Here is a 72,089-nt window from a genome sequence, read left to right on the forward strand (position 1 = left end):
CTGGTAGTCCTCTGCACCCATCCCCATATCTCTGTCCACTGCTGGGAGTCCTCTGCACCCACCCCCATGTCTCTGTCCACTGCTGGGAGTCCTCTGAACCCACCCCTCATATTGCAGGCCACTGCTAAGAGTCCTCTGCACCCACCCCCATGTCTCTGTCCACTGCTGGGAGTCCTCTGCACCCACCCCTCATATTGCAGGCCACTGCTGGGAGTCCTCTGCACCCACCCCCATGTCTCTGTCCACTGTTGGGAGTCCTCTGCACCCACCCCTCCGATTGCAGGCCACTGCTGGTAGTCCTCTGCACCCACCTCCATGTCTCTGTCTACTGCTGGGAGTCCTCTGCACCCACCCCCATATGTCTGGACACTGATGGTATTCATATGCACACACCCCTCATATTGCAGGCCACTGCTGGTAGTCCTCTGCACCCACCCTCATGTCTCTGTCCACTGCTGGGTGTCCTCTGCACCCCCCCCTCATATTGCAGGCCACTGCTGGGAGTCCTCTGCACCCACCTCTCATATTGGAGGCCACTGCTGGTTGTCAAATGCACCCACCCCCATGTCTCTGTACACTGCTGGGAGTCCTGTGCACCCACCCCTAAATGTTTGTCCACTGCTGGTATTCATCTGCAGCCACCCCCATATGGCTGGACACTGCAGGTATTCATCTACAGGAACCCCTATATGGCTGACCACTGCTGGGAGTCCTCTACAGCCACCCCTACATGTCTGGACACTGCTGGCATTGATCTACAGCCACCCCCATATGGCTGGCTACTGCTGGGAATCCTCTGCACCCAACCACCCACCCCCTTGGAGCAGTGCACTGCTGGCCTGGACCTACACACATACCAATATGAAGGTAACATGCAGGGCCAGACCGTACCCCCGCATTCATTGGGTGTGTACGCATCGTTTCACTATTGTACTGGTGCCGTAGGGGTACGTGTGAAATGCACCGTACACACGCATTCATTGCGTGTTTACAGTCCGTATCACTGTTCTACTGGTGCCGTAGGGGTACGTGTGAAACGCACCATACCCACGCATTCATTGCGTGTGTACGGTCCGTATCACTATTGTAGTGGTGCCGTAGGGGTAGGTGTGAAACGCACCGTACCCACGCATTCATTGCGTGTGTACGGTACGTATCACTATTGTACTGGTGCCGTAGGGGTACGTGTGAAACGCACCGTACCGATGCATTCATTGCGTGTGTACGGTCCGTATCACTGTTCTACTGGTGCCGTAGGGGTACCTGTGAAACGCACAGTACCCACGCATTCATTGCGTGTGTACGGTCCGTATCACTATTATAGTGGTGCCGTAGGGGTACGTGTGAAACGCACCGTACCCACGCAGGGGTTGCTGGACACGCCCCCCAAGTGAACAGACCCTGGTGGTAATGTATGGGCTCCATAATATAGGTTTGGATTTGGGTATGGGGTATGTTTCCTGCCCCTCACCCCCACCCTGGCCCCTGGGTGTTGTTCTCACCTTCTGCGGCGTGTGCATTGGGTCCGGTGCACCAGGTCGTAGGCTAGGAGGACTGGGATGTCACGTACGATGGGGTTCATGGCGTGTACGCCGCGTACCGGGGCTCCATTGCGTAGTGGTTCGTGTAGGACTCTGATTTTCCGGCTTTGTTTGGCTCCTGTAAAAAAAGAGCCGTACGGAGTGACGTAGGGACGAATCATACTTGCTGGGCCGGAAACCGCTGCTGAATACGTCCGGACGTCGCGTACAAGCTGTTCCGGATCAGAATTGCTGGGTTTTTTTACCCGTACGGTCTTTTGTACGAAACGTACGGAAATAGGCTTTCTGTACAAATCGTACTTCCTAGGTTGTACGGAAAGTTTACCGGGTACGAGTCGTACGGAGAAAACGCTCCGTACAACGATTCGTACAGCCTTTTTCCAGGATTGGAATCGGCCCCATAATGTCATATTCTAACATGTCTGGTCTCAGGGTGTCACCTAGTGGATACTAGGCTGCAGGACGAGTAAGGATGATATACAAGACATAGAGAAAGAGAGAGAGATAAATAAAAAAAAAAATGAAAGGTAAAACAAATGAGCACAAATGTGCACGAGAGCCTGGTTGTGCATGGAAAATAGGCACGGAGTTGTCAAGAAAAGCTAATGACAATACATTATGGAATGGGAAGGATGTACTTGCATGTCAGTGGTAATAGACAATCATGGTGGTGCGTTCTCAAGCTACTCTTCTTTCAAATGTATGGACAGTTCCTCCTCTTGGTTCAATCCCCTGGGGGTCTTAGTCTGAAAATCAATTATGTACCTAGATTCCCTCTGTCTGAGTTTCAAGACCCTGTTGCCACCCCAGGGATTTTTGTCTATCTGTTCCAAGATGAGGAAACTCATCTCCCTAGTATTGGAGAAATGTTTCTCCCTAAAGTGGCAGGCTACAGGGTATTTAGGGTCAAAGTTGGTGATGGCTCTGCTATGCTTCAGGATATGTTTTTTGCCATACAGGTAGTGCTGCCAATATACCACAGTTTGCAAGTGCAATCTATGGCATACACCACAAACGTAAGATAGCTCTTGGATCCATATTCGAAATTCTGATGGCTACTTCTGGTCCTTTCTTCCTTGTTTAGTTTTTGCCGCAGAAGCTTCGTCCTCCCGAAAATTTGTTAGTGCGTATGTACGTTCAAAACAATAGATTCTTTGTAGCGTTGTCTAGGGTTAATTTATATAAAAATAGAATCTAATCACTATTGATATTGCGAAATGATCATATGGCAGAAAATGAATCTTAGTCGCGTTGTCAAGAAAAAGTATCTACATCCAATTTCTAGAGTACTGTGATGAGACCATTCAGCAAATAAAGTTTTCTGTCACATCTCGGCAGAGCGGACAGAGAGAGCAGGTTGCTGTGAACATATGAAGCAGCATTTCAGGGTCTTATCACAGCACCCTGGGTATTGGACTCTACTTTTCTCAAGAACGTGGCAGAAAACGTAACCCTAGACAACGCTACAAAGAATCTATTGTTTTGAACGTACATACACACTAACACATTTTCGGGAGGACTAAGCTTCTGCGCCAAAAACTAAACAAGGAAGAAAGGACCCGAAGTAGTCATCAGAATTATGAATATGGATCCAAGAGCTATCTTTTATATGGGACAATTGAGCCAATGAAAATTTCAGGCCCCCGTTCGAGCATCATTTAAGCCTTGAGAAAGTCACGGTGGTGACGAAACACGCGTTGGCTGTTTTCGATGTTCTACACAACAAGGACTGGATTTCTAAGCATATCATAGAAAAATCAATCTGTGAATGTCTTAACAATTGATGTAGAGCCAATTCTTGTGTTTTTTTATATTGATCAGTAAATGAATCACTTCAATGAATGATCAAATTGTTGCTCTCTTAGATGATTCCTGTAATAATAGGTATATCCCCCCATCATTTTGTTTTCTTGCTTTAGAAACTAATATAAAAAATTGTTTGTGTAAATGATTGGAGTGCCGGGGTTCTCATTTTTTAATACATTGTACAAGTCACTTTGTGTCTTGTGTTATTGATACTCTGGGTAGTGGGATATCTCACCCTATCTTGCACCGAATATACTTTTGGCTGCTAGTATGACTATGTTAAATTGATCACATTATTCCAGTGTCTCATGGTGTTTTTTGAAGTGCGACATTGTATCCATGTCACAGTGATGTCATTTGACATGTCATCAGTGATGGTTCTGTCGGGGAAATACAATTTTAAGTTTTCGCTGAAATCATGTCCGGAGTCGGTGGCTACTAGATCGTCGCAAACAACACCTGAATTGTGGAAACCATACCCTAAAGAACGACACGACGCTTATTAAAAATTTTTGCGCCTTGCATAGGGTCGAAACATCGACGCATACTAAGAGTCTACGCAACATCCCAGTTCAAAAGCCTATTCACATATGAACAGGAGGCGTATGCGATCAATCATATGGACTTTACCAAAAATCGCACTTTCCCAACTATTCCTTTATTTGTTATACTAAGTGTACTAAATGTATTGTCTGTATTTACTTCTACATGTCACCCCTCTTTCACAATTCTTTCAATTGTACCATTGTAGCCCAATTTATTTGTTGCTTCTTAAAATATTGATTGAAACTTTCGCTTGGGTGTTGTTCTTTTCTCTTCCTTAATCATGGATACATGTTACATGTAATGTATTTATATTGGGAACATCCCAAAGCAATTGTATTTCCCCTGACAGAACCATTGTAGCCATATAATACAAATACCTAGGTTCTGAGGGACACAGGGTCACCCCATTATTTTTCATAAATGTCATCAGTGATGTCATCAGTGATGTCACTGACCATGTCATGAATGATGTAATATGTGGCGGCATCAGCAGTGCATTGCGGGGGCGCGAGTTATAGTTAGCTGAACTAACTATAATGCCGGAATTTTTTATGGTTTTATACAAATGAAATGTCCAACTAACTATAACGTTCCTGAAACCTATGTTTTTTTCAGTGAATTTCTATGATTTTTTAAATGCTAATTTCTAACTATAACGTGCCTGAAACCTATGGTTTTTTCAGTGAATTTCTATGGTTTTTTAAATGCTAATTTCTAACTATAACGTGCCTGATACCTATGGTTTTTTCAGTGAATTTCAAAGGTTTTTTAAATGAAAAGTTGTAAGTCTAATGTACCTCAATCCTATTTTTTTTATTTTCCATATATATATATATATACATATATATATATATTTAAAAAACATTGTGAATAATTTTTAGTTAGGAAAGCTATAGTCAATCTTTTTTTTAAAAATATTATACAGAAGTCGCGCACCCTACACGATGGCTGCGCGCATTCTGGTAGCCATTTTGAAAAGTCGCGCTGGGGTCGCGACTTCGGCGTAAATTGTAAAGTATGAAATATCTTTAAATTAATGATAAATAAAAGTTTTCCTTTAAGTGTTTGTCTAAATTTATCAATAAAAGCATTGTTAAAGTATTATTTTCAACATAATTTCGTTTTTTCTGTGAATATTATATATAGATAGATAGATAGATAGATAGATAGATAGATAGATAGATAGATAGATAGATAGATAGATAGATAGATAGATAGATATCTGTATAGTTCCATAAAGATATATATATATATATAGATATATATAGATATATATAGATATATATATCTATCTCTATATATACATATTATATGTATATTTATTTGTTATACTCTTACATTATTTAATATATGCGTGGTTAACTTTTTAAAGATATGTGTATTTGTTATAGTTGGTGAAATATATATTTAATGTATTTTATTTGTAATAAATTAATTTTACTATTTAATATTTTAATATTTAATATTTACATTTTCATATATTTAAAATAAGGATATTTAACGCAACGATAATAATGACAGTGTTAATATTTTTTTGATATTTCTGTACTTACAATTATAAGTAGAGGATGATATTTTTGACAACTATATTTTGGTCACACTATTTTGGTATGGCGGTATTTTGTCAGTGAACCCCGAGAAAGGCATTGATTTGACATCCCTGTTTTTTTGTTTTATTAACAAAACCAGTAAGAATAATTTGATGTGTTCTTCTGAGTGATGGTGTAATATATGTTGAAGGAGGAGGCCAATGATATACTGGTTTGTCAGTTGCAACTTTTAGAAAGTGAAGAGATTCACAACAAATGGTGAGTTCCTCCATATCCACACAACAATTGATATAAAACTCAGTCTGGATGTTGAAGGTTCTGGTTTAATCTGTGGTTTAACCCTTCAAGAGGTACAGAGTTTGTCTACACATAGGTCATGGGACCAATGTCCTACTCGGTCTACACAGTGCTCCTACAGAGTACTCATATGTTCTCTTTCCACAACTAACAGCATTCAAGGAAAGGGTGATAATAGGCATCTTCATAGAAACCACATCATCCCTTCCACATGATGTGTTGATCACCCACCTGTGGGGAAGGACGGGGCTTAATTCTCAAATTATACCATTCCTTGAGTTCCAAAGTGAATGTAAGGAATGCCTCTCCTGACTGTGTTTTACCTTCTGATTCACTTGGAAGAATTGGACTGTATAGAGAGATTATCTATTAACTTCAGCAAATACAATAAAAAAATACATATTTTCTCCAAATGTAAAAAGCAATGTGCTTGTGGAGACACAACTGTAGAAAATAAGTAAGAATATGTCAGTTAGGGCCCGCCTGTAAGTTTGGCATTTTGACGAAGTGTCCTCCCCACTGCCAAACCTAGTGGTGATTCATCCTTCCAGATTACCAGTTTTCCCATGTCTGGTAGGCTTTTTTTGGGTGTTCCCAATGGGTGCTTTTAAAAACAGGCACTGCAATCGGAACGTCAAAAACAGTTCCTGAACGGCAGGAACTCCAAAGTCCATGCCATGCAGGAACTGATGTGCATGCATGTGCCCCCCCCGTGTGCATCCACATGGTGTGAGGTATAAGGGTGCCCTGTACAGCCCTGTTTGTTTCCCCTGTGCCAAGATTTGCATGGAGGAGGATCTGCCATGTAAACCCTGGCAGAAAAAAAACTCGTAATATGCGTGGCAGGACCATAGCGGCCCGCAAAGCATATTGCAGCCGCAGGACCACCGCGCCACCTCCAGAGAATGGCCGCGGCAGTCCCACGGCAGTACCACTGCCTGAGTTATAATCATGCGGTTGGAAAACTGCCACTGCCATACCCCACGTGAGTCTGGTGGCACTCGGACTGCCAGACTTGTAACCGGGCACTAAATCTTTAACTTGCAAACATTTTCAGGACTCATCTTTGAAATTCAGTGACTAGAAAGACATACTAAAATTTACTTAGTTTATTAATAATTTATCAAGACTAAAGATCAAAAGGCACATATATTTATAATATTAACAATGTGTTTAATATATGTTACAGAATGCATTGAATTAAAAGCTGAGGTAAAGCATTAAAATTGGTGTCAGACACTGATACCATGTATTTATATGAAAGATAATTAAAATCTAAGAGACAACTGAGCAGACTGGATTGTGCGTACAAAGGTATAGATGAGCCTCATGTATGTATCAGGAAGAAAAAGAACAAAGTGGCATCCTAGTGATGTCATTCTCAAAGTAATACAGTGGGATGACACGTTGTTGTACAACATCATTGGTGCACATCAGACATATCTAATTAAATTGTTTTTAAGAGAGTGATCACAAGATGTAAAGTGAATGTACTTTTAAACATATATGGATATGAAATATAAATATACTGTATTTCAAATGTTATAACTGTTAAAAGATTATTTTTTAACTGGAGTGTAACATCATTAATGTTTTCTGGTTTTGACAATATGTTCCCTTCAAACGTAAGACATTAAAATGTCATATTACATTGTGCATAGAAGGAGATATGAAAGTTAGCTGTGGCTCACAGGAAAGCATGCAATATAAGCTAATATGTTATGTTTCAGAAACTGGAAGGTCAAATACATCCACCCATTTTATTTTGCACTTGACTTCTGGTGTTGTGGCCTGTGATGTAGCCGAGACCTGCTGACCATATCCTAGCAATATGGAGGTGATTGAGTCCCCATCTCATATTGAAAGGGGAGTCTCCAACCATTTCGAGGGTGACAAGGGATCGGATCAGAGTTTGTGAATACTCAAAATATATATATATAAAAAAAAAATAATGATGTATAATGACAATCACCTGACTAACTACAAAAGAAAACACATCAAATTTAAAAACAAAAATTATTCCAGATAGAAAATGTCACCAATATATTGATTCACATAACATGAAACAACCAATAAACATAATGAGCACTAATGAAATATTATGCATAAAAAGTTGTCAATTATTTATTTTACGCATAATAGCAGTTAATATAAAAATATTGTGATATTAATATTTTCCAACCCTAGTCCCCTGTGAAAATAACAAAGCACTTAAAATTCATATGTAACTAACATGTAAAAATTAAAAAGCATATTGAATTAAATAAAATTCCACAAAAATTCCACAATTAAAAATATTAAACAATTTACATATTAGCATTCGATTACATTTTTCATTGACCTAACCTTACATTAACCTAAACAATAAGGTAATACTGAATTTAAAAATGTTTTATTATAATTAGCTTCCCATACTATTCCCCTACAAACCCAACTACCCACTACTAAAATATAACTTACTATTACCAGTAATAAAGGTGAAACACACATCAAAATGATCACCATGATCAAAATAAACTGACAAATATTACAAATAAATTAAGCCTTTTACAAATTTAATAATCAATTAGAAAATTAATTGATAATAGAAATTAATTACTATTTAATTTACATTATTTATAATTTAATTAACTTACCACCCTATTTCACTACAAACCCATCAACCCACTACTAAACTATACATTTGAAACTGTGACACTTAAAATCACAAACTATAATTAAAAAAACAATAATAATAATAATTATACTAACAATCCTCACACCTTAAATTAATATATTAGCCTCAGCATATTACATTATTTAGAAATAAACATTCTCTTTTACTAAATTAAAGAAAACACTATTAAAAACAACAATGTTCTTGAAAATAATAATATATACCATAATAAACGACATTCTTGTTATGTATTATCTGTCCCATTATATTTTGTATATATATTACAATAACATTTGATTTAGGTCCCACAATTTTTAAAACACATTATTTCCCCCCCCCCCCCCCCCAGCAGGATGTTGGTGCAGATTCATAAACTTACAAGGCTAACTACACCATTTAAGACTCACTTTTAACACACTGCATGTGATTTATTACCTCAGATTTCTCTGCAATTGGCCCTTTTCAGAAAATATAGATGGGGTTCCATTGATGCATAACCAATACAACAGAATGATTGTGCCCTCGATCCAGGTTAGGGAGCAAGCTCGATTATGTGTATTAGATGGTGTGCATGGCCAGCGCTGGTAGAGATGCCAGAAAGGAATGTATGATAGAAATCTGCATGTGTTTTTCACGCATGCCTTAGGAACTCCGTCATTTGAACAAATGCATCTATAGCACGCATTTGGTCTGTAAGCATGTCATTTGAACGACTTGCCTTAGGGGAGGCGCTGGATATTGGAATAGTTTAATGCACTATTACAACTCCAGTCTGCGCAACAGTAGGGAAGGTGTTGGACTTTAATTCCAACAGCTCTCCACCATTGCGCCCCACCCTAAAGCAAGTCATTGTAATGCCTTGCGTGCAGAATGATTGTGTGCTAATGACGCATCTGTTCTGTTGCCAGTGCTGTGAAGGCACAGTGTGATTCCGGCTTCGTCCTAAAGGATGTTTCCCACCGGAAAGGCCTATGAAAGTGGGTACAGTGCGTTCTAAGCGCAGTCTACATATTTAGCCCGGTTAACCTGGATGGTTAGAAAGGAAAGATGTGCAAAGAGCGCAGGGAAAAGTGGGAGGGTGTTGTGCTGCGGCCCGGCCACCCTCCATAGTTCTAAAAAAGTGTGTATAGTGCATTCTGAGCCCTGTCTACATGCTAAGCCTGGTTTTAATCGGAGGAGATAACAAGCATTTGCAATGCAACAGGTCTAGCATTTATTAGATTTAGAACTCTTGGCATTGAAATTACAATATCTTCCTAATATGTTTTTGTTTGTAGTGTAGTGAAGCGCTATGGAGATGGAAGAAGGTACATACCAGACAGTGAATGCTAAAGCGACCAGAAACTAACTGGCAAATGTGGCCTCTGGCTGTTTCTCCCTGGTTGGTATGGGGCGAATGCACATATGTGGCATAGAACATCACAAGCACACACCTCTCAACATTGCTGCCTGTAAAACATTGCAGAAGCGACCGGTAACGATTGAGTAGATTCCGCCTCTGTCTGTTACCCCGTGTGTAGTATGGAGGTATTGCATTTATATATGCTATAGCGCTAATATGACTGCAGGTTTAGAGAGTGCTGTATATAGGTAGGTGAGGGAAAACAGCAGCCAGAACTGTACCATGAGTCGACGTGAAACCATGCCTAATGCTGGTAAAGGGAAAGCGCTATGAAGATTTAAGAAGCTACACATCCAAAATGAAGCGCCGTGATTAGGTAACGTGCAGGGCCAAGAAGAGCTAAAACGGCATGTATGGAAAAATAAAAACTGCCGCGATGCGCTGAAGTGGAAGCGCCAGGGAGATGGAAGATGGCACGTACCAGACAGTGAACGCAAAAGCGACCAGGAACTAATGGGCAGATGTGGCCTCTGGCTGTTTCCCCCTGGTTAGTATGGAGCACATGCACACATGTGACACAGCACATCACACGCACATACGTACACTCCTTTGTACATTGCTGCCCGTAAAATATTGCAGAAGCGACCGGTAACGACTGGGTAGATGTGGCCTCTGTCTATTTCCCCGTGCGTAGTATGGGCGAGATTATATTTATATATACCATGAGTCGACTTGAAACAATGCCTAATGTTGTAAAAGCGAAAGTGCTATAAAGATTTGAGAAGCTACACACCCAAAATGAAGCGCCACGATTTGGTCAAGACAATAAACGGTTTGTTAATGTGAAAGCGCTGTGCAGATCGAAAACTCCAATATTGGACAAGCCCGCGAGTGGTGCGCTCGCGCACCACAGCGAGCGATCTGTTTTCAATTATCACGCCTGTGTCTGGGCACGATAATTGAAAACAGATGTGGCCTGTGCGGATAACTGACACCAATAGGCCGTGGGCGGAGCAAAGGCGGTACATGCACCCGCCTTTGCCCAATTGCGTGCTGTCTTTCTCAGAAAGACGCACGCAAAGCACAATAGCCCTGTAACGAAAGCTGACCACACGCATGAGTGAGTGGTCAGCTTTCAGAAGCCCCTACAAGAAGTATCGCGCTGCGCGAGCAGTGCTACGCACTGCAACGCTAGGCGCGAGACCTAAAAATGAAAATGTGCAAAGAACGCATGGGGTGTGGGAAAGGGGATGTGCCGTGTCCGGAGCACAGGGGCTGCCAGGATAAGAATTACATTTGACGGTACTTGATTTGTGCTGTTTAGGACCAGCAGAATAAAAACACTGCTTATAATTTATAAAAAATGTTTAAGATTGTGGTTGGTACATAAGTAGAGTGTACTCTGGAGTAGAAATTCAAAGATCTGAGCCGAGCGAGATGTAAATGAAAAGAGATAGAGGGTACCCTCACGCAGATAAGAAAACTAAGGCTATGCACATTAATTCCTGAAATCGTGTTGGAACAAATGTCGTACATAACAGCTTACAACCTAGCAATAGTTACTAATGGAGTTGAGGCTCTTAACATTTTATCTGCTTTGATAAAAAGTTTGACCAATCCAGCGATAACTTGAGGGTATTACTTTGGGAATTCCTGGCAGGCATGAATAGAGGTATCTTCATCCTTAAAAAACGTCTGAAATTATTATGGTGAATCAGGTCCATTTTGTCCGAACCTCATTTGTAATGTTTTGAAAAACGTCATCCACATTCATAACTGTCCTCCTTTTGTTCATGCGTCTACATCCTTTGGCACAGCCCCTACTCTTCCAAAAGAGGTAATTTAGAAAACATAAGCTATAGGACTTCTACGTCATATCTAGTGAATATTGACTGTAGAAAATGTATTGTTTTTGGTTGTGGGCCCAACACAGAATCTTGGAACAAAGAGCAGAACTTAGGATAGCAGTCCGAACTGGGGGCCATATGTGAGAAGAAGTAGCAGAGTGTGTCGTTAGCCTCCGTGGCTTAACAACATGCTCCGCCACTTCTGAAATGCAAGGCTGCACCATATTTACAAGAAGGTGGTGCAGCCTTGTGTTTCCCCCTGCGATGGCTCAATGTTTAGGAACTTAGCGCCAACGAAGGCACCCTTGCACCCTAGTGAAAGGGTGTCTGCGTGCAGGAGAGGATTGTTTATGTGTAGGAAGGTGTCCCTTCCTGCACATAAACAATCCTAAAATGCCATTTTGTAACTTTCATGGCTGCTTCATGCAGCACACATGAAAGTTACAAAATGGCATTTTTTAAAAAGTTTGTTTATGTACAGGAAGGAACACCTTCCTGTACATAAACAAACCATAGCATTTAGCTTTTTCCATGTGTGCTGCAAAAGGCACCAGGCAGCACAAATGGAAAAAGCAAAAACAAGGAGAAATAATGCATTTCTCCTCGTTTTACCAACTTCAGACCAGGATTTTCCTGACCTTTATTTTGGCGCTCCCTCCTATGTACGCCACCCTTGTACATAGTGGGCAGCGTCAAATTCAATGGGTGTTGCGGTGGAACGCCCACCGCAACACACACTGCACGCCCCTTTCACACTAACCATAGCGTTAAAGGGGGTCTTATGTAAAAGGCAGCATTAAGCCACATTAAGTGACTTAACGCTGCCTTTACATAAGGCACAGCCCCTATCTCCACCACAACGGCTGTCTGTAAAAGTGACGTTGTGGTCGCGATAGGGGCTTGTACATATGCCCCTGGGTTTTAGAGGTAGATTTTTTTAAATTTATTGAAAGGGAAATAAAACTCAATTACACAAGTACATTATTATTCAATATTTCAATATCTTCTACGATCCCCTAAAAAATGACAAGTTCCTAAAAGATCTAGTGGTGTACATTCATTCTCTTCGAGAATCTATGCAACTCCAGTGTCCTGCTATTAAGTTATTTCAATCATCACTGGGGTGTCATCGTCATCATCTCTGCAAACATCCTTGCAATGTATTTAGAAGGAAACTATTTAGAGCAATGCTTAATTGTCCCTGCACACAACAAAGGCATGATCCTGGAACTGATCATAGAAAAAGATAACAGATCATATTGAAGAAATTCATATAATAGGACAGGTCCGACCTTGTACAGATCTCTTCAAAATCATTGTTAAAGGCCAACCTATATGTCCCAGGTGGCAATACAGAACCCTAAAAAAACATTGATGCAAAGGCACTGCAAGAAAACATTGCAAAGAAACTGCACACTTTTGCAGATAATAAAGAACTAAACTGCTTAACAACCAACTACATCAAAGCCGCTACTTCAACTATAAACAAAATAGTGCCTATGTTTCTCAAAATAGAGAAGATAAAAATAAGCTACATGCTTTCTTAGCACTAAATATTTTTTTAAAGCAATGAGCAAAATGGAAAGGTTTGGGGAAAACACCAATCCACCCTGGGATCAGCCAGTCAGGATAACTCTAAAAATAAATGAGAACCATGTTACTGATTTCTATCTAAAAGATACAAAAGGACAGAGAGGACCTGCCAGCCTCTCAGAATACCATTCCAACACCCCATTAAAAATATAACTAAATGAAAATGCTTTCAACTAATCTCAACTGAAACCCTAGAAAAATAATTTGTGACCCACATTGTACGATAACTGCCCCATCCCGGCCTCTCTAACCGAGACCACAATAGAAACCACATTGTGTCTTACTAGACAAAACAAATTAACTCCTCTCTGGAAAATGGAATCTCCCTACAGAGTTTAAAATACAGCAAGTAAAACATCTAGTGAAAAAAAATTCTACACACATTAAAGAACCATTGTGTATCTGTAACTAGACTCTCTTTTGTAGGTCAACACTAGAGATCATGGTCAACCAACAACCTCCTCAAATCTACCCAATCAGTGGTATAAAAGGGTGTTGCATGGAAACTGCAACCCTTTAAGTTATTGATGATACCTTGAAGCTCTTAGGCAAGAAAGGCTCGGCCATCTTTGACAGGTTAGACCATGATGTCCTCAAAACATTTCAGGAGTCTCTTACTTCTGCTAAGCGTCTCCATGCAGCTACATTTCGTTTTAATAAATAAGACGCCACCTCAAACCCCATACTAGTCAAGCTGCAAACGGAGGGCACCATAATATAAGTTATAACACCAACTGGCACAGTGATCATCATGCCTTAATTAATGCTTGTGATCTTGTGGAAATGTGGATTTTCCTGATCAGTTATGTCCCCTATCTTGGACCCCAACGGTTCTATATGCATGTTACAAGTACATGTATGTTCCCTCCAGTTCCAGTTTCTAAGACGCAAACATATGTGTGTCTACCGTTGACATGTTCTCTGTCAGATCCGCCATCACAGGGCTGGATATTCGATTCCTAAGTATGAAAGGCCACCGACTTTATATGGCTAAGTTACTCCATTTTTACAGTTCAGGCAAGTAGGCCCGATTCTGTCCTCAAAGCCTTTCCCTGCTCTCTGTCTTTGACAGCTTCAGCTTGAGCTCGCATCTGTATCCATGAACTTTGTCCTACTCTCTGTGCAGCTAACGGTGACTGCCTCGGCCAGTTTTCGCCTGTCTGCCAAGAAGTTGTATTTCACCTTCGAATTATCTATTTTACTCTTCAGCCGATGCATTCCTGTCCAGTGATTTAGGTAAACATTTCCTTTAGCTCACAAGCAAAGGACTCAGCCTTTCCGTCCTCCTGCAAGTGATTCATAGCCCTGTTGCCATGGAAAGTTTTCTATCCCTCGCATCTCATATAGACACTTAGACGCTTGTACACGCACACAGTCAGTATAGAATAGATTCTGTCCGAGAGTTCTTCCTTGTGGATAACATAGTTCTTTAAACATAGGATGTTAGATATGATTTGGGATTAGGTTGACTTGACCCCAGACTTCTCGTCTCCACATGTAGAGCTAAATGTCAAGTCCCCTTCACCCCCTAGTTGCACGTCAATTACACGTCATGCTGCCGCGCGCGCATCTATGCCAAGTATTATCTTATAGATCCACCTATGTCTGATAATTCTAACCAATCATGTTTCTTTTATTCCTTATTACGCCTAGTTTCGATTATGTCACTGTTTTGTCACTTTTCTTATCAAATGTTACGCCTTCTACATTCGTTTCATTGTAATGCACTTATTATAAAAATACATGTCTGTTAATGAATTATTGTACTTCACTTCCTGAACCTTCGTGGTGACGGAACCTGAGGACCGCGACTCGAGTCGGCCATTTTGAATGGAATAAAGCCCATTAGAAAACCTCTTATACCACGGATTCTGCCTCTTGTTATTTTGAGCTATTTACTTTAATTTAAGATTCCGCATGAAATTCAGTCCGGTAATATTTATTTTATTTACCACATAATGGCGCCCGAACAGGGACACTTTCTCATCTCACGCGCCGGCGGTGCGTTGCAGGCCCGGTCTCCTGCCACAGCTGGACGGACCATAAACGCGTACCAGCAGGATTTCCTGTAAGCTCCCTCCGGTCAAGCGGGGGCGACTGAGGCTGCGATCAACCCAGACGAGGCGGTGAGAAGTGCGAAGTATCCCGACCAGAGCCTAGCTGAGAGAGCAAGATCCGAGGTATACAGAGGCCCACCAGGTTTTCCGAAATCCCGACGTCCAGAGGGTCCGATGTCCGCAGTTATCGAGTCCTGTCCATTCTCTGAGGCCTTCCGTTTCAAGGAGCTACTCGGTGAGTACCATCGCCGGGGAGGCGTGTTGACGCGCACATAGGTTGTGCCGGTCAAGACGGATTTGGGTACACAAATCCGGTCTGCACTGTTTAGCAGTGTATATGTACTGTTTAGCAGTATATCAAGTATTCCGAAGTATTCAGTTATTGTCAAGAATTCAGCGTGGTGATTAGTTAGGCAGACTGTCATCATTGTCGACCATTGTTATAATGTTTAATGTTTAAAGTTTAAAGTATTCAGAAATGTCTTGCATATTGTGGTATGAATGACTGTTCATTGTTCACTGTTCATTATTGTGTTTCTCGTATTAAGCAAGTTCAAGAGTAAGTATCAGATCAGTTGTGAATATGCCGCTCTTCTCGAAGTTAAGACAGATTACTACCAGAAAAGGGGTGCTTGAAGAAGCAGTTCCTATTCCCCCTAGGGATACTCCAGGGCATTTCATGTACCATAAACATGGCTTAGATGCCATATTGTTTCTTGATCTATGGGTAGATTATACCAAAGGATTACCGGAAAGTCAAAGGTGGCCCATAGCGGGAACCTGGGATGCAGAGTGCATCATGAAAGTGGAGGAAGAGTTATGGAAAAGAAAGGTCAGACAGTCACAGAAAGACGCTGTTGAGTTATGGCGTAAAGAATCTCATAGACGAACAGAAAAAGCACGTAGACAAGAAGAGAGGAGTAAAGAAAGTTCAAATAAAGTTCAAGAAAATCTATTAATTGAGGAAGGTATCCGAGTGAAATCAGAACAAGTGAATAGACAAAGAAATGCTCTTATGAATGGTATGTATCCCCTTCTAGCCGAAGGACTACCTAAGGCTGCTCCAGAGATACCAAAAGACTTGCCACCCCCATTATTTCCAATTAAGGTACATCCAAAGGGGCATCCCAGAACCGCAGAAGATGTTTTTCTTTCCTCATATCTAGACGATGCAGCTCCCAAGTATGCTAACGCCACACCACATAGACCGTCTGGCGGAGGGGTCCAACGTCAGGATCAGGTATCTGTCCCCGTGCAACAGCAAGTCCCGATACAAGCTTCGGCAAGCACATCTGTTTCCGCATCTGTCTCCGCAGTCGACTCTACAGAGGTATCGACACCCATAGTTGCTGTGTCACGTTCAACGAACCCATTCACACCCGACGCCCCAGATAGGGCCACGGGAGGTGCTAGCAGTACTTTTACACCACCTAGAATAAATAAACTTGTCTTTCAAGAGTCAGCGCATTCACGTACACCTAAATTCGTAAGTGAACGTACGCTTAAAGAACTCCTTGTAAATTGTAGATATGACCCAGTGGTTGGTAAAGAGGACGAAATGGTCCTGGCATCATTACGTATCAGGCGAGCCGCAGAATATTTAGCAAGGTTACCAGGGATGACTACGCATCTAGATAACATATATCATTTTGTTCAAACAGGACGAGATCCAGGATGTATTAACAGAGCTATGGAATTCCAGAAAGTAGAGATACAGGGGGAACTGTTACGTTTCCTCATAAACTGTGTAATCAGAAATCAAGATCGTCCGGGGGTAGACCCGAATGCAATGCTTATTCTTACAAGATGGAGTCAGAATATATCAGAAGGGAGACACGATAAGCAAAATTGTATAAATAGCCATGTGCCGAAAAATACGTAAAGAAATAGAGCGTATTCATGAAGAGAGATTGGGAACAGACGAGTTTGAGCAAGATGAAGTGTCCGAATCAGGGAATTCCGCAAGACAGTCAGAGACCATAGCTTATGTAGGCAGAGGAAGATCTTGTGAAAATACTAGATGTTTTTCTGATCCCATACACTCCGTATGTCCAAATAATAGCAGAACGTATCCGACGCCTGTAATAAATCTGAAGTCTCCTGAACATTCGTTTCAAGCCGCAGATAAGATACTACGAGAACGAAGAGGTTACCACCTCCTCGATTCTATGGATGAGCAAGAATTAGCCAGATCAGCCGTTCACTGGATTGACAGTCCTGAAAAATACGGTGATGAGACCGTAGCACACACGTTTCTCAACCTCAGTACAGATGAACAACGCTTAGCTGGAATCTATATGATTCAGCAACTTCTCATATTATATAAGAGCCAACATGCTGACCCTGGTCCTTTACCTGATATATTAACAGAACTACTCACAAACAGATGGAGAGGTTCTAGTAATAAGCTAATTAAAGAGATATTAGTGTCACGTAAGCAGTACGTCCTTTTTGTAAGTCCGGATTCTCTCTCGCTGCCCCACAGAGAAAGAACGCCGTACTATATGGATAGACAAAATCCTTTACGAGAAGTGCACCCAATAAAAGGCGAAGACAATGAGTTTCACCGTGTATTTGTTTACACACCCATATCAAAAATGGAATTATTAGAAATGAAGAAAGTAGTACCTAGTCATGACAAAGACCCAGCGGGTTTCCACCGAGAAATTAAAGACATGTTACTGATGGGAGAGTACACCTTTCCTGATATTATGACGATATTAAAGGTGCTTTTGCCTGCTGGCATATATGAAAAACTGAAAGAAAAAGAGTGGGAAGTGGGAGACCAAAAGATAGACTGGACAGCATTAGCAGAGGAAGAAAGGAGCCGAGCTGCAGGTTCAGGGCTCGGGGATAAAGTTAAACTGTTACCAGGTTTACTAGTACAGGTACTGCCACGTTTATTAACTACAAAAAAGGAAGATTGGGGTGCAATCACAGCCTGCAAACAAAAGCAAGATGAAGACACAAGCGATTATTATGCTCGATTTGAAAAATGTTTTGGTATAAATAGTGGTATAAAAGCAAGTAGTGACTCATATCCACATTTATTTGTGACAAAATTGGTGGAAAATGCATTGCCTCCAGTGAAGAATAGAATATTGAAATTCGAGAGTACCTGGCAAAGTAACACTCCGTCGCAAATGCTACAAATGTTACAGTATCATCACAATAGAATTAGGGATGAACAAGAACACGAGCATAGACGCATGAAGGATACAAAAATGAAAATGCTAGTTTCTCAGACAGTACCAGCAGATGGTCACAAAAAGGGTGTGACACATTCTGGTGATTCTGCAGTTCCTGTAAAAGGAACCTGCAATTACTGTAAACAACTAGGCCATTATGTACATGATTGTCAAGTCCTGAAACGTAATATAGCTACAGGTATTGCAAAAGAGAGACCACGATTAGTTAGACAAGATCAGAATGAACAAGGAGCTATGCAGCATGGACAGTCCATGCCAGTTCAGCAACAGTCTATGCCAGCCTCACAGCAACCCATACAGTTTGTGCCAGCTGCACCACCGTTGCCTGCTACTGCCACACAAACCACAACACGACAAATGTATCAGACTGCACAGTATGAATACCCTGAGTATCAGCGCTACGCATGAACCAGCCTAGAGAGGGAAGTCGACTTACCGCTTATCGAGATTCCTGTAGATCAAGAAGGACCTTATGTACATAGTGAATTATTAGGTCAAGATAGAAAATTCTTACTCGATACAGGGGCAAGTCGAACAACCATAAAACGTAGTGAAGTTCCAGGGGCACCCCTCTCAGGCTCTCAAAATGTTTCCCTTGGTTTTTCAGGAAAACCTATTGTTAATGAAGTATCACAGCCTCTACCACTTACGTTAGGACCTTTGACACGAACTACAGATTTATTGCTTACTAAATCATGCCCAGAAAATCTGTTAGGAATTAAGACTCTGAAAGCACTAGGAGCCATAATATGTTGTTCTCCGGAAGGAGTAAGGTTGTTTTTGCGTGATTTTAAAGGTCACTATGTGTCTAGAGACATGGATCCCCGACTACAGACTTTACCAGTACATCTATGGGCACAAGGCCCTACGGATGTTGGCTGCATGAACATTACACCCTATCGAGTTACATTGAAAGCAGGAGTGGTACTACCACGAATGCGACAATACAAGTTACCGCATGATGCTGTAGTGGCTTTGTTGAAAATCATTGATGAGCTAATTGCCCAGGGAGTAGTTGTAGAAACAGACTCCAATGTATGTAATTCACCGATAATTCCGATTCTTAAACGAACTGATCCTACTGCTCCGCCAGTATACCGATTGGTTATTGATTTGCGTGAACTAAACAAGTGTATTGTACCACAATTCCCTGTGGTCCCTGATATATCATCATTGTTGACAGCAATTGATTCCGAAGCAACATTCTTTACTGTAATCGATCTCAAGAATGCTTTTTTCAGCGTCCCAATAGATCCGGAAAGCCAATACTTGTTCGGATTCAGTTTAAATGGGCGCAGCTTTAAATTCTCACGCGCTCCCCAAGGATTTACAGAAAGCCCCAGCATCTACAGCCAAGCACTGAAAAGAGAACTTGACAGTATCCACATGCCAGTCAATACTGCACTGCTTCAATATGTCGATGATCTGCTGATCACCGCAAGAAGCGAGTCAGAATGTGAAAAAGCTTCTCTGACAGTTTTACATTTCCTAGCCGACAAGGGGCACAAGGTGTCCCCTTCTAAGCTGCAATTCTGTGTTCAGCGAGTTATTTATCTTGGTCACTCGCTGTCCAAGGAGGGAAGGCAGCTTACACCAGATCGCATTCAGTTAATTGCTAACATGTCAATACCCCAGACACAAAAGGAGGTGCGAGCTTTCATAGGCCTCACTTCATATTGTAGGCAGTGGATCCCTCAGTACGCATTTCTAGCAAAACCACTTATTCAGTTAACCACACAGGAGGCAGCCACATCGACTGTTCTCCCTTGGACTCAGGAACATACACAAGCTTTTGAAAGCCTAAAGGAAGCTTTATGTCAAGCACCTGTTTTAGCAACGCCATGTTATAGCAAACATTTTACACTCTTTGTTACAGAACGCGAAGGTACTGCCTTGTCAGTACTCACTCAGGATCAAGCAGGATCATGCAAGCCATGTGCTTATTTTTCCAGTACATTAGATCCCGTAGCTCAGGCTTTGCCTGCATGCCTGAAATCAGTGGCAGCGACAGCTTTAGCAATCAGACAAAGCGATGCCATAGTATTAGGACACCCATTGACAGTTCAAGTACCACATGCAGTAGAGGTTCTTGTGAACCGAACACAAACACAACACTTGACCATAGCAAGACTTACCGGTTATGAACTGACATTGTTTCAACCACACATAGAGATCCGACGGTGTAATACATTGAATCCTGCTACACTATTACCTGTAATTGGAACAGACCCACTAGCTCATGATTGTGTTGAAATCATTGAAATAAAGACGAAACCTAGACAAGACTTGACAGACGTTCCATTGTTAGATCCAGACCTGACGTTGTATGTAGACGGATCATGCATGAGAGCAAGTACAGGAGATTTAGTGGCCGCGTATGCAGTCACAACAGACACTGAAGTTATTGAAACAAATTGTATAGATACTTTGTCAGCCCAAGCAGCAGAACTCATTGCTCTAACGCAAGCCTGTATTCAAGCCACAAATAAGAAAGTTAATGTATACACTGACTCACGTTATGCATTCGGAGTTGTACACGACTTCGGCGTGCTGTGGCGAGAGAGAGGTTATTTAACGTCCCATGGTGCCCACATTCAGCACGGACCCCTCATTCATGCTTTGTTAGACGCAATACATCTACCCACTGCTATATCGATTATGAAATGTAAAGCACACACGAAGGTTACTGATACCATTTCTCAAGGCAATGATTTAGCTGACAGAACAGCTAAACAGACTGCTCAGAATCGCACATTAGACATGACAAAGCCAATAGTTCAGACCCCAACACAGTGTATGACAATTAAGGATCCCGCACTTGATGTAATTGACATACAGACACATGCCACAGCAGAAGAAATAAAGAAGTGGACTGAACTAGGAGGGATCCAGACAGATCAAGGGTGGATGACAAAGGAGAAATCTGTATGGTTTCTCCCTGATTCCATGGTTCAAGCCATTATAGCTACAGTTCACAGCCCAGCACATTTAGGAGAGAAGGCTATGCTAGACAGCATTCAGCCCATTTGGTTCAACAAACATTTACGAGCAGCAGCTAAACAAAAAGTTCGTACCTGTATGATATGTTGTCAGTTTAATCCAGGAAAGAGTGTTCCCGTAGAGCAGGGTGGATTTCAGCCTCCTGACCATCCTTTTGAAGTCCTCCAGATGGATTATATTCAGATGGAACGTTGTCGAGGATTCAAATATGTTCTCGTAGTTGTCTGCGCTCTCTCCCGTTGGACAGAGGCGTATCCCGTATCAGATTACACTGCCCCGACTACTGCCAAGCAGCTAGTTCGAGAATTCTTCCCACGGTACGGTTTACCACGTGTTGTATATTCAGATAACGGTCAGCCTTTCTCATCCGAATTAATGAAACATGTCTCACTCTTGTTGGGATATCAGTGGAAATTCCACTGTGTCCGACACCCCGAGGCAGCAGGTCTCGTAGAAAGACATAACCAGACACTGAAAATCAGACTGTCCAAAATATGTAGAGAGAAAGGTGTCGACTGGATAGTAGCATTACCAGTTGCACTCTTTTATATGAGAATGGTAGCACACTCTAGAACAGGGCTATCCCCGTATGAGGTGATCTTTGGTAGACCACCGAATATGTGGGGGACGCCTATACCACGCAAAATAACTGACATTGACTGTAACATGCTGACAGATTACTTGGCTTCCTTGATGTCTGCACTACAATCTTCTCGTTCACAGGTAGCTGCAGCCTTTCCCGACAACACTGAGGCGAAACCCCATGACATTGTTCCGGGTAATCTTGTCTTTGTGAGAAATTTCGACAGGAAAAGTCAATTGGAGCCCAGGTGGAAAGCACCGAAGTTGGTCCTGTTGACCACAAGAACAGCCGTGAAGATCGAGGGACGTAAAGGGTGGATTCATTCAAGTCACGTCAAAAAATTCCATGGACTACCTTCAGATATAGACACTGTGCCCTGCACTCCCTCACAGACTGATTCAAAACTTCCTTTTGTTGAAAAGAATGACTCTCAGTGCTATAAATTAAAGCTTAGGCCCAAACAGTCGAGCAATTTGATTGTTTAAGTCCTCTCCAAGGTGAAGCGGTTGAATTGTCTCCGACATGTATCCCTTGGACCTGAGTAGAGAAAATACCCGAGAAATGTTGAAACGACAGGCGTATTGTAAATCACTGCGTAGCCACTGTATTGTGACTTTATTAATTTTGTTTTTCTTGAGTTTTTTAATAGTTACTGCAAGTATATTGTTGCATATGTATTATCCTGATTCTAAACGTGTTTTCAATATAACTGATGAACACTCTTTTAGTGACCTACCGCCACATGAGTTGTCCTATAGACTTGCGCTGCGTAATAACACATTCATTAGTATGTTACATCATTCCCATCAGACTAGTAATGCCACCAATTGTTGGGTGTGTGGCCGACTCCCTCCCTATCAGAATAACAAAGGAGTTCTGCCTTTCTTTCCACATCCGTTCACACACAATGGCTCCTGTGGAGCATGGTTTAGTTTATTAAATTCCATAGACCCAGACACAGCAGTTTATCAACAACACTGGATATGGGGAAATCTGAATCTAGTTTTATTCAAAGTCTGTCACCCTAATAAGGAGGGTTACCCCAGTAGAACAGGAACTGATTTAGAAAATGAAGTGTATAAATTAGGTAATTTTACGCCTAATCTTATGATTTTGAATGTCAAATCCGAAGTTGAACTAATTCTGCCCACTATGTCAGTATTTCCAGTTAAGGGTGAATTATGTGTAAGAAAAGTTGGTTCCATACACATGGGCCATAGCCAATGCGTTACTACAGTAGAATATAGTGATCAAGGTAAATCTTCATTTAGAGCTTCTCGCCATTCTTACTTTATATGTGGTCAGACGGCATATATGCGTCTGCCTCTAGATTGGGATGGTACCTGTTACATAGCATTCCTTTTGCCACCTGTTTTCCTAGCTCCCCCTGATTATTATCGAAATGTTCATTTAGTACACAATAGAGAGCAAAGAGATCTCCCAGTTGTCGATTATACTGAAACAGCATGGGACAAGTATGTAGATTTCAATAAAGGTATCTTTCCCTATATAGGTACAATATCAAATAGTAAGCTGATACGCAGACTCACCAAGACTCTTGAAGCTGTAGTAAACGAGACTATAGCCGCCCTAGGCAATCTGACAGAGGAACAATCAGTGATGAGAATTGTTGTTCTCCAGAATCGTCTTGTCCTTGACGTCATCCTGGCCGATAGGGGCGGAGCTTGCAGGGTCATCGGATCCAGCTGCTGCATATTCATACCAGAAAATTCGCCATCTGTATATAAAGCTATAACACGCCTTCATAAGATTGTAAGCCAGATACACGAGAATCCAGGCACTTGGACGTGGTCCGGGTGGTTTTGGAGTGTGATATCAGCCTGGGGATGGAGAGTTCTATCCTTCCTAGGTATTGGCCTTCTTATGCTCTTCAGTTGTTGTTTATGCCTACAATGTGGACCAGCGATTTGTGGTCTGTGTGCCACATCGTGTATTCCACATCAAGGTTTTCGTTCAAAATACCGGAAGAAGAAGGAAGAAGAAATGATGCTCCATGAGCAAATCAATGGAATGATGAAGATTGATGTCTCGTGAAGGGCAAGAAGGGGACAAGGAGGGAATGTGGAAATGTGGATTTTCCTGATCAGTTATGTCCCCTATCTTGGACCCCAACGGTTCTATATGCATGTTACAAGTACATGTATGTTCCCTCCAGTTCCAGTTTCTAAGACGCAAACATATGTGTGTCTACCGTTGACATGTTCTCTGTCAGATCCGCCATCACAGGGCTGGATATTCGATTCCTAAGTATGAAAGGCCACCGACTTTATATGGCTAAGTTACTCCATTTTTACAGTTCAGGCAAGTAGGCCCGATTCTGTCCTCAAAGCCTTTCCCTGCTCTCTGTCTTTGACAGCTTCAGCTTGAGCTCGCATCTGTATCCATGAACTTTGTCCTACTCTCTGTGCAGCTAACGGTGACTGCCTCGGCCAGTTTTCGCCTGTCTGCCAAGAAGTTGTATTTCACCTTCGAATTATCTATTTTACTCTTCAGCCGATGCATTCCTGTCCAGTGATTTAGGTAAACATTTCCTTTAGCTCACAAGCAAAGGACTCAGCCTTTCCGTCCTCCTGCAAGTGATTCATAGCCCTGTTGCCATGGAAAGTTTTCTATCCCTCGCATCTCATATAGACACTTAGACGCTTGTACACGCACACAGTCAGTATAGAATAGATTCTGTCCGAGAGTTCTTCCTTGTGGATAACATAGTTCTTTAAACATAGGATGTTAGATATGATTTGGGATTAGGTTGACTTGACCCCAGACTTCTCGTCTCCACATGTAGAGCTAAATGTCAAGTCCCCTTCACCCCCTAGTTGCACGTCAATTACACGTCATGCTGCCGCGCGCGCATCTATGCCAAGTATTATCTTATAGATCCACCTATGTCTGATAATTCTAACCAATCATGTTTCTTTTATTCCTTATTACGCCTAGTTTCGATTATGTCACTGTTTTGTCACTTTTCTTATCAAATGTTACGCCTTCTACATTCGTTTCATTGTAATGCACTTATTATAAAAATACATGTCTGTTAATGAATTATTGTACTTCACTTCCTGAACCTTCGTGGTGACGGAACCTGAGGACCGCGACTCGAGTCGGCCATTTTGAATGGAATAAAGCCCATTAGAAAACCTCTTATACCACGGATTCTGCCTCTTGTTATTTTGAGCTATTTACTTTAATTTAAGATTCCGCATGAAATTCAGTCCGGTAATATTTATTTTATTTACCACAATCTAATAAACTTATTGAATGTGAGAAGAGTACTCGTTTTACCTTAAGGCACGGAGTCCGTCGATGCATTATATTACATCGACTCGGGATTCTCCCTTTTAAATCTTTTACATCTAAGTGGAACCTTAACGAAAATGCTAGTTGTTTAAGTGACCTCTGTAACGGAGGTGTGCAAGACTTGAAGCATGTTTTGTTTGATTTCTCTAATTCGACAGTAGTAGATGCCAGAAAGCGGTACCTAAAATTAATTCAAACAAGATGTAATAGTACAACCATACAGAGCTTGATTTCCCTGCTAACGTCACCTCCTAATGAATTTGTGTGTTATAATCTGTTTACATTTTTTAAAACTTTTTTAAAATTGTATTAGAATTATCGCTTCTTAATTTTTAATAACAAACTTATTTTTATCTCTTCTTTTTAAAAAATGTTTTTGTTGTTCTCAGTAGAGAACTAAATCAAATAAATAAACTTGAAACTTGAGACATCTATTTTGTTCGCAGTTCACTGCCATTATCTGATGCTTTTTACTGCTGCGACAATCCACCTTAGGTTACTCTAGAGCAGCAATACTTTCAATTCAACTTACTAATTAATATATCTGACCAAGCTACTAAGCTGGTGTAGTCAGCGTGCCCAGTGTTCATTCTCATATCATGATGCTGTATTAGTAGGAACTTGCAAAGGTTGGCTGATGAGCACAGGACTCACTAATAAGGTGTCAGTAATAAAATATAGGGTGCATTGTTGGGCAAGCTCGTACACTCACTGGTGTTAGGTGGGTGGTTGTTCAGCCTTGTGAAACCAATTTTCATTTCTCAACATATAGCGTTATGATCAGAGGGACACAGTGTGTTATCGATCCTGCATGTGGTAGTGGCTTTGTGCATCAGCAGGGGTAAAGAATAGACTCCACCACTTCCCTGTAGTGTATTGCTGCACTAATGAGGGCTTAATTACAAATCTGATGATTCATGTCCTGCCACGCTCATGAGGGAACGACGGAGGCAGTCTCCTGGCCGCCCTATTATGATTAAGGCGGTTGGACCACCATTGCCCTGCCTCAGGCAATAGGCAACCGTCATTCCCTGGCAGTGTTGCGGCAGTCAGGACGCATCAATATGCTTGGCTGGACCACTGTGGTCCTGCCAAGCATATTAGGAGCTTCCTCTACGCCATGGTTTTCATGGCAGCTCCTCCTCCATGAAAATCCTGGGGGAGAGGAAACAAAGGGGGCCCTATAGGCCCCCCCCTTGTGCCTCTGCACCCTGGGGTGCATGCAGGGGGGCAACATGTGCCCCCCTGTGTGCATGTCCCCCAGTTCCTGCACGGCATGGACTTTTCAATCCATGCCGTGCAGGAACTGTTTTTGGGGTTCCCATTGCAGTGCCCATTTTTAGAGGGACAGCTGTGCTGTGAAAACCCCCCAAAGATTTATGGAGCATTCTGAGGGTGTTAAAGCAGGTGGAGGTGACTGAGTTGACCTGTCGTCTCATGGTGAGTTCTCAGCCGAGCGTTGCGGGCATGGGTAGTGGGGGTGGGTGATGGTCGATAGGGAAGGGCCACCAGGAGTCATCACAAGATGATGGGGGTCTTCCGAAGAGGAAGACCTCAGTTTTATCAGTTTTGAGTATGAGGCAGTTGGCTCCAGTCCAGTCAGCGATGTCTGCCATGTTGTTCCAGAAGTTCGCTCTGGTGGTGTCTGTGTCTTCAGTGAGGGAGAAGAGAAATGTGTGTGTCACCAGAAAAGGACAGGATGTTGAACCCGTGGCTGTGTGCGATCGTTGCCAGCATAGACATGTAGATGTTGAACAGTAAGGGTTTAAAGGACGAAGCCTGGGGTATGCTGGAGATAATGCTCTTGGGGTTGGAGATGTATTGTGGGAGGCAAATTCTTTGCATGTGTCCAGTGAGAAAAGAGAATAGTAGGTTGAGGGTACTGCCATAGATGCTGATGTGGTGGAGCCTTTTGATGAAGAAGTGGTGGGAGACTGTATCGAAGGCCCATGACAGGTTGAGGAAGATCAGGGCTGCTGACTCAGAGTGGCTCATAATGGCTCTTATCGTCTGTGGTGTCTATAAGGACGGTTTCTGTGCTGTGGTTGGAGTGGAAACCGGATTAGGAAGGGTTGAGCATGTGGCTGGATTCCAAGTAGTCCGTGAGTTGGCAGTTGATGGCTTTCTTAAGTACCTTGGTTGGGAAGGGGAGGAGTGAGATGGGCCAGTAGTTCTTGAGGTTGTATGGGTCTGCTGTGGGTTTCTTCAGAAGTGGTTTGACTTTGGCATGCCTCCATGTTTTCAGGAATGTGGCGGATCTGAATGCTGAGTTGTTAATGCTGGTGAGCTGGGGGCTGATTTATTTGCGTCCAAGGTTGAATACACCGTAAGGGCAGGGGTCAGTCGGGGCTCCGGAATGGATGATGGGCATGATGGACGTTGTGGTTTTGATGTCGAGGGGTGTCCAGTCAATCAGGTAGTGGGGCAGGAGGATGGTGGGTGGAGCGGGGAGGTCTGGTTGTGGCTGGTGTTTGAAGTTCTTGATGTTGGCAATTTTGGTGCGGAAGAAGTCAGCGAGTGAGTTGCAGAGGGACCGGGAGGGCTCGATGGTGTTTTTGAGGGCATCTGGGGAGGCGAATTATCTGACAATGTGTAATAGTTCTTTGGTGTAGTTGGTGGACTGGGTGCAGGTGGCGAGTGCGGCTTTCTTTGTTTCTTTGCAGGTGTAGTTGTAGGATTTGAGAGCCATCTTGAAGGCTGTGCAGTCTCCTGGGTCTTTGATGGTGCACCGGCATTTCTCCAGACGTTTGCATTTGTGCTTGTCTGCTTTGAGTTCAGGGGTGAACCAGTTGACGTGTTTGTTTCTTCTTCTGTTGCTGAGGGTTTTGACTGGTGCCATGGAATTGGCGCTGGTGGTGATCCATTTTGATAGGTGAGCGGCAGCTTTATTGACCTTGTCAAATGTGTGGAGGATGGTAGTGGTGAGGGCCTTCATCCATTGGGATTCTGTGATGGTGTTCCTGCTGGGGCTGGCGGGGGTGGTCTCTCAGTTGACCGCGATGGTGAAGTAGACGATTCTGAGGTCTGTCCGGGTGAGCTTGGTTGTGTGGCTGAACTGGATTTTGTCACAGGTCATGAAGATGGGGCCAAGGGTGTGGCTGGCGGTGTGCCTAGGGTTGGTAGCAATCTGTTTGAGGCCCAGGTTGTCCATGTAGTTTATCGGGGTGGTTGAGTTGGTGTCTGAGGGGTCTTCGAGGTGGAAGTTGAGGTCCCCTAAGAAGAGATAGTGTCTAGATTCCAAGACGAGGTGTGATAATGTTTGGTATTGAGTTGGAGAAATGGGTCGGGTCCTGGTGGTCTATAGGTGAGCGAACTTCAGATGGTTGAGTGGGCATTGGCTTGGAGGTGGAAGTTGAGCTGCTCAATGTCGGGTGTGGGGGCTCATCAGAGGTGGTAAGCCTGATGGTATTCTTGTGAATGATGGCAATTCCACCTCCGCGTCTGATTGTACGGTCCCTGTGGGTTATTTTGTAGCCAGTCAGAGTGTCGGAAGCTGGCTCTGTATATATTATACCAAAGTAAGGTATAGTGTGCGTAGAGTCCAGGGAGTTCCCAGAAGTATAGTAGAGGCTAAATTAGGTAAGTACTAACATCCCTTTTTGTGGTAGTGTGGGCGAGCAGTTAGGGTTATCCATATGGTGTTATTTAGCATTTATTGTATTCACTCAATCAAGACTGAAGGCACACTCTCAGAAACTAAATCCAGACCAATTGGGCAAGTATAAAAAGGGTGTACTTAAGGGTATTTTTTGGAACCAAGCAGCTCTTGGTGCAGGTAGGTAAAATATACTTAAAATCATAGAACCTTTCAAGAAGTGCAATTGGGAATGGATTTGCAATCGGTACAGATTTGTATTGGTTCAAAAAGCAGTTAAATTACACAGTAATTACTTTGGATTACTTTCTCGTTACTTTTAGATTGATCGACTACTCAAAGTGGTATGGCTAGATATCACATCCTAGAATTTGCCACTTACAGGAAAGTACGACAGTTTTAAGTTTAAAGCACAGTTACCTTTTTCCCATACAAAACAGCAGTTCAGTTTTGGAACAAAAATTTGTAACATAAGTTCCTATGGGAAAAAAATGGTTATCTGTTTAACAGGTAAGTACTCGACTTACAGATATGTCTTTTAGGGGTTAGGACCAAGGTTCCCCAAGTTCCAGGTAGACACTCAAATTGCATCACCAGAGGCGCTGGGGTGGCCTGGTGCAGAGTGCAAGGGCCCAATGCTAGCCAATGGGGCTAAGGGGGCTTTCGGTCAGTGACTGCTTTCAATCAGGCCACTCGGAGTGGGAGCAAAGCTCCTGGGGTTAAGGTCAACACCGTAGGGGCCAACAATCAGCACAAGAGCTGCACCACCAGTGTTACTGGGGCAGCCGGGTACAGGGTGCCAAGGAGACTTAAGGGAGCCTGTGGATTTCAATATAGACCTTCAGTTTGGCAAAGAGACTACTGGTTTGGCAGGGAGACTTCCTGTAGATGACCATCTGCTTGAGTGCTAGGTTGTATTCTTGGGGAATGCCTGGACACCATCATTTGGGCCACCTAAGGCCGTGGAGCATCAGGTGCAGGGGAGTCTTTTGGCATTGGGTGTTCTCACAAGCTTCGCATGCAGTCAGGGGGACCCTTCAGGTTGGGGCTGCCTTGAGGGAGGTTGGGGATCACCAGATCGCAGGTGGTCAGGATCACTGGGGAGACCTCCTTGTGGTGATGGGCCACTTGAACTCAGCCCGTGGGCATCAGGTGCAGAGTGGTGCCACATTTCGGAGCCGCCTGTATCTGGATTCTGTGGATAAGTCTTGATTGAGAAAATCCAGTGCTCACAGGAGTCTGTAAGGTGTGTGCAGGGCAGGTCTTTTTATTTATTTATTTATTTGAGTTTTATATAGCGCTGGCTAGACCAGGAGGTATCAGAGCGCTTTACATAAGGAAACGGTTTGTTATAAATTACAGAGATTTCACATCAATAACAGAATGCATACATATTCAATACAGGATTTATTAGCAAAAACGAGAGTCAGGATCCAAAGAGAGGGAGAGTTAGGAGTCATCATGGAAGGAGACAGCAGTGGAGGAGAAAACGAGGCAAATGTCCGAAGACCAGCTGGGTAGGTCACGGCCAAAGCGGTGTGCCAGAGCCAGTCTCCCCTATAGCTGTCAGAGCAGCTCCACCGGGGATCGGCCATGTGGTTCGGTCCTCAGGGCTTAGGGGGGCTGCTGGGCATGCTGGGTTCTTCGCTGTAGCCAGGTTGGAGTCCGGACAGGATCATAGGATTAGGGCCAAAGCAGCAAGTGTCCTCTGCTTCCTTTGGTCCTTCTTCTTCCATCCTCGAATTTCAGGAGGCAAGGTTTAGGGTTGCCCCTAAATACCAAATTTAAGGGTGTTGCAGGGGTGTGCAGGTCAAGACTAATGGTTCCCTTCCTTGGGGTGAGGGCACCTTCTATTATGCCACCCTCAAGTGGGAGGGGGGCATGATCCTCTTCATAATTGGCAGGGTCCCCTCACCTTCAAGATGGAGGGGACTGTGATGTGTGCTTCATCTTGCCTCTCCCACCTTTGGGGGAGATGCCAATTGGGGGGTACAAAGGTACAGCCTTGGGAAAAAACACAGGCCCTGGGAGCCTGATCGGCAGGAACCCAGAGCACACCAAGCCAAAGTGCATCATGTGTCAGGTAAAAAGTGGGGGGTAACCAAGCAAAAAGGGGCGCCTTCCTACAAGGAGTCCTTGAGCAAGGTCTCGGTAATGAATGCTACACTGGGCTGGTGGAGGTGATGGTGTCCCTGAGTTTAATGGCGTGTTTTGTAAGGGAGCAGACATTGAGTAGCATGCATCGAAGGTTAGGCTGGCGGTTGGTGGCATTTGTGGAGGGTTGTGGTGATAAGGGTTTCGAAGGGATGTAGATAAAGCGGCAGTGGTGGCAGTGGGATGCTCCTTCGGTGTCCATGGGTGAGTGGGTGGTGTGGCTTCCTGGGGCCAATCCCTGGAGGGTGAAGCTGGTGTAACCGTGAATGGTTAGTTGGCCAAGAGTTTAAGCACTGGGTGCAGTCGGTGCACGGACGGGCACGGATGGGCTTGCCTTTGGAGCACCTTCGGCGAGCTACTGGAACGACCAACATTAAGTAACCACAGATGGGTGGGGCCAGCGACGTACTGGTGTCATGGCTGGGAGAAGATGGCAGCCGACTAATTGCTGGGCAACTGGACGCGCTGTGAGCTGTGCAGCTGTGCAGTAAGGGATCGGGGTCCAATATTGTGAGGTTTCTACTGGAGTCTGAAGAAGCTCCTAGGAAGTTCATGCGCAAGAGTGGGTCATGTGAAAAAGTATCACATATGCTGCAGGCATTAAGTAGCCTGGGGGGGGTCAGGTGGGCAGGCCCACTGATATGCTGACGCTGTGGTCGAGAGAAGATGGTGGCCGGCAGCTCAATAGGGAACAGGATGCACCTTGAGCTGTGCGGCAAGAGATCGGAGTTTGATCCAGTGAGGTCTCTGCTGGAGTCTGAAGAAGCTCCCAGGAAGGTCAGGCAGGAGAGCAGATCATGTGACACAGGTTCACTTATGCTACACAGCAGCTGGCATTAAGTAGCTTCACATGGGCGGGGCCAGCCTTTAGAAGGGCCCATCATCTTTGTTCATCAAAGTTTATAGTTTAACTATTTTCATAGGGGGGGCAGCAAGGAGAGGTAAGTTTTCTCATTCAAATTTGTTGGTAAATTTTAGCAATTCAATAGCAGCCACCAGTTATAATTTCAAATATAATTAGACACTATTGAGATCAAGGTCCACCCAACATCTATTATGATTTATTTGTGTCATAATATACATGTTAAATACAGAGCAGGACTAACTGTATGCCACCATGAGAGCACTAAAAGCACTACGAGGCTTATTTATGAGCTCTTGCGTCACCTTTTCGCCACCAGTGCGTCACTTTTTGTGACGCACCAGCGGCGTAAAAAATGTGCAATGTTGTGTCATATTTACAAAGTAACGCATCTAGGTAGATGCGTCACTTTGTAAACCCTTGTGCCACATTATACCTGCATCAGGTATACTATATGCAGACGGGGTGTTCTAAAGCAAGAAAGGGTCGTAGAAGTGATGCAGTGAAATCTATAAGATTTCACTGCGCCCCTTCTAGGATGCAAATGCGTCAATATCTATCACCTTCCTCATGGCAGTCGTAAGAGTGATGCAGGCACATTTAACATGGGACTTGCCCATGTGTAATGACCCATTGCTGTAGTTGCGTCACTTTTGTGACACACTCCAGCAATGCGTAATTTTTGCGCCTAAAGATACTTTTTTAGATGTTTAATAGTGCATGATATTTCCTGTGGAGAGATATCATCTTCCAGGGCTTTCACCTGCTCCTCCTCCCCCAGATGTGGTAGAGGGGCCATTCCCAGAAAAGCCTGCATGACCACTGTATCCATTGTTTTAACACTCATATATAATGTCAAGTAGTCGCTACCCTCTTGGGAGTACATTCTCCCGCCTTCCTCGTCCTCCAGGTCCAATATGGTTGATTCCCTTTTGGACAAGTGAGCTAGCCTGGCTAATAGGGAGCCGGATATATCCCTTTCGGCATGCACCTATGCAAGTATTGCTTATAGTAGAAACAGCTAAGACATTAAACCTGGGTCGGTACTTCCTCCCTTGTGTCGGTACTTCCTCCCTTGTGTCTAGGAGCACCGTCTGAAATTCTGGCTGCTCCGGGTGTTGTAGTTCAATGTCTTTAAGTGCTTTTTCAGCCATCTAGACCTCACCTATCAGCGTATGGCATATGCCCTTCCCCTCCGCTAGACAATGGCCCGGATCACTACCTTAAAGGCATCCCACTGTACCTGCGGGGAGGATGTTGTACTGGCATTATCATAAAAAAGGAGCATTTTCTACCATATCGTCTCACAAAAGGCTTGGTCCTCCAAGGCTTCTGGTTTGAGCCTCCACGTGGGGATGTATGGAGGAGGTTGAGCTCACTGCAATCACATAAAGATGGGATTATTGTATGATATAGTATGGGCCAAGTATGCAATTGCCTGTGCTAGGCTATGTACTCCCGGGGTACACAAGAAAACATCCACATCGTGGAGTCCTGTAAAGAAGGAATAATACCCCCCCAAGTCAGATTCCTCTGCCTCCATGAGTTTGTCAGTCCCCAAATGTATTGCCATCCTCTAAAAGCAAGGCTGGGCGTACTGTCTTTGAAAGGAAGCTCAAACAGGAAGTGCTCCTGCTGTTCTTGAAAGAGGTCGCATAGCGTGAGGGAAACGCCCTGGCGATTAAAAGTAAGTTTGGGTGGTTAAAGAACCTGGTGGCTTTGTAACGTGAAAGTATCCGAGCGTTATTGACGCGGTGCCCCCTTTGTGTGTAAACAGAAAAGTTTGGCGCCGAGAAAACGGGAGAAAAGTCGGGACGAAGTGTTGAAGAACTAAAGTACCGTCAAGGTACGTGGCTTTCTGTAAAGTAAATAAGTTGAATATCGCATTAGTTAGCAAACGAATGCCGGTCTAATGGCCAGCTGCTTTCCTGTCTGTTTTGTAGATGGGGGCATACAATGCGGTGATTCTAAACTTTTGTGAGGAGTGGTGATAAAATGATTGGACGAAGCCAGGCAGGTATGTAGGCTTGTGAGGGCCACCTCGATTAGTTACAGTTCAAACTTGACTAATGGACGGAGTGATTTACGAAATGCTCCTGTCTTGCCTTTAGATTCAATCACGCACTTGGCAGAGATTCGTGTTCTATGATATTCGGCTTTGGGAAAGCCACACCACTCCCACAGTCGAGGCAGGTGGCATTGTAGGTACAAAGACAACATGAGTGAGAATTAGGTCTGTTGTTGATAGAAAGCCTAATTAGACTTTTGTTTAAACAGGGCCAGTTCAGTTTGTTTCCCCCACCACCAGACAGCAGCAAGCCTGATGGATTAAAATTAAGATCATCAGGTATAGTGCATTTATGAAATTGAAAGACTGGAGAGGATGGAGTAAAGTTGAGGAAGAGTACAGAATGAGTGATATATTCATTTTTTGTGTTGTAGATCATACTATCGGTATATAATGCAGAAGCCCTGATGAGAGCCCCTGGAGGTCCCCTGGGGCTTGAAACACATCGGCATTTGCAGTAATAGGCATTAAGACCAATACTGAGGAACATTGAGTGAAGTTTGTTTCCCAGTTTTGTTGATAGGACTTGCTAGAGAGTTAATTTGTATCTATCAGTTGTAAATGATACATTAGTTGATGTTGATGTTTTGTTGCATTGTGATAAATGTATGTAATGTATATTGTGGTAAATGTTGTAAAGATATGTAAATGTTTGTAAATATAGGAATCATTTGATATGTGTTTTGTTTGGAAGGACTTTTGCCTATGTTCTTCCTAATGTATATAAATTAAGAAGATAAAATAAGCTATTCAAGAAAAAAGGTTTAATAAATGACCTAATCATATAAAGCAACTCATGGTGATTATTGCAGTACGGAAATTGCATAAATTATTTAAAACACCAGGTTCCCCCCTTCTTTGTGCTTACCTGATAATGGCCAGCACTCCGGTATCCAAACAGGTTTAGGTCCATGCCAGTGCCTTCTCCTCTCAGTTGGCCTCACCCGGTTCCAGTCTACTCAGCCCTCCAGACTGAGGCTCTGTTCAGGGCAGCGCTGATTAATTTCCGCCCTCTTCAACGGTCCTCATGGGCTCCACCAGCTAATCAGCGATCCACCCCTTCAAGCAGTACATTCCCCCTTGCTGTGGACACCGGGAAGCCTCAGTCCATCGACTCACAGCTGGCCGAGTCGTTACAGCCCTTTTGGTCCTCTCTGCATAGGTCGCGCCATGAGTGGGTTTGAGTAAGGGGCTCCGGGACTAGGCCAGCAACGTGACACCTCTCAGGTGGGGGCTCAGGTGTCTCTGAAATTGAAATCAAGCAAAGGTGCCCATTCTGCCCCACAACCTGACAAGGGACAATCTTATCAGCAAGGGAGAAGTTACATACAAGAATCAGAACCATTAAAGCAGCCTTATAAGAAGAAAAAAATAGCTGCTGCAAAGAAGCACAATGCCTCATAGAAAGAAAGTTGTAGTGAAGAATGGGGCATGAGTTTGTGGACGTACTAGACAGTGCAGTGGAAATAAATATAGTCTATCAGTAAATCAAACCCCACCAGATTGTGAAGATATTGATGATGATAAACAAATTGAAATACCTAATGGACATTTCAGTGGACCACATTTAGATTGCAAAGTCCACATTCAGATTGAGGGGGAAATTAAATGAGCAATAGCAAAAAAGTAACTTTCCAGACATCCGGAGATGAGATGGACTGACTGATGTCTGTATTCATAAAACTAGAGAAAATGCCATACCAAATAAGTCTAGCCGAGAAACCAAATAAAAGCTACATATGAAGGAACATGCTCTGCACATGTGAGGGTATCTGCAGAGTTACACATACTAAAGGACCATTACTGGTGGTCATGAATTCAAAAACAAAGAAAATATTATGTAGCACAATGTAAAATGTGTTAAAATATGAAACACTTTATAATAGAGAGACCCCACCAGCCTCTCCCGCCAGGCTCTAAAGGAAAAAGAAGCTTATCCTTTCCAAATCAGACACCTGGACCATGGTGGTCCATTTTATTCAGCATAAAAATATATACTGGCAGGATGTGGTGTTGGGGGTTTCTATGTTCCTTCTCACCTTGCCAAAAACAAGTTTTTCTCTGCTCTTAAACAAAAGTGTTCATTATGTGGTTGAATTGGCCATTTTGCAAAAGTCTGAAATAAGAAACCCAAACAAAAAGTTAAAATGTGTTGAAGATGGTGATCACAGTGATGATGGTGTTAATTCTTCTTTTGCAGATGGAAGATTTGCTCTTAATATTAAGGACAAAGTTCTTGAGAATGTTTATAATGATTCCAACCAAAAAAAACCTTTGTGTGATATGACAATTGGAGGGGTGGATATTCAAATGTATGCAGATTCCGGATCACCCTATTCCATTGTTAATGAGAGTGTATGGAATTCCTTATTTTATTCCAAATTAGGTGCTGACCTTAGAGAACCAGATATTTCTCCAGAAGGATATTCTGGGGAAAGAATTGATTTATTGGGTTTCAGAAATTTATTTTTCATGTTCAAGAACTGTGAAAGTCTTGTTAAGTTGTATGTCTCAAAGAAAGGACCTTCCATTTTAGGCTAGTTCGACCAGGGCAAACTTGCATTTTATTGGATCCCGATTGTCCTGAATCCGTTATGGTTCTAGCAAATAGGGAGGTTACTTGGAAAGACATGCTAAGCGGGCGCCCGCGCATGCGCATTTCTCGCGAGAAATGCGCGGGCGTCTGCGCATGCGCATTTGTGAGGAAGAAGTTGCCGCAGAAGCAGGAATACGGAGCCCCGGGACGCCGCATCTCAGGTAAGACATTTTCTTACTTTTAAATACTTTAAGTTAATTTAAAATGAGGGCAGGTGGGAGGCGGGTGGCGGACACCTCTGCTCCGCCGTGGCATGTGCGTAGCGCTGCCTGCTATGCCTGCTTCGTGGACCACGAAGCAGTCAGCACTACGCACACTCCGCAGGCGGAGCGGAGCACCACGCCCACCCTTAGTTCTATCACCCCCGTTGGCTGCTATCAGTACAAAAGGATGCCATTCAGACTTGCGTCCGCTGCTGCTATTTTCCAGCGTATTGTGCATTCTTTATTTGGTCAACTGGAAAATGTACAATGTTTCCAAGGTGATATTCTTTTGTATGGAAAGGATAAAACGGAACATGACTCCATTTTTTTTCAAAGTTTTGGAAATTTTTGACTCCAGAAGTCTTATTGTTAAATTTTCTAAGTGCACGTTTGCTGAAACCTCTGTTTCTTTTTTAGGTCATGTTTTATTCTCTGATGGAGCTAAACCTAAACCTGAGTTGATTGAAGCCATACTTTCTGCACCAGCTCCTAGGAGCAAGGATGATTTTCGTTCTTTTCTAGGACTCACTAACTTTTACGCAAAGTATATTAAAAAATGTTCATGCAGGGTGTTTCAAATCAGGCAACTTCTGAAAAATAAATCTAAATTCTTGCGGTGTTATGATTGTGACAGAGAGAGAGTTCAAGGATGTTAAATCTGCCCTTGCTGAGGCCACAACACTTTCAGGTTTTGATCCCAATCTCCTGAGTGACCTTACCACTGACGCCAGTTCAAAGGGTCTGAGTGCTCTGTTATCTCAGAAACAAGATGACGGTAGTGAGGCCATCATTGCATATGCTTCAAGGTCTCTTACCTCTGATGAGGAAAGGTTTTCTGTCATTGAAAGGGAAACTTAAGCCGTCGTCTGGGCTTTGGAACCTTTATCTGGGGTACACTGTGTCATGTTAGAAGTGACCACAAACGTTTAGCCAATCTTCATACCACTGATGGCATGATCAAAGCATCTGCACGTATTGCCAGTATGTCTATGCATCTTCAGGATTTTGTTTACAAGATTTGTTATGTTCCTGGCAAATACAATGTCTCTACTGATTTTTTGTCTAGGATGGCATTGAAAATTAAAGAAATTGTTTCCAATTCTAGGGATGATTTCCATATACAATGATTGGACTTGCAAGAGTCTCTTATGTCCTGATTTAAGATGTTTTTGGGAAGTGCACAATTAACTTTCTTCTGCTGATGGCCTTCTTTGGAGAGAGATAAAGATGTTCCTCCTTTCAAGCTTAAAGACTCTATTGTGAAGTTGTGTGATGCGGGACATTGTGGCATTGTGAAAACTAAGCAGACTGTCAAGAATGGTTTCTGGTGGCCTGGTTTAGATATTTTTGTGGAACGCATTGTCAGAAATTGTGTGATTTGTGCCATTGCTGTCAAATCTCTTAAAACAATTTGACCCAACATATCTACCCCTTGTATTCCCAGTGGCCCTTGGGAAACCATTGCTGTTGATATCATGGGTCCCATTGGCAATAAGTCTAAGTACATTATTTCTAGTATTGAATTTGTTTTTAGGTGGCCCACAATCAAGGTTGTTAACAAGATCGACACTGATGCTATTTTATTCTTTTTGGACACCATTTTCACTGAGGGGGTCTTCCCACTCAGAATATTATGGACAATGTTGTACAGATTATTTCTCACAAAGCTCAGTTTTTTTTAAAGTCTAGGCCTCGAGCATCACACTACTCCTCTTTACAACCTCAGTGGCAATGGTATGATTGAGCGTTTTAATAGGGTGCTTAAGGGTGCTATCCAATCTGTTTGTACTGAGAATGGTAAGTGGGAGTTGTGTGTTCTTAAAACTATATGGACTTATCGTACTACTATTAATGACATTACTGGTTGTACCCCTTTTGAAATTATGAGAGGTAGGATTGCCAGAACAAAAATCTGCCCTGAGTGGTTGGTTCCCAGTATAGCTTCTAACTTAGATTTGGAAGTTGTTAAACAAAACATAAAAAATACTCATGACGGGTACAAGAGTTCCTTTGACTACAAAAGAGGCTCTAAGGTCAACACCAACATTGGAATTGGTACGCTTGTCAAGGTTAAGAAACCTTGTATGGTGAAGTAAGGTACCAGTCAATATTTTGGTCCTGTTGAGGTCACTAAGGTTTTGAAAAATGCTTTTATGTTAAATGATTGTAAAGTTTGGGATCTCAAACGCATTGCTGTTCTCAAAAGGTAACAAAGATCTTTTTTTTGATTCTACATCTTGTGCAATGCCAATTGTTTGGATGATGTGGATTCTTCTTGTGGAGATTTGGTCATTTCTGCTGAGAATTATTTTTCCAATTCTCCTCTTGTGGAAGCCTTATCCTCCAGCATTGCTCCTACTGAGGTAATACGTGATGTTCTATTTACCTTGGGGAAAAGAGTTGAAATGAAACCTACGTGGATGTCTGATTATATTTCTTGAATTTTCTTTTTTTTTCTGGTGTATTTTGGGGTGAAGGTGTGTAGTGTTGGGGGCTTCTATGTTCTTTGGCTTGTGCAGCTGTCAAGTGTGCATTCTGCATTCCTTATTAGAATGTGTGTCTGCTCTTTGACAGTTGCTGGTCGGACCCACTGCTGGATAGCTGCTTTGTTCGTGGGTGGTGTTATTTCTTGCAAATAAAGTACTTTCTTCCATTTACCGTGTCTGGAATAGTTTACACAGTAGTTAATTCATGTACATGTTTTGTTTGGTTATGGCCACAACATCAGGTCTCGGCTCACGCAAAAGGCTTGTTAAATTTAGCAGCAATAGATGGAGTTCATACATTTTGCTCAAATCAAGAGCTAGCTTTTCCTTTTTGAGTAGTAGCAAAGGTGCTTGCTGAAGTGGGAGTAAGTGTCAAGGTCTCACACAACTTTATACTCAGTCCAAAGGAAGTAGTCAATAGAGCGAACAGTAATTCTGTTTGTTGTTAAAAAGTATGTGCCAGGCTTTCAGACTGGATTAATCCTCATGGTCAATTATGTCTTGCTCTGGTGCATCCCAGCATACCCAGGATGGCCTAAGCCAGTCTACAGCTTCAACATTCTATCCAGTGACTGGCTAGCTGCCGGGTATTGGTGACCTCATGGTACAGGGATTCGGAGAGAAGAAGAGCTCTGTCCTACCTTTTAGGATGCTGTGTAGGTGCTGGGGATGAAATGAACAATACAGTCATTCTACCACTGTTACTCAGAGGAAAAGAATGTAATTAGTGTCTGTGGACACAAGAAATTCCTATCATGTGGCCCAGCCCATACAGCAGACCAGTGCAATTATCAAAAGCACTGTTGTCTGTACACCTGATGCCCATGTCACGGAGTGTGTCCCAGTTGACACTCCTCATGAAATTGTGAATTAATTAGTCCTTAGCAAAGATAAATAAAAGGTAAGCAGTGAAAAACTGTTGATAATGTAACATTGACTACTGCACTACTATTAGAACTGGGTCAGTTGACAGTGTTGAATGTTCCAGAATAGAGAATTGCCAGTACATTACATTATCCCATTAAATGAAAAACTATTATAACATTTAACTAGTAAAGTGAGACTTAGTTCCAAAGAAACGTTGCAAAATAAATGGATGAAATTCAAAAGCATTGCAGATGAATATGTGAAGCCCCCTTGGGATTCTGTTTGACTCAATATTTTCACTGCTAATTTGGATGATAATGGTGGCATTTTTTATGAGGGTGGTTTAAGGAGAATATGTTCCAGATCTCGGAAATCTAATTACAACAATTAAAATGTTAAACAAACAAATGAAGTACACAGAATCAGAAGGGAATTCTCTTGTGGAAGTATATTAGCCATCCCACGGCAAGATGGTGTTTATTGGGAAGATTCAGAATATCAAGTTCTCGGACCAGCAGACTCTACTACCTAAGTGTCACACATATTTCACATTTTAGATGAAATCTTGCCTCCAATTAATTTATCTGATGAATGGAGCTGAGATATTGTGAGGAATATATATGTACATCACTGACTGTTTATCTCACTATGCAAATGCAAAAGCAAATATTCTGATATAGTCAGTATGGACTGCTGTTTTACTGGTCATAGCACAGCACATCAGCAGGCACCTACTACCAAACCTATACAAACATTGACTCTTCTTGTGCGTCGCATATGGACCACCCCGATATTGATGTGCAAATGCCTGTAACACACAAAGTGTCAACGTAACATGTATGACTCTGGCCAGGACTCACCTCCTTGTAGCTGCTGCTGGGCTGTCAACTGCCCAGCATGCCCCGAGTAGGTCACTGCCAGTATGTGGGCCATTAGGGATTTCGGGTCTGGTGCGTGCCCTGTCCATGTTGGGAGGACTTTCCCCGCTGGACCTCCATGTACTTCCTGGTCTAGAACCTCAGGTCCTCCAACCTCATCTTGTAATAGACGCTACGCCAGCTAAACACCGCCAGGGTCCACACCTTTCACGCAATGGCTCTCCAAATGGCTTTCTTCTGATGGACGTTGACCTGTATGGATGCAATAGATGAAGGAACCGATCGATACTGAAAGTTTTTGGATATCTGTTTGGTTCATTCACATTTTATATACAGCTATCACAAGCATTAAACAATAGTCAACTCACTATGGGCCAGATGTATGACCATAGCATTTTGTGTCTCGCAAATTGTGACGAATTGCAAATCGCAATTTGCGAGTTGCAAAATCCTATGTACAACAGTGTCTGAGACACTGTTGGCGATTCCCAATGGGGTCGCAAATTGCATGCCTCATGAATATTAATGAGGCTGTCGCAATTTGCCACCCCATTGGGAATGGCTGGCACTCCCAGGGATGGTGGCCTGCTGGGGTCCGTTGTAGACCACTGCCTGCCCGTAAAAAATATTTGTGCATGCATTCACAAAGGGGAAGCGGTCACCTGGGGACCCCTTCCCGTTTGCAAGTGCTTTACCATCCTTCAGAGAAGGGTGGTAAACTGCAAGTGTTTTGCAACCACAATTGCGGTCACAAAGCATTCATACATTGGTTTTGGAGTCACTATTATGAGGGGACGTCCTTGAAACGCCCCTTCCTAATATCGAGTCGCAAACTCTATTCGCTAACCCTATTTGTGATTCGCAAAATATGGTTAGTACATGGCCCACACATTTTTTGTGCTCGCAAACGGGCCTAAAAGCCCTTTGCGACCGCAAAAAACGGTTTTACATCTAACCCCAAATGTGTAGATATCACATGCTAAGCACTACAAAATCATGAATGCACACTTTTGTTGTCATCTGCTTATTATCCACAACCCTGGTCAAGACCTACACTAACTAAGACAGCCCACTAACATCATTCAGCCCTGAGCCATTCTACAAGTACAGTGAGGTGAGCTGCTATGACACATAACACACCATTAAGACCTTCTGAAGACTAACCTACTTGTGCATGACTGTACCGACACCTTTACAGCCAGGCCTACTGTCTTGATGCATGTGCCCCATAGAGCTTGGTACCATAGTATTGACAATATCCTACCACTAAAGTCACAATGAAAGGACCGGTATGTCTGTCAGTGATTGCTTTCTCTCTGGGGATGTGCGGACATGTTAATAGGATATCATACAACCTCTGATTGAGTTTGTGTGGTATGTACTGCCATCACAGGACACACATTTTGACATATGTGGCACTGTTACAGGAATGACATTCAACATACTAGTGTATGAATTGTATGATTGGATTGTATGTAACAAAGCTGGTGATTTACATACCAAAATCTCCTCAGAAGTAACCAACTTTATACATTATTAATGTGTCACATGTGCAATAGGTCTGTACAGTGCATGCATGACTTATGGAAAGTGACAACAGACCTGTAGGAGTAAGGGGCCTCTCATAAGTAAATGAATAAATGACACATATTGGGGTTGCCTCAGTCACCATTCCAAATATAGTTCATGTAAAAGCAATCAGGGCTGCTATTGTTTCAGAAAGCCCATGGCCCATACTAATGCCCATGGGCACAACTCATTGTCAGGCCTTGCTCCCAATTGGCTGTTATACTGATCCCACATGAACATCACATTTTCACCAATTCTATGCATAAACGTTTATTTTCTTAGCATCAAATACTTCACCTCAAGGGTGTGTGGCACTCTGAAAGGGTGGGTGAGGTATAGCTAGTTCCCAGAAAACAGCCTTGCAAGCCTGATGAGGGCTGAGTAATATGTTTGATTGTACACATAGCTAACATCATCCTCAACTGCTTCTTACAGTATACAGACACATCTCATGCGGTAAAGCTACCATGATCTGATTAGCAAATATATTATAGGTACCATGAAATGTATACATACCTAAATATGTGCATGCCGCACAAGTAGGATCAAGGGTTTTTCACACTTTCCAATGGTGATATTAATTCCACAAAGTGCAGTGCCCATTAATCCATGAAATGATTGTCCTATGTAGGAACCACACAGTCTAACAAAAAATAATCTGATTTCACTCTGGAACTCAGAGGTACATTGTAGCCTGTTGGAATTGAAAGGATGAAATTGAATAGAGTAGAAAATGTATTTGAGATAGTTACCTGTTCCTCTGGTGAGCCACAGAGCTAGCCATACAGGGGAAGGACCTCTCCAACCAGGGTCTCCAGCTCCTCTGGAGAAAAGGTAAGGGCCCTCTCACCTGCTTACCCTGGCATGACTGTACCCAGAAGTAGCAAACAGCAGGTAAAGTAGAGGAGGTGATGATAGCAGCAGTGTCAGGAGACAATTGAGTTATTTTTCAAACCGTGGCATACATGTTCACCACGTATGTGGCCATCAATGTAAACACACACAGCCATTGGACTGCGACCATGACAATCATTGTTAGCCTATGGCTGTGTCCACAATGGATGCAACTGCCCATGCAGGCGGTCGTTCCAAATGCCCTTTGTGGGAGGTTAGGCATTGACACTTTTTGTGGTTGGAACTACAGTATTGGTGACTGTTAAGTGTGTCACCACCACTACAAATGAGGGCTAACATGTTTACATTTGAAATACTCCTTTCCTATATAATGTCCAGTACAAAAATCCTCTGTGTAGTGCATTATTGTGCACAGGCAAAATGTGTGCATGCACTGTACACCTCGGGTGATGGTTTTGCATCTGAGATTTTATGAAATTGTCATTATTGTGCAAATTTTACAATTCGGAATGGATGATGTGCACATTTCTGTTACACTTGGGCTTGATTGGTGAATGTTGAACAGAAGACCATGATTAGGTCAAATATGTGTAATGCCTTTCTTAGAAAGTCATGTTTTGTCACATGACGTTTGGCTTACTCTTCATACCTGTTACTCTGGACATTGTGACCAATATTCAAAATAATTTTCACTCCTCACATAGGTACTCTGGGAGAGGGAGGAGACAACAGCCTTTAGTGCACCGCCCATTTCCAAAGTTTCAGACCATGGAATAACGTGACGTTATCAAGAAGTTTAATTTGAATTGGCAAACAATACAGGATTTATGTCCTCAGTTGGAGCCTGACCTTATTCCTAAAATCACGTATTCTACATGTATCACACCAATTGTGAAATATTATTTTCTGGCAGAAGGTTCCTTTCAATACACTGTGGCAACTCTGGTGGTATGTCACAACCAATGTTCAGTGGTGCACTATGACTCGTGATTTCAGAAATTATGAAACACATGGACATCCAGTTTCCCAAACGTGAGGGTTTAGCCACTGTGAAGGGTGATTTCCATAGATTTGGTCACATCCCACATGTGTTTGGATCCATTGATGGCACCCATTTTGCCTTAGTACCACCACAAGCCAGGGAACAAGTGTACTATAACCGGAAGCACTTCCATTCTATCAACATGCAAGTTGTCTGCTTACCGGATTTATACATCTCAAACATCTGTGCCCAGCTCCCAGAATCTGCATATGATTCCTTCAAACTGCAGAACAGCACCATACCCCAGCAAATGTCACAACTATTAAAGAGAGGGCTTTGCTTGTTGATAAGTTTGATCTGTCCTAACTTTGTACGGGTAATGTCAGTAGTACAATCTGAAAATGTGTAATGTATTGTTGCACTTCTGTCACTCTTCAATCTAGGAGACTCAGCGCATCCCAACCGTCCATGGTTGGTGGCACCGCTGCAGAATCCAACTACGCCAGGGCTAGTCCATTTCAATAAGTTCCATGGAAGAACACGGCAGACAGTGGAGAAGGCTTTTGGGCTCCTGAATGCTAGTCTCAGATGTCTGGAAAAGACTGGGGGAGCCCTCCTCTACGCACCCAGGAAGGCGTGTCAAATCACCGCAGCCTGCTGCATGCTCCGAAACATTGCCCTGCGACAGAACATCCCGTACATCGCAGAGAATGACAATCATGATGAGCCACCGGGTGAGGATTCTGAGATGTCAAATGATGATGATAGTGGTGAAGAAGAAGGAGCTGACTTGCATCAAGATCTCATAGACAACTTCTTCTCATAAGTGTAAGTATTTTGTGAGATGCCATGACTTTGACTATTAAAGCAACTCTTGTGATGATGCGAGGAGTATGTTTATGGAAAATACTAGGAAGATAAAGCTCAGGCAAAATTTTGTGAAAGGTGTATGCTTTGTTAGTGTTGCTATTGTTTAGCTAAGCATTTTTTCTCAGACTGTGTTCTTTAGAAGTTGACTATGTGAATTGTGTCATATGTATGGTGTCATATCTAACCTCCTTGGTCTGTTTTAGATACCTTTACCATGTCATCTTCATTTTGACATTTCAGAGTTGTGACATTAGCAGGTGTATGATGCTGGTTGGATGTTTCTGGGAATGTCTGTCACAGACTTTGTGTGTGCGAAACCTGTACCAAGACAGCTTTCACAGTGATAGGATGCAAGTTAGGAGGGTTACATTGGACTTGTTCCTTGTGGTGTGGTGGTCCTAATGCAATTTGTGTGCCATCATATGCCACAATACAGTGTTGTGTTGGACACAAATCATGCTATTCTGCCTTCACATTGGCTAAATCCTCACTGTGTTTGAACTGTATGTAGCTGTTGATGTGTCTCCTCCTTGTAGGCCAAAGTGCATGTGGCACATCACTCACGTTTGCTTGTGACATTCTACCAGTTTCAGCAACACTGGAATGGAATGACCATATTATGAGAAACTGTTGTACTTCTGTGTGTTTGTTTATTGGTTTAAATTATGTGGGATTCCTTTTGTGAGGTAGGTGATATGGCTCCATCTGATGATGTAGACCTATTTTTGTGTTCCCCATTCATCTCTTGGATTTCCATTAGTACCTGGCCCAACATGCCTTGGGAGTCCTGATAGGCTCCCAAGACTTTGTTGATGTTGACCTGGGTGTGAGTGGCCCTAGTGGGCTCACTCAGCGGACCTACAGTTACCCTCCCACAAACACTACCCCCACGGGCTTGTGCCCATGGTCAAAGATGCAGCCTCCCACTGGTTCCTGGGTCCTCAGTGACTGGGTTGATGATTACCACCTCAGAATCCAGGATTGGAGGGCACCAGATGTTAATGATTGTGCTAGGTACACAGGAAGGGGGGCAGAGGTTGGCTATGGTGATGCAACTAGTCTGGTAGGTGTTGTTGTGGGCAACCCACTGTTGCCGTCTGCCCAGTCTGACCAGATGTGTCAGGAAGGGGGAGTCTGTTCGGTGGCCCAGCTCTGGCCAGGTGCTCTGCCAGATAAACCTGTTGAGAAATAGAGAATATTGTTATCGGTGTAAGTATGGTATCTACAGCTACATCGTTTGTGTCCCAGTAAATAGAGACCTAGGAGTAGACAACATTGGTAGAGATTACTATTGTGATCTATTTTTGTGGTATTGAACTTGTTTACAAGACATCTGGAGACATTCAATATATGTAGTAGAATTCAGCAGCTTGTTAGATGTGCTGATATGTTGCATTTTGAAATGAGAAGTGAACATGACATCATCAAACATTTAAGCCAACACAGTGTAAACCTAACATGTGTATTTGATCATTCCAATGCTTAGTTATGTGGAATACAGGTGAATATCCAAGTTGGCTGTATATTTAGCATTAGTCACCATGCTAGCAGTGCAGAGTCAATGGGTCACCAAATCAGCTGAGTTACCTTCATGCCTTACATATATTTGAGGTACACACTTGGTTTGGTGTCACTCATGCCTTCAATAGTTTAAGTTGAGGAGACTAGGACAAATGTAGTCAGACATGTCTCTGAGTAGACCATTGTATACACATTGCACAGTCCATGAGAGTTGAACATCAAGTGTAACATGGCAGACAAGTGAGAATGAGCAAGATCACTATTGCATCTTGGTTTCTTTTTTTTTGTTTTTTGTTATAATTTTTTTAAAAGACAAGTGTGATTGTCATATCAATACATACACCCACCTCCCAGGCTGGAGGGGGTGCATCTTGGTTTCTGTTACAGAAATAGGGCCTCAGGGTAGTTGTAGTCATTTTAATCTCAACTCCCCAAAACTTGACAAATTGTAACTTGCATTGTAAGTTAACATCAGTTGTAACATGGCAGACAAGTGAAAATGAGCAAAATCCCTATTGCATCTTGTTTTGAGTTACCGAAACAGGGCCTCATGGCAGTTGTAGTCATTTCAATCTTGACTTCCCAACACTTGACAAATGGTTAGTGTAACATACCTGTTGGCAACATGCATTTGGGATCGACCAAACATTTACATATTAACACATATCATGGGTCCTGTGATGATATTTTTTTAGTAATACATTTACACACACAATACATGTGGCACGTAATGGAGATTAAGCCATCTGATCTTATATGCAAGAACACACATTGATGCTGATAAACCAACATCTTTGATACTTTGATGATTGTATGTTCGGAAAGTAGAGGGCAAAACAATAGCAAAAGCAGAGTAGAGAACAAAAAGGATATTGCGGTATTGTGACAGTTAGTGAAGAGTAACCTAACAGACTCCACAATCACAGCTATTCCTGTCATGCCCCCAAAACTGGATGGCCAAGACTTTCTCTTCCCAGGGAAAGAGTTGTAATGGGATGCTGGGACTACAACCACCAGTCCTCTAGGCCTCCAGGTGGTGCATCACAAATTAAAGTAAGTGACAATGAAAATAAACACCAAGGGCCCGATTCACAGAACTAACTTAAGACAAAATCCTAAACTTACTACCATTTTGGTATTCACAGAAGGCACTTACTCATTTTGGTATTCACAGAAGGCACTTACTCATTTCGGTATTCACAGAAGTTAGGAGTCCTAACTTTAGGACTCCTAAATGCCTTCTGTGAATACCGAAAGTCTTAAAATTAGGATTTTTCTCAGTTTAGTAGTAGTATAGTTAGGACTCCTAACTTTAGGACTCCTAAATGCCTTCTGTGAATACCAAAAGTCTTAAAATTAGGATTTTTCTCAATTTAGTAGTCCTAAGTCTAAATTTAGGACTACTAAATTGAGAAAAATCCTAATTTTAAGGTTTTCGGTATTCACAGAAGGCATTTAGGAGTCCTAAAGTTAGGAGTCCTAACTATACTACTACTAAACTTAGAAAAATCCTAATTTTAAGACTTTCGGTATTCACAGAAGGCATTTAGGAGTCCTAAAGTTAGGAGTCCTAAACTTAGGACTACTAAATTGAGAAAAATCCTAATTTTAAGACTTTCGGTATTCACAGAAGGCATTTAGGAGTCCTAAAGTTAGGACTCCTAACTTCTGTGAATACCGAAATGAGTAAGTGCCTTCTGTGAATACCAAAATGAGTAAGTGCCTTCTGTGAATACCAAAATGGTAGTAAGTTTAGGATTTTGTCTTAAGTTAGTTCTGTGGATCGGGCCCCTAGGGATATTAGAGACAAAAATAAAGAACAAAAAAAGGGGTTTGGAGAATGTTAAATGGGATGATGCAAAACAGGACTGCCTTATCTCAAAAACACAACATGGTGGTGGTTGTCCTGCAGTGCTGCAGTTGAGAATTGAAGGATCGTGGTCAGGGATAGGGTGTGCTTTAAATTGGGATTTGCAGGCATGTCCACTTGGTCAATGGACATCAGCCGTGCAGTTATTGAATCCATTTAATGGGAACTGTTGTGGTGCTTTTCTGTGAGCGTACTGCAGTACGGGAACCGCTGCAAGGGGATCACTAGGACAACTGTGTTGTAAAAATGGGCTCAATGGGAAGCCGGTCGGTGTTTCAGGCTGCATGCCTCGTAATACAGCAGGTGGAAGGCCAGCAGCACAGCGGTCTTCCAGGTACTGCTGCTGCAGCGCCAAACTCGTAATCAGGCCCTAAATGCATCCGTAATTGCTTATGGCACATTTAGGAATGTGTCACCTTAATCTAGAAAAGTGTGTTCCTGGAATTATCAAGCAAGTGCATATTAAAACAAAATAATGCTAGAGGTTTAGCAGGGCCCTAGAAAACAAATTAAACTGTAGGTATAGTGAATTACATATTGACACATAAAGTGTAGTTACATTTTACCAAGGTAGGCTTAAAGATTACTAATAGCGAGGCACATAGACACACTACATGAAAATGGGAATCTCTATCTTTTCCTTCAAGACACTGTTGAAAATATTTAGAGAGCTTGTAAAGAAAAAGACAAAAATGTAAAAAATGCAAATGAAAAAATTATATACATATATTCAATTTCAATAAATACTATGATTATTTTAGATGTTGTGAAAAGCCCATAAGAAAGTTGCAAATGTGAACAGGAGCAATTTAAGGCACTTCTTTACAGCAAATGGAATCATACAGTGTTCCATGGAACCTTATTGTTGATGTTGAGATATTAAGTCATAACATTTATGTCATCATCAGAAAAGGCTGAATAAGAAAGATTCTCGTTTATTTTGAATATAGTAGTCTGAATTGCTACATTATGCTCCTTATAAAAGGCCAAATATTACATTGTTAATTAATAGATTTCTTATAATACCTGTTTATTTTTTGAAAATTGGAGTTTGACTTATGAATTGAGGTGCTGGAAGTACACACAGCTGAAAAATATACTTGGAAATTCCATATTGAATGAATTTTTGCTTAAGCAACCACCCATATTTTAAAGTGTAAAAGAGTCATTAGATCCATTATAAACATTATTCATGTGTAAACAGATAATTTTTCTATAATGAATGTAACAACATATGGCAATCACATTTCTAAACTGCAGATTAGGTCTGGGCTGAGTTCGCAGAGTTTTAGTCTGCAGAACTGAGCGAAGTGCCGCAAAAACTCCTCTGTGCTCCAATGTTCCGGCATCGACAAAGTCTATTAAGTCTATTAATTGTTGCTGCTCACACTGATTTTAAGTGCCAGGAGTTTATCCCACATTGTAAAATCAGCGCAAACGGCACTCCATATCATGCAGGAGGGTGCTGCTACTTTCTGCCACTCGAGTATATATTCTACTCGAATAGCTGCCTCCTCAACATAAGTGCCTGATTTCTCAACAAGAGCGGTTGCGAACTGCCGCGTTGAGGAATCTCGCAAGTAGGAGGTCTAGGATGCAATTCATTTCATGCGAGAGCTCATCAACCTAACACTGGCGAGCTGCGCAAGAGGAAAAACTCCATGAACTCTGCCAGCTAAGCGGAGTTCTTCGCCTACCCCTACTGCAGATATTACAAAAAACAGCAATCACTGGAATTTTAGAAACTAATAATAATGGTTCATATATTACAATGTTTGGAACAAGTTGTTGTTCACTCAACACAGTTTACACATATTTAGTTACTGTGAGTGAGTCAATTGAGTTCTGTGGTATATGCTACATCCACCAAGGCAAAAAGTAGTGACCACACTCTTTGGCTAAATACTAGAAAGCTCTTGTATGACAATCTTGACAAATTGACAAGCATAATGTTATTGTTCTCAAAACAAGATTTTGTACCAGAATCGGTGAGTGATTATCATGCCGTGTGGGTTACGTTTAGTGTAAATCGAATAACAGTTATTGCAAACAATATATCCACCTTCTTTTATTAAAGATTCAGAAAGTATATTTTATAGATCAAACACAACAACCATATTATCACACATCAGGAAATGGTACGCTAAGAATATTCAAGAAAACATTAAGGTGAGATTTGCGTTAAAGTATGGTGTACATGTTTTTATTTTTTTCACAGGATTGGCTCCTACTTTGATGAGTGTGAACATATTATTTGCTATATTGCTGTTGTAGACATTTAGATACTCAGTAGACTGAATACGTTGATTTATTAGTGGGTTAATTAACTGAAGAAATGGGTTGAACTTCAACCCACCACTTTAAAGAGCACTGTACTTATGGCAAACTTGAGATTTTCTAACCCGAGATTTGTTGTCCTGTGGAACATGTGAAGCATGAAACCCAGCATTCCTTTAATCCAATAAAAATAACCCCAAAACACTGTTGTTTATGCACATAAAGTAAGTCTAGAACTTTACAAAATGCAACGGAACATATAAATAAATTATAGGCTTTAACGACATTATGTAAAATTTCTGCGAAATGATGTGAAATTACGTGTAATTACATGAAATGAAAATCCTTAATTTTGCACTATTTTTCAGTGTGAAATGCACCCTCCCCTCATTTTTTGACAGATTGGTGCATTTAAAAAAAGGCACTGTGAACAACAGCTACTCATGTTGTGCATTTGCTGTACATTTTTTACCATGAATGGTGCGTTTGCGATACATTTTTTCCACAAATGGTACATAATTAACTATGCAAAGTGGCATAATAGCATGAACTGGACATTTTACATAATTGCAATTTTAAATTATATGAATTATACTGACATAATGTACATTTTGTCAAGGGCTAATACAAACCGGGCATGATTGTATTTTGTATTCCAATATGAGAGTACAAGATCTGAACTTAGGGCACTGCAGAGGTTACATACAAAAAATTAGAACAACCCAGAGGTTCTATTCAAACTACTGCATTTAAAATAAACTACAATGAATTGCTGTGGGAAGTAAAAAGAAATTATTTTGTGTGCAAATGGCAACTAGTACAAGCTTTCAAGCTTAAAAGGTCGAGAGGCCAAGATAAGCTCCGGCAATGCACTAAAAGATTGGATAACATTTACAACTATGGCAAAGATAATGCAACATGTCTTAGAGTGGGTAAAGCACATAAACAAGCTTTACTACATGGTGGGATCTACTATTATTTACCAATTCTTAGTGAATATAGAGATTCATAGCTCAGCTGCCATTACAAGTACACCCACTAACAACAATGATGGTGCCTGTGAATCCATCAACATTAGAAGTAATAGGAGCTCAACTTTGGTTATGTGTTATGTGTATTTTAAAGTATGAGGGTATCCTTGCACTGATCATGTGTGTGTGCTAAGCCCTGCCTATGGTTGGGTAAAAGCCAGGTGTTCATCTTCTTGCAGAGGAGAAATCTCTGATATTCAGTAGGAGGCCATTCCATGCTTTAGGAGTGACGCAAAAGGACGTCTATCCTCCACATCTGATTCTGTGTATGTGTGTGATATCTGTGAGTATGAGCCCTGCAGTGCAGATGTGTCTGGGTGGGTGGTGGAAGGAGATGCAACTGTCCAGTTAGGTTGGGCCTAAGTTGTGTAGTGCCTTGAATGTGTGTGAGGAGCTTGATATGAATCAGGAGACGGTGAATCTCACTGAGGTGCAGCGTGGTGTGAGATCTGTGTGGGAAGTTGAGGAGGAGTTTGGCTGATAAGTTCTTGATGTTTTTGTCTCGTAATGCGTTGCTTTGAGATCCTGGCATAGAGGGTGTTCCCATAGTACAACTAGGGTGTGTGTCACCGTTTTTCTGGTGTTGCTTGGGAGCCATTTGAAGGCCTTCCTCAGCATCTTTAGGGTGTGGAGGCAGGATGTGTTGACTTGTGCATTCATGCGCCGTTTCTTGCTATGATTATTCCAAGGTTCCTGATGTGGGTGCTGGGTGTGGGTCCGAGTTCAGATGGCCACCAGCTGGAGCTCCATAGTGAGTTGTACTTGCCAAAGATCACTACTTCTGTCTTGTCAGTGTTGAGCTTGAGACTATCAGCTGTCATCCAGTTTGCGATTTCCTTCATGCAAGCGTTGAATTTTTCTCTTTTCAGAGAGGGAGATTATAAGTTGTGTGTCATTGCCGTAGGAGAGGATGTTGATGTCCTGTGCATGGATGACATTGGCCAGATGATTCATGTATGGTTTGAAGAGGGTGGGACTGTGTAATGAATCTTGAGGTGCTCTGCAAATGAGTTTGTGACTTCCGCGCATTAATGTGCCATCGGAGAAAGAAGAGAATAGAATAGAATAGAAAAAATATTTATAGAGCGCAAAGCTACCCTAAGGCATCTCAGCACTAATAGCGGAAACAGACAGATGATGACAGTTAATGGATGGAGTTTTGGAAAAGACAGGTTTTCAGAAGCTTCTGAAAGGCCAGAATATTGGACTCTAGGTGCAAATGAAGGGGGAGGGCATTCCACAGCTTGTCTACATTTTAGTCAATAGTCAAGTCAATTTTATTGTTTCCAGTTAATAAAAACTATTACAAAATACATTAAGATACATTCATTAAAATACTCTTATTTTATACCGCTATAAGATCAAATTGTCCATAAATTTATTTATACATTTATCTATGTAGTGTTGGTTTAAAATCAACTTGTCCATAAGTTATTTGAACATTTATCTATATAATGTTAGTTTTGAGTTTTTCGGGCTCTTTTATCCCCCTCTGTTCCACTTGTTGTAGGAGGGATTGTACCTGTCTCATATATTTAACCCCCCTACAGGCCAACATGGGAGATGTTCCATCTAACCATTGAATAACAGCTTGCCTGCATGTGCGAATATTCAGTTTGTTAAAGATGTTTTTTAAAAATTGTCTCCTTATGTCCAATAATGCTGGGCAAGCGCATAGCAAGTGGGGTAGTGTTTCATTTTTATAGCCGCATAACCGACAACAGGAATCCATATAGCTGCCTTTATAAGTTAATAACAAATCTTTTGAAAAATGTAAGCCCAACCGATATTCAATGTATCTCTGTTTTAATGTCACGTTAAAATGACTTCTTAGATAAGACTGCGGCTTTATCCCGGAATATGAGTTTATTACTGTCCACCCATGTCGTCGCTTCGTGATTAATGATTGATCTTCCAAAAACGACATCCGTTTGACAGCATTGTTTATTATTTTATTAAAAGTCGGTCTATCTGGATTAGAGTCCCATAATGGTTGGATTTCAAGGACCTTCAAAGATTGAGCCAAATAATTTCCCCAACTGCCTTGTGTGTCTTTACTCAGCTGGTTTCTTATTTCCTTCCAGCATAGACTATCCAATGTTCCTTCTTCGGATAGACGTATTTTGTGACAACATTTTACAAAAGTGCCCCTGCTACAGAACTTCTGGTTCAGAAGACCAAATTCTAAGCGAACCTGGGCCGGTGAGGCTGATTTTGGAAGATTTAAAACTGCTTTATATGCCCTCATTTGAAGGTTATTTAACAGCCCCGCCTCTTTACCGCACCAGGTTACCAAAGCATATGACAAGGTTGGCAAAATCTGTGATTTCATCACGTTTAACTGGTGGGTATAGTTTGGGCAACTCAACTTTTTTTGTAGTATCCGGTGTGCATAAATCAAAGAGTGGGTTTTTGCCTTTAGGTCTATTTTGAGTTCTTTGTTCGATGAACCTCTTTCTATTTTTAGACCTAGATATTTATATGATGGTTCTTCCTTTATTTGTATTTTGTTTGCGAACCATTTAAATATCTGTTTTTTTGTATCTACTAAACGGACCACTTTAGTCTTTTCTTTAATTCCAGACTTTCGTGCTCCAGATAGATTACCAAATCATTAATCAATCTTTGGAGTCCTATTGGGGTTTGGCTCAGAACAACAATGTCGTCCGCGTATTGCAGAAGGGGGATTGGGATGTTTGCCAACTTCGGCGGGTGGCCTTCTGCTATCTTCATATGCTGTGAGATGTCCGCCATATAAAGATTGAATAAGCTTGGGGCGAGGACGCATCCTTGTTTTAGGCCCTGTTGCGTAATAATTTCGCCAGTAGTACTACTGCCGTCTCCCAATTTGACTCTTGCCCAAGTGTTGCTATACAGATTTTTTATTGCATCCAACAGGCTCTTTGGTATTCCCCATAGATTTAATTTTTTCCATAGTCTGTTTCGATTCACTCTGTCGAATGCTGCTCGTAAATCAATGAAACATGCAAATAATCTGGTCTTCTTTTTTTCTGCTTTTCCTTTTAGGAGTGCCAAGGTTGTTAAATTTGTTAAGGTGCCCATTTTTTGCCTAAAACCTGTTTGAAACATAGGTATTATTTTTGTTTCCTCCATCCAATCTTGAAGGTGCTGCAGCAAACATGATCCATATAGTTTTGCATCCACATCTGTCAAAGATATCAGCCTGTAATTTCCAGGCTCGTTATGATCGCCCTTTTTAAAAATAGGGTGTATTATACTTCCTTTCCAGGACTTGGGCGTTTTATTCTGGGTATAAATCCAATTAAATAATGGAGTTAAATATTCGGCCCAAAACTCAGGAAACTGTTTGAAAAGAGCGTTTGGGAGTCCATTTGGTCCTGCTGCACCCTCTGTTTTTAAATGTTTTATTATTCCTTTTAGCTGTTTAGCTGTCACAAGGGTGTCTAGGTCCAGGATATTAGCTTCTAACGCTTTAAATACGCTTGTGATAACCTTTCCAGTGTTGTTACTGAGTCGGTTCTTTTTGCCCGTGCTTGACATCCTTTTGTCCTCCAGTTGCTGCTCCTGTGTTTTGAGCGAAGGTTTTTTTTGCTCTGATTCATTGGAAAATATTTCATACTCTTTATTATTATGACACTTTTGTACGCTCTTCCCACCAGCGAACATATTTTTAACGTGCTTGATCTATTTATCTTCTCCGATTCCTGCCTCTTGTTTTAGTTGGTTACCCTTTGTTAGTTTGTTAATTATACCCCAAAATGACCGGCCATTTTTATTCTTTCCAGCAATTATTAATTTAGTCCAGATTTCTTCTTGATATACTTTTTTTGCTTTACTCAGCATTATCTTGTATTTATTTCGCATTGTTCTTAGTTTTACCTTATCTGGATTCCTTCCGTTTTTCATAATTATTACCTGCTTCCGAACTTCACGGGAAATTTTCTTTTTTTCCTCCCGGAGCGTAAGATTAAACCATGGCTTCATTCCACTATCTATTCTTCCATTTTTTAATTTTTGAACTTTTTAAGAAAACGAGCGCCTGCCGCTTTTCACCTCTTTTACTCTAGGAACTGAGGCAAGGCAAAGGTTGCTCGAGCAAAGACATCTATTTGGACGATAGGGAGAGATGATAGTTTAATTAATAGGCTGCCCTTTCCCCCAGAAGGACTTGTGGGCGATGTATAGGGACTGAAATTCAATTCATCTCCCTAACAGGCAGCCAGTGAAGAGACCTCAATGCCGGCTTAGCGGATTGGCAGTTGGGGATTTTAAGCAGCAGACGAGCTGCACAGTTTTTAACAATCTGCAACATAGAAGTGGTTGCTCGGGGGCTCCTAAATAAAGGGCAATCTCATAGTCTAGCCGGGTGAAAATCAGAGCCTGGACCATAAGTCTCCTTGCCAAAAAGAGAAGGAGAGGAAGAACTTTACGGAGCATTCTGACAATGCCCTAACAGGTGGCAGCCAGTTTCGTCACCTAATGCTCAAAATTAAGGGATCGGTCTAGCTACATGCCCAAGCTTTAAATCTGATCTTTAGGGGCAGGCGCAGGGCCAAGACAGTTTGGCCTTAGCAGTTGCAGGTTGAAGATGGGGGATTTACCTAGAAGCATTAGCACCGACTTTTCTCTGTTCAGTTTAAGGCAGGAGAGCTCCAGCCACTTAGCAACCTTCTCCAAGCAAGGACCTAAACAGGATGACAAATTCTCTGAATGATTGAAAGCCACAACTAGCTGCGTGTCATCAGAGTATGTGACTATCTTATCAACATATGGGAAAAACAATCTTAGCCAGCGGGCTCATATATACATTAAACAATGTGGGACTCAGGGACGATCCCTGAGGAACACCGCAGCTGAGTGACTTACATTTAGCTATATTCAAAGACCTGAAAAGACCTGTCTTTCAGGAAGGACTGCAACCCGGTGATAAGACCACCAGACACATTTCCACAGTGGGGAGACTAGGCCAGTAGTGATGGAACAGTTAATCAATTCCAGTATCACTGGAAGAACTGTTCCCACTGCTTGGCTCAGAGAGTGGGGTGATGCTGGGTCTCTGGGAGAGCCAGATTTTACTAGGGCAGATGTGGTTGCTAAAAACTTCAGATCCATAAAGGGAATTTTCTCCAGGAGATGCTCAATCTTGGGGGGCGGCAGTGTCCATGAGCGAAGGGTCACTGAAGCAGGATACCTGAGGAAAAGTGATGTATATATCCTGAATTTTTTTGGGAAAAGACATTGTTACAACGGGCAAGGTCAACATCAGAAGGGGCATCTGGGGAAGGTGGATTGAGAAGATTCTTTGCAATACAGAAGATTTCTCGCGGGGAGTTAGCAGCCAGGTTGATTTTTTCCTCATAATTAGCGGCTTGTGCGGATTTAACTTCAGATTGGTAAAGTTTAATAGCATCCCTATATTTCCGTTTGCTTAATACATTGTAATCCCTTCTCCATTTCCTTTCCAGTCTTTTACAGATTTGTTTATGCTCACGGAGCTTAGGGGAGTACCACAGAGAAGTGTTAACTCTAATATTTTAGTGAGTACATTTCGTAGGGAGAACTAGATCCAAGGAAGACTCAATCTAATGGTTAAATTTTCCCTTAAGCAGCGATGAGGTTAGACTCTAGGTAAGCCTGGTGTCTTCAGGAACTGAGACCCACTGTTCTAATGGGAGTTTGGACCACATGAGTTATTGGCGTCTCACCGTACCAATAGAGGTAGATGGTCACAAAGTATCCCAAGACAAAGGAATCAGGAAGTGGCCTGACCAGGGCAAGGGGATGGGATCTCCCACTGATAATTCATTGTTATTAGTGAAGATTGGGTCAAGTAGAAGACCTTTGGAGTGAGTAGGCCCACTAACTTTTTGCTTAAACTGAATGGCTAACAGATTTTGAACTAGCTCAGAATCAACTGCGTTCGAGGGGTCATCTAGATGTAGATTAAGATCTCCTAACAGCGTGAAATTGGAGTGGGAACTGGCCAAGTTGGCGGCAGCTTCAGGAAGAAGTTTAAAGAGTTGTCTATGGACTCCAAGGGGACGATAAATTAAAATACACGAAAAGGTATGAATAGGTGAAAACATGATTGCAAAGGAAAAATGTTCACAGTCAGGTAAGAGATCGGATACAATACGACATTTAAACCGATCTTTAAGTATGATGGCAATACCTCCACCTATCCCTTTTTCGCAGTCTTTCTGCTGGATGTGGTACCCAGGAGGCAGGGATTGCACAAGATATGGGTAAGACTCATTGGTGAGCCATGTTTTGGTTAAAAATAAAGCATCAGGATGTTCTTCTTCTAATAAAAAAAAAAATTCTGAAGAGTGTTTGTGTAAGGATCTGCAATGTAATGAAAACATTTTGTACTGTGCATGTATCTGCATTGTAGCCTGGGTTTTAGGGGCTAAACAGAGTTTAAAAGAACAGTGGAAGCAAATGGATTCGTCCCTAACTAGGGACATGGAGTGTAAACATTTTCCATTGCGGGCGCCGCGCAGACGTAAAAGGTGGTCTGAGGAGTAAAAGATGTTACCTGCAGGAAAACAGGCAGGGGATATGGCCCCTAGCCCCGGTCAGACCCGTACGGATGCAGGCAGGCTTGCCTTTGGCGTGCCTTCAGTGTGACGGCGGCAGCCGGTCCCATAAGTAAGGAGTGAGCCTGTGAACACTAGAGTGTTAACAAAAATGGCCTCTCTGCGTGTCCCGATGGGCTGAAAGTGCGAGTGCAAGAGCCCAATAAAATTATTGGTAAAACAATTTCCCCAGTATCAGCATAAAAATATACAAATTCAATGGCAGTTTCAATAAGCCTCTATTTCAGGAATAGTAGAAGATCAAGTTCACCCCCAAAGACAGGTCTGTAATGATGCTGAACGTGCGTCCGCACAGCTGGTCCCATACGTAGGGAATAAGACTGTGAACACTATAGCGCTAACAAAAAAGGCGTCTCTGCGTGTCCCGACGGGCTGAAAGTGTGAGTGCAAGAGCCCAATGAAATTATTGTAAAAGCAATCTCCCCAGTATCAGCATAAAAGCATACAAATTCAAATGGCAGTTTCAATAAGCCTCTATTTCAGGAATAGTAGAAGATCAAGTTCACTCTCCAAACACAGGATGGTAAAGGGTTCTGCGATGCCAATGCCATACAGATGCCTGGTGAGGATGAGGTATGAGACCCTATCAAATGCACCAGAGTGTTCAGGAGAATGAGTACTGCTGTATCTTCTCTGTCAAGAATCATGCAGATGTCATCTGTGGAAGCAAAGAGTTCTGTTTCTGTACTGTGGTTGGGTCTGAATCCAGACTGCATGGCATTGAGGAGCTGGTGGTTGCTAAGGTGGTTGGTAAGGCCTCAGTTGATTAGGTTACCTAATACCTTTGTTGAGTATGGTAGATGGGAAAAGGGTCTGTAGTTTGAAAGAGTGGCTGGGTCAGTGGATAGTTTCTTGAGCAGGGGCATGATGGTAATGTTTGTAGGGGTATCTGGCTAAAATATCGAACTAAAAATATTGAGATACACAAATATCGAATTTTTTAAAACGTGACACATAAATATTGTGATGCAGAAATATCACTGACCAGATTTTCAATTTTTTAGGTAAGTAATATCATGTTTTTAATATAGTTTATAAAAATATAGTTGTTAAAATATCGTTTTTTAATGATGTTTATGTGGTTTAGTTCATATATTAATTTTATATGTTAAATATTGTTTGCATAATTGCCAATAATATTTTTCAATACAGTATATCATTTTACGTTATTTCTAATCTGTAATTTAATTGTTAGTCGGAATGTACAGTCCTATAGCAGGTTGTGAGGTTTGTTTGTAGGGGTACAGGGTGGGAAGTTAATATAAGTATAATTAATGAACAATACATTTCCAATTTAGCATGAATTATATAATTGATAGTTAATTTTATGAACTATGTAATTATTATATTTTGTAAGTTATATTTTAGTTGTGGCTTATTTGGTTTGTAGGGATATAGAGTGGGACGTTAATTAAGTAATAATTGAATATTAATAATTTAATAAGTTATGTTTTAACTGATTTTTAATTATTCAAATTGTGTAATTATTATATTTCTATAGTTATATTTTAGGTGTGGGTTGTAGGGTTTGTAGGCGTTTAGGGTGGGAAGTAAATTAAGGAATAATTAATTATTATAATATTTTTTTAATTATTTAATCGATTGTTGATTATGTAAATTGTGTAATGATTATATCTTTTACGTTTTCTTTTAGGTGTGGGTGTTTGGGTTTGTAAGAGTATGGGGTAGGAAATTAAATAAGTATTAATTCATTAACAATTCATTATTTTTTTATTATCAATTATGTAAATTGCTTAGTTATTATATTATTCAATAATTCTATATATTTTTCATTATATATTAGGTTATAATTTACAATTCATTATTAACATTTTAATAATCATGTACATTATTTAATTGGGATCTTAATTTTTTTTTTTTTACTTGTATTATGTTATTCGTGTTCTGCATTGTTTTTTTTTTGGTTTTTATTGAAGGTAAGAAAGCACAGAATTACAAGTGTAAATTAAGTCGATAAGAATATAAAAATAAGCATACAGGCAAATATAAAGTAATAATAAAACATTAAAATAAAAATACATAGAAAAAGGCAATATACTTTATGAACAGAAATAATAATGCTGCTAAGAACAAGAGGCTATAACAAGAATTATTGTATTATAATATTATAATATTGACCTAATAAGAATGAGTAAAAACTGTAAAAAGTAGGTTACATTTTTTTTTTTTTTTTTCAAAAAAGGGGAGAAAGAAAAAAGAAAACAAAAGAACAGAGAGAGGAGAGAAGGAGAGAAAAAAGAGGAAAAGGAGAAAAGAGGAAAAAGATTATGGTGTTGGTGAGAGAAAAGATGTAAAGGGAAGCCATAAGAGATCAGATTTGATTTGAAGAGGAATGGAGGATTGAGGAATAGAGGCGATTCTATGTTCATCACATATAAAGTTCCACCAATGTAAAAAGGATAATTTAGAGTTGTCTTTCCAACAAGTTAATATAACTTTAAAGGCCACAGCAAGAAATAAATCCAGTAATGGTGAAATAGGAGTCACTGTATCAAAAGCTGGTGACAAAGTGCCTAAAAATACATTTTGAAAATTAAGTTGTAATTTATGAGAAAAAATCACAGCACATTTTGACCAAATAGCATCCCAGAAAGCATAAACCTTAGGACAATAAAATAATAGATGCAATAAAGAACCTTCAGCATTAAGGCAAGACCAACAAGATGCTGTGACAGAATGATTGAATTTATGTAGCAAGAGAGGAGTAATAACAACTCTATTATAAATAAAAAATAGGGATTGAGTGAGACTAGCAGCCTTAGATGTCTTAAAGATTTTCAGCCAGAACTTGTCCCATTGTGATATAGATAGAGTCAAAGAAAGGTCCTGTTCCCAATCCAATTCAACCTTAGACTTATTCCGAGTGACAGTAGGGGAAGATAAAGATTTATAGATGAAAGAGGCAGTAGGAATAGTGTCGTTAGAAATTTGATATAGAGAAGAGTCAGGAAGAAAGGAAGTAGGAGTTGGTAGGGAAAGGAAGGTGTGAATACAACCCTGAAGGATTGGAGCTAAAGTGTCATATTGCTGAATACAGGAATCAGGCAATTGAAAAGATTCTTGCAACTGATGGAAGGAAAGAATTACATTATTGGCAAACATTTGATGTACATATAAAAGACACTTTTCTTTCCATTGTTTGTAGTAAAATGATTTGTGACGAAATTTGATGTATTTGTTAAACCAGAGTGATGACGCTAGAAAAGATTGGTAGTTGTTAAGTGACTTAAAGAAAAGTGTATGCAACAAAACTTGAGAATGTTTCAAAATAGTTTACTTAGAAACAAAAGTACAATTAGACATGTGAACAACATCACGAATTGAAAAATCATTTAACAGTGAGCTTTCAACATTAACCCATGGAGGCTTAGGTAAATCCTGATAATCCTTAGATAAAGCAAAGAATTGACGAATCAAAAATGCATCATGGTATAAATTAAAATCAGGGAATCTTACCCCACCCTCATTCTTAGGTCGAATCAGTTTTGATAAGGCAATACGTGCATGTTTGTTATTCCATAGAAACTTGGAGCATATAGAATTAATCTGAGAGAAATAATATCTAGGAATTTTAAATGATAACATTGACAATATAAATAGAACCTGGGGGACAATCATCATTTTAATAGTATCAAGTCTGCCCCACCAAGAGAGAAACAAAGGGGACCAAAGATTTAACAAATTAGTAATCTTAAATTTTAAGGAAGAAAAATTATGAAGTAGCGTATCACGAATGTTGGGGGAGAACCAAATACCGAGATATTTAATTTTTTGAGGACACCATGTAAAACTAGATATCTCAAACATATATCTGTAACAGGAAGGATTTAAGGGTAGAACTTCAGTCTTAGAGAAGTTTAGTTTGTAACCTGAGACTTTAGCGAAAGAGGAGATTTCCTATTAAAAGGGAGGTAAGGAGGAATCAGGGTTAGACATATAAACAAGAACATCATCAGCATATGCAGACAGCTTAATATGTGTAGACTTAAAACTGAAACCGGTAATGAGAGGGTTATTCCTAATACGTTCCAAAAATGGCTCTAAACATAACAGGAACAGTAATGGAGACAGAGGGCAGCCCTGACGTGTACCTCTCTGCAGGGAAAAATAGGGGGAAAAGAGGCCATTAACAAAAATACAGGCTTTAGGGTTAGTATATAACAATTTAACATAAGAAATAAATTTCGGGCCAAAACCAAACCATTTTAATGTATGAATTAAGAATTCCCAATTAACACGATCGAAGGCTTTTTCTGCGTCTAGGGATAGAGCAGCTAGCGGGGAAGGATATTTTTTACTAAGGGCAAGAATATTGGAAAACATCCTGGCATTATCAGAGGCCAATCGACCTTTGACAAAACCCACTTGGTCTGGGTTAATGAGTATAGGGATAATTTTCTGTAAGCGAGACGCCAAAATTTTTGCAAAAATTTTACAATCGTAATTAATTAGTGAAATAGGACGAACATTTTTGCAATAGGATGGATCTTTACCAGGTTTGGGGAGTACGACAATAAGAGCTTCCAAAAAAGAGCCACATGCCTGGGAATTAGAAATAAAAGAATTAAAAAGTTCTAATAATTTGGGAGCAAAAATTGAGGAAAAAGCAGAAATTAATTCAATTGAAAAGCCATCAGGGCCAGGAGCTTTTGCTTTCTTCAAAGATTTAAGAGCATCATTCAATTCTTGTAGGGAAATATCTATTTCCAGGGATTGGAAATCATCTGGGGAGGTTTTAGGCTTAGGGATATCACGGAAAAAGGAGACAAAATCTTCCTTAGAAGGATTGGTAGTTTCGGTATATAAGAGCTTGTAAAACGATTGGAATGAGGCAATAATATCAGAATCAGATGAGAGGAGGGTATCATCCAACTCTGAGTGAATGGGACCAATAACTTTTCATTCTGATTTAATTTTTAGGTAATTAGCCAGCAATTTCCCGGCTTTGTTTTGGCCACCATGATATTTCGACTTAATCTTAAGGAGAGTATTACAGGCGTCCTTGGTAATGATTTTATTTAAAGTGGATTTAGCTTTTATTAATTCTTGCAATGATGAAGAAGATTTAGAAGATAAATAATTATGTTCAAGCAATTTTATATGGGCTAAGGTTTCTTTATATTTAGTGTGCAGTAACCTTTTCTTCTTTGAGGAATAAGCAATAGTGAATGCTGTAAAGGATGCTTTAAAAGCATCCCAATTGTTATGCAGGGAAGTGTCTAGGGAATTATTAAAGGAAAAGAATTCCTTGATAAAGGAAGTCGCTTCTAAAATAAAAGTACGATCTGATAACAGGAAATTATTGAAGCGCCATCTGCCCTGTTTACAAGTGGTGAGGGATAAATCAATACGGGTGGAGACAGGAGCATGGTCAGATATAAAAATGGACCCAATGTCAGAAGACAAGAGACAAGGTAACAATGCTTTAGAGACAAGTATATAGTCGATACGGGATCTAGTATGGTGTACGGGTGAAAAGAACGTAAACTCAGAGGTATCAGGGTTACACGTTTTCCATCAATCAAATAGAGGACGGGAGGAGATGGCAGTTTGAAATGATTTGTGGGATTTATCAGGTTTGAACTTGCATTTGGATTGTCTATCTGTGAACGGGTCTAACCAATTATTGAAGTCACCACCAACCACAATATTGGAACTTGAAATGGACAGAAGTTTCAACTTTATAGAATGCCAAAATTCCGGATCTGGCTTAACAGGCCCGTAAATATTGAAAAAAACTATCTGCTTCTTATCTATGATAACCTCAGTCAATACCCAACGACCATTTTGATCACATTCAGTCGACAAATTTTGAGCATTAATAGATTTATGAAACAAAATAGCAACACCATCATGTCGATCCTTAGCAGGGGAGAAAACAATCTGGTTAACCCATTGACGTTTAAGTTTAAGAGATTCTGTGTCATTGCAGTGGGTTTCCTGTAAAAAAGCAATTTGAGTATTAAATTTAGCAAGATGAGACAATACCTTCTGACGTTTGACCGGGTGACCCAGACCACGAACATTCCACGAAACGACATTAACCATACTTCTGGATGGAGGGGAACGTACGGACATAGGACCACAAAACTGCAGGAGTGACAAAAAAAGAAAAAGAAAGACAAATTTCAATAGCTAAAAGAAAGGACAAATTCCTGGAAAAAGCACCAAAGCAAAAAAATGTAGTAAAAAATAAAGAGGAAAGAGGAAAAGGGGAATACAAATAGATTAAAGAAAGAAAAGAGAACAACAGGAGGAGTAGGTGGAAAAAAGTAGACAGATCAAGGAAGGACATCCAGATCTGTAAAGAGAGAGAAGATCTAAGAACGGGGAGCATAGTGACACCGAAGGACACGGACCACCATGAGAACAGGTGAAGAGAACAATAAAATGTGCTAAAACCTCACAAGTATAAAGCGAACAAAGAAACAAGGAAGGAAGACATGCATATCAATATAACAGTGAAGAAAAACAATCCAACAATAGGGAAGAAATCAAGAGCCAGTGTCCATGCCATGTGCAGAAAAATTTTGAAGAAAAAGTTTGAGTTTTTCCGGATCCTCGAAGGAGCGTGTGCGACCTTCATGTGTGATTTTGCACAGGCAGGGATGAAGAATTCCGTATTGAATGTTAAGCTGACGCATCTGAGGTCGAAGAGCAAGAAATTCTTTACGTCTGGCATTGGTAGCATTGGAAACATCTTGAGATATAAAAATATTATGGCCTGAGCAGGTAAGACGGCGCTTAATTCTAACAGCTTTCAAGACTTGCATAAGATCAGTGAACTCCAGGAAAAGCATTATAATTCCACGCGGTGTGTTAGCAGATGGAACAAGCCGACCCAGTTGGTGAGCCCTTTGTATGTTAAGAGGATTTGATGAAGATTGAAGGTCTAGAAGCTCAGGAAGGAATTTCTTTAGGAATGATACAAGATCAGCCCCTTCAACATTTTCCGGCAGGCCAAAAAGGCGAAGGTTGTTTCTGTGATTGCGATTCTCGAGGTCCTCTGTGTGGAGCTTTAGTTTGAGAACTTCCTGTTCAAGAAAAGGGATCTTTGTGGAGATATCCTGCAAATCACTGACCCGCTGTTCGAGATCTAGTACCTTACTTTCCATAACAATCCATCTCTCCTCAATTTGTTTGAGCTTGTCATTGGTAGCGGACATGAATGGCTGAAGGCCACGTACCTCATCTAAGATGGAGTCCAGAACAGGGTTCTGTGAAGATAAAATTGGTGAAGGCGGGTCGTTTTTGTGCCTTTTCGGTTTAGTACCTGAGCTCGAAGCTCTGGGCGCATGAGGCTCGATTGACATCCTGAAGCAGTAGAGAGACAGGGATACAGTAATCCAAAAACAGCACAAATTTAGCGACACTTTAACGCGGGATAGTAGTAAATTCAGCAGAAGCAGGAACACGACTTAGAAGTCTGATATGTAATAGACAATCCCGGAGCAGCTAATCCATTTGGACACTAGAACACAGTTCAATTAGACCCCACCATGACTGGGCTTGGCACAAAGATGTCGTAAGGAAAATGCCTCACAAAATCAACAAGTAATTAAGGAGACCGCAACTGAGGAGAGAAATTCACGTCATAGAAAGCGTAAGCAGGAAAAAACTTACATAATGACTGGGATTTAAAAGTCCATGAAAAACCAATGTAGCAGCAGGAGGTGAAAAGAGGCAGCAGAAAATATAGCCAATTAATGCCCTTGAGGAGCTTCAGACCATGTGAAGAACATTGTAAATATAAAAAGTCACATTTCCATAGCTATTTGGGTAAAAACACATTTAGAAGATGAAAAAGAACCGAGCACCGCAAAAAAGCCATACAAAATGGCGGTCGCTCGCATCTCTGAGGTAATTAACAGCATCAACGGTGAAGAACCAGTTAAACTGGTGAAATGAAAGATGAAAGGCGGTATAAATACCTCACAGCGCTGTCCTCATCACAAAAATGCAGAATGGGCATGATGAAAGTGATGGACATCCAGGCATTGAATGTTGAAGAGGAAAAAGTCAGAAAAATCGGAACGCGAGCACCGCGATTCAAAATGGCGGACGCTCGCGTTTTTATAAGGGAATATTCACCGCCGCGGCTCCTAGGGTGAAAAACAAAGCAGGAGACTCCATTTGTGGCATGCCGACTCACCAACCCATTACGGAGTTGGAGATGTCTTCCAGGCGTGAAAAAGAGGCGTCCGAAGATGTAGAAATGACCGGGAAGCTCCGCGTCCACACGGAGCTCACGGAGAAGCCGCCATGTAGCTACGGCGTCCAAGCCACGCCCCGGGATCTTAATTTTAATTATATACATTTTATATTAAAGGTTTTATATTTCTGGTCAACTAATACAATTATTAAAATACGTTATGTGTTTGTAGTGAAGCACTTTCCTAACTGTTGCACAAACGGAGTTGGTATAGTAAATTTTGCCTTCCTGAAGTTCAATACTTTCCTTACTGTTGCACAGACTATTAAATGTAACCCCTCCAAAGTCCAAAACCTTCCGTATTGCTGAACAGACTAGAGTGGGAATGGTACATTTAACCCGTCCAAAGTCCAACGCTTTCCCTACTGTTGCACAGACGGAGTGGGAATAGTCAATCTAATCTCTCCAAAGTCCAACGCTTTCCCAACTGTTGCAGAGACTGGAGTTGAAACAGTACAGTTTACCTTTCCGAAGTGAACTCTTGCCTCACAGTTGCACAGATTGGGGTTTGAATAATAAGTTTAACCCCCCCAAAGTTCAATGCTTTTCTTATTGTTGCACAGACTGAGGGGGGGGGGGAATAGTACATTTTATCCCTTTAAATTCCAACGCTTTCCCTACCGTTGCACAGAGTGGAGTGAGAATAGTGTATTTTTTATTTTCTTATTTAAATTCTTATTTTTTCTATTGTTAAGAAATAATATTTGTTTGTGTGTTTCATTTTATATAATTTGTCATAAATGGTTTGTAATTTTGGTAATATGCGTAATACATTTTTGGGATTGAATATTTTTGTGTATTTAATTAATATTGTAGTTGGGTGTCAATATTTTTTCAGTTTCATTTGAATATATATATATATATATATATATATATGAAAAAACACAGGTTTCGGGGACGTTATAGTTAGTTGGACATTTCACTCATACAAAACCAGAGAAATTCGGCCCTTATGGTTAGCTGAGCTAACTATAACTTGCGCCCCGCAATACACTGCTAATGACATCACATATTACATCACTCATTACATGGTCAGTGACATCACTGATGACATCACTGATGACATCTCAAATGACATCACTGATGAGATTACTGATAACATCATCCAGTGACTGTGTGTTTCTGTAAAGTTTAAATATGGTTTTTATATATGTAGGCCAAGGTGTATTGAAGAATGAGTGGGTGTATGAGTGTCTGAATGGATGATTTAGTAGGTGTGTGACTGACAGTATAAGTGAGTGATTAAACGTGTCTTACTAAATGCATGGGTTAGTGACTAAACTGTGTGAATTTCTGTATCAGTCTGTCAGTTGGTGTGTAAGTGGCTGCATGGGTTGGTGGGTAGCTACATGAGTGCCTATGGGTTATTGATTGGTTGTCTGGGTGTATGGGTGACTGAGTGTCTGTGTGTGTGGGTGGGTCTGGGATGTGTGACTCTGTGCATAGATCTGTGAGTGGGTTATTCACTGGGTGTATGGTTCAAGAGTGAATCTTTGAAGGGCTGTATGGGTGTGTTGGTGAGTGAATTGATGTCTCAGTGGTACATGTGTGGGTGACTACATATGTGAAAGGCAGTATATGTGAGTGTTGGACTATATAAATGACTATATGTGAGAGTGAGTGATTGTGAGAGTGGCTGTATGGATGAGTGTGTGCTTGTGTCAGTGATTGTATAAGAGAGTAAGTATGTGTTATTATGTGTATGAATAAGTAAGGTGGAGTGTGTAGAACTGTTTAGGTGAGTAACTGGGAGTGTGATTGATTCTTTGCATGACTGACTAGGTGTGTGAGTAACTCTATGGGTGAGTGGCAGTGTGTGAGTAACTGGATAGGTGTATGAGTGCATATATCAGTGGCTATATTGATGAATGACTGCATGTATGAGTGACTCAATGGGTGAGTGGATGTGTGTATAGACCCATGAATCAGTGAGTGGTTATGTACTATCTGGTATTGGTGTGTCTATGGTTTCGAGTATGGTAGTCTGTATTTTAGAGGGTTGTATCTAAGATTATATTAGGGTGTGAGGAGGTACATCAGATGATCACGTGGATAATATCATCAGTGATGTCATTTGAGATGTCATCAGTGATGTTATCAGTGATGTCACTGACCATGTCATCAGTGATGTAATATGTGACATAATCAGCAATGTATTGTGAGGGCGAGAGTTATAATTAGCTGAACTAACTATAAGGGCCGAATTTCTCTGGTTTTGTATGAGTGAAATTCCAACTAACTATAACGTCCCTGAAACCTGTGTTTTTTCAGTGAATTTCTAAGGTTTTTTAAATGCTAATTTCTAACTATACCATCCCTGAAACCTGTGGTTTTTTCAGTGAATTGTAAAGGTTTTCTAAATGCTAATTCCTAAATATAATGTCCCTGAAACCTGTGGTTTTTTCAGTGAATTTCTAACGTTTTTTAATTGCTAAATTCTAAATATGCCTACATAGGTTGGACTTCTGGAGAAAGATGAAGGAAGGCTCAGAAAGAAAAAAGAGAAGTGCAAAAAGAGGTAACAGAAGTCCAGAAAGAGGAAGAAACGTGTAGAAAGAAGCAAGAGAGGTGCAGAAAGAGGCCTACTTTGACTGTACCTTACAACAGACTCATACAAAGTAGCCTAATCACTAATCCTTCTCCCAAGATGTCTTAAACCTCATTTTTCTCTCAAAAGTTCACTAATAATTGACTGCTCAGAATGTTAGGCCTACCAAATATAAAACAGCAATCCTAAGTATATCACTGTTGTAAGTCTGACCAAGTTTGTGAAGGTATGCATGCGTCTCTGCTTTTACCAAGTGACATGTTACATAAAAATGAACATAGAAATACTTGAATACCAGTGTTTCAAATGGCATATTCTGTAAATATGTGTACAAAAAAAGTATATATTTTTTTCTGCTCATAATACAGGGCACATGGGTATTCAATAGTATATTTGATTTTCTCTATAACTGAATGACAGAGCAGAACTGCGAACATTTAACTTCCTTTAGAAAAAGCTATCCACTTTTTAAGCTACAATCTTCAGATGCATAACACATGTGAAAATACATATACAAGTAGATATGAACCTCAGTCACAAGAGCACGCAAACCTTTAAACTTGACAGCTTGTAGTTCCCATTTGAGTACAGAAAGAGGCAAGAGAAGTACAGAAAGAAGCAAGAGATGTGCAGAAAGCTACAAAAGAAGTGCAGAAAGAAGGAACATAGGTGCAGAAAGAGGCAAGAGAGGTGCAGAAATAGGGAAGAGGGGTGGAGAAAGAGGCAAGGGGCTGAGTAAAGTAGCAGGATACCTGCTGAAAGAAACAAAAGAAGTGCAAAAAGAAGAAACAGAGGTGCAGAAAGAGGCAAGAGGGGTTTAGAAAGAGGTAAGACGAGTGCAGAAAAAAGCAAAAGAGTTGCAGAAATAAATAAAAGAAGAACAGAAAGAAGGAACAGAGGTGCAGAAAGAGGCAAGAGGGGTACAGAAAGATTAAGAGGGGTGTAGAAAAAGGCATGAGCGGTACAGAAAGAAGCAAGTGAGGTGCAGAAAGAAGCAAGAGAATTGCAGAAAGAAGCAACAGAGGTACAGAAGGACAGATGAGGGGTGAAGAAAGAGGCAAGCAAAGTGAAGAAAAAAGCAACTGAGATTAAAAAAGGGGGCAGAGGGGTGGAGAAAGAGGCAAGAGGGGTGAAGAAAGAAGTGAGGGAGGTACAGAAAGAAACAAAAGAAGTGCAGAAAGAAGCAACAGAGGTGCAGAAAGAGGCAAGCGGAGTGCAGAAAGAGAGCAAATGGTGCAGAAAGAGGCACGAGGGGTACAGAAAGAAGCAAGAGAAGTGCACAAAAAAGCAACAGAGTTGTAGAAAGCTGGAAGGGTGGAGTAAGAGGCGAGAGGAATACAAAAAGAAGCAAGAGAGTTGCAGAAAGATACAAAAGAAGTCCAGAAAGAAGGAACAGGTGCAGAAAGAGGCAAGAGGGGTGCAGAAAGAGGGAAGAGGGGTGCAAAAAGAGGCACAATGTTTGCAGAAAGAAGGGATAGAGTTGCAGAAAGAAGCCAAAGAAGTACATAAGAAAACAACAGAGGTGCAGAAAGAGAGATGAGGGGTGGAGAAAGAGGCAAAAGAAGTACAGAAAGAAGCAAAAGATACAAAAAGGGGGTACAGGGGTGCAGAAAGAGGGAAGAGTGGTGTAGAAAGAGGCACAAGGGCAGAAGAGACAGATGTGCATAAAAGAAGCAAGAGAGGTGCAGAAAGAAGCAACAGAGGTACAGAAAGAGGGATGATGGGTGGAGAAAGATGCAAGAGAAGTGCAGGAAGAAGCAACAGGGATGCAAAAAGGGGACAGGGGTGGAGAAAGCGGCAAGAGGGGTGCAGAAAGAAGCAAAAGAAAAGCAGAAAAAAGGAAGAGATGTGCAGTAAGAGGGAAGAGGAGTGCAGAAAGAGGGTAGAGGGTGCAGAAAGAAGCACAAGTAGTGCAGAACGTAGCAAAGAGGTGCAGAAAGAAGCAAGAGTAGTGCAGAAAAAATGCAACAGGGGTGCAGAAAGAGGCAAGAGGGGTACAAAAAGAGGGGAAAAGGGTACAGAAAGAGGCACAAGGGGTGCAGAAAGAAGCAAGTGATGTGCCAAAAGAAACAAAAGAAGTGCACAAAGAAGGAACAGAGGGATATAAAGGGGCAACATGGGTGCAGAAAGAGGGACGAGGGGAGGAGAAAGAGTGTACAGAAAGAAGCGTGAGAACTGCAGAAAGAAACTAAAGAAGTGCAGAAAGAAGGAACATGGTTGCAAAAAGAGGCAAGAGAGGTGTAAAAAGAACCAAGAGGAGTACAGAAAGAAGGAACAGAAGATGTAGAAAGGGGAAAGAGGGTTGCAGAAAGAGGCAAGAGGGGTGCAGAAAGAATCAATAGAGGTGCAGAAAGACACAAAAGAAGTGAAGAAAGAAGCAAGTGAGATGCAGAAAGAAACACAAGAAGTCCAGAAAGAAGGAACAGAGGTACATAAAGAGGCAAGAGGGGAGCAGAAAGAGGGAAGAGGGGTACAGAAAGAGGCACAAGATTGCGGAAAGAAGAGACATAGGTTTAGAAAGAAGCAAGAGCAGTACAGAAAAAAGTAACAGAAGTGCCGAAAGACGGATTAGGGGCGGAGAAAGAGGCAAGCGAAGTGCAGAAAGGAGCCACAGAGATGCAAAAAGGTGAAAGAGGGGTGGAGAAACAGGCAAGATTGGTGCAGAAAGAAGCAAGAGAGGTGCGGAAAGAAACAAAAA

Source organism: Triturus cristatus, chromosome 2_2, assembly GCF_964204655.1.
Source record: "Triturus cristatus chromosome 2_2, aTriCri1.1, whole genome shotgun sequence".
NCBI classification, from domain to species: domain Eukaryota; kingdom Metazoa; phylum Chordata; class Amphibia; order Caudata; family Salamandridae; genus Triturus; species Triturus cristatus.